Source organism: Salvelinus namaycush, chromosome 33 (genome assembly GCF_016432855.1).
Source record: "Salvelinus namaycush isolate Seneca chromosome 33, SaNama_1.0, whole genome shotgun sequence".
Classification (NCBI taxonomy): domain Eukaryota; kingdom Metazoa; phylum Chordata; class Actinopteri; order Salmoniformes; family Salmonidae; genus Salvelinus; species Salvelinus namaycush.
Window position 1 is genome coordinate 32,410,697 of NC_052339.1, and position 60,948 is coordinate 32,471,644.

At 41.7% G+C, this 60,948-nt stretch overlaps 2 protein-coding genes across 2 annotated transcripts in view; one reads left to right on the forward strand and one right to left on the reverse strand.

The window, feature by feature from the left end:
• The window catches only part of LOC120028150 (microtubule-associated protein 4-like), a 35,572-nt gene extending 8,776 nt beyond the window's left edge, over nucleotides 1–26,796 (forward strand). Inside the window, exons 4-10 of the mRNA XM_038973350.1 lie at nucleotides 1,158–1,456; nucleotides 2,509–2,571; nucleotides 11,931–12,023; nucleotides 13,284–13,365; nucleotides 13,628–13,740; nucleotides 21,860–22,037; nucleotides 22,611–26,796. Coding sequence (XP_038829278.1) covers nucleotides 1,158–1,456; nucleotides 2,509–2,571; nucleotides 11,931–12,023; nucleotides 13,284–13,365; nucleotides 13,628–13,740; nucleotides 21,860–22,037; nucleotides 22,611–22,615 — 833 coding nt within the window. The 3' untranslated portion in view covers nucleotides 22,616–26,796. The remainder of the gene's footprint in view (nucleotides 1–1,157; nucleotides 1,457–2,508; nucleotides 2,572–11,930; nucleotides 12,024–13,283; nucleotides 13,366–13,627; nucleotides 13,741–21,859; nucleotides 22,038–22,610) is intronic.
• Nucleotides 26,797–41,169: 14,373 nt separating this feature from the next.
• Nucleotides 41,170–55,847, reverse strand: LOC120027796 (myosin-6-like). Its single transcript, XM_038972826.1, has 37 exons — nucleotides 55,647–55,847; nucleotides 55,156–55,299; nucleotides 54,912–55,068; nucleotides 54,795–54,822; nucleotides 54,604–54,709; nucleotides 54,361–54,453; nucleotides 53,880–53,943; nucleotides 53,691–53,789; nucleotides 53,177–53,280; nucleotides 52,871–53,009; nucleotides 52,652–52,770; nucleotides 52,298–52,447; nucleotides 52,025–52,195; nucleotides 51,544–51,853; nucleotides 51,374–51,447; nucleotides 50,993–51,198; nucleotides 50,770–50,893; nucleotides 50,073–50,209; nucleotides 49,728–49,983; nucleotides 49,258–49,500; nucleotides 49,003–49,179; nucleotides 48,763–48,908; nucleotides 48,597–48,687; nucleotides 48,115–48,504; nucleotides 47,881–48,007; nucleotides 47,665–47,783; nucleotides 47,383–47,579; nucleotides 46,415–46,598; nucleotides 45,605–45,770; nucleotides 45,176–45,300; nucleotides 44,780–45,088; nucleotides 44,467–44,670; nucleotides 44,069–44,365; nucleotides 43,826–43,930; nucleotides 43,630–43,725; nucleotides 43,404–43,538; nucleotides 41,170–41,190 (listed from the first exon to the last, which is right to left on the reverse strand). The coding sequence occupies exons 1-37, from the start codon at nucleotides 55,845–55,847 to the stop codon at nucleotides 41,170–41,172; spliced, it is 5,814 nt and encodes a 1,937-aa protein (XP_038828754.1).
• Nucleotides 55,848–60,948: the final 5,101 nt, after the last annotated feature.

The window sequence follows — 60,948 nt, forward strand, 5'->3', positions numbered from 1 at the left end:
TGGTCCTGTCTGATTTATACTCTGAGCTGACCTACTGTGCCCTCTGTAATTATTGGGCTGACAGTGACACATGTTTTGTTGTTTTCAAATGATACAATGACTATGAGGTTAAAGTGCAGACGGTCAGCTTTCATTTGAGAGTATTTTCATCCATGTCGGGTGAGCCATTTCAAAATTACAGCATTTTTTGTACATTGTACACCCATTTTACGGGACCAAAAGTATTGGGTAAAATTCACATATGTGTATTAAAGTAGTCAAAAGTTTAGTAATTGGTCCCATATTCCTAGCATGCAATGATTACATCAAGCGTGTGACTCTACAAACTTGCTGGATGCATTTGCTGTTTGTTTTGGTTGTGTTTCAGATTATTTTATGCCCAATAGAAATTAATGGTAAATAATGTATTATGTCATTTTGCAGTCACTTTTATTGTAAATAAGAATATAATATGTTTCTAAACACATTAATGTAGATTCTACCATGATTTCAGATAGTCCTGGATGAATCGTGAATAATGATGAGTGAGAAAGTTACAGACGCACCAATATCATACCCACCCAAAAATGCTAACCTCCCCAGTTATTGTAATGGTGAGAGGTTAGCATGTCTTGGGGGTATGATATAAAATGCTAACCTCCCCAGTTATTGTAATGGTGAGAGGTTAGCATGTCTTGGGGGTATGATATAAAATGCTAATCTCCCGCAGTTATTGTAATGGTGAGAGGTTAGCATGTCTTGGGGGTATGATATAAAATGCTAATCTCCCCAGTTATTGTAATGGTGAGAGGTTAGCATGTCTTGGGGTTATGATATTTGTGTGTCTGTAACTGTAAAATGTGCTGAAGTACAGAGCCAAAGCAACAAACGTGTCGCTGTTCAAATAATTACGGAGAGCACTGTATATCATTTATCTGAGTTTACTTTTTACTGCTTCATTACCTGTTTTATTATTGTCCTCTTCTCCCTCTTCCTCTTCTTCCTCCTCTTCCTCTTCTTCCTTTTCCTCCTCCTCTTCCTCCTCCTGCTCCTCCTCTTCTTCCTCTTTCACCTCCTCTCCCTCCTCCTCTTCCTCCTCTTCCTCATCCTCTCCCTCCACCTCTTCCTCCTCCTCTTCCTCCCTCCTCCTCTTCCTCCTCCTCTTCCTCATCCTCTAGCTGACTCCACCCGGCCCCGGACCAGCACCACCCGCAGCTCCATAGCTAACACCACCAATGCCACCCCCCGTGTCCGCCCCACCACCACCAAACCAGCCACCGCCCCCTCCTCCACAGTACCAGAGAAGAAGCCCCCTGGGCCCCGCGTCCCCCGTCCCACCTCTAACACCACCTGGGACAATGTCAGCGCCTCGGGGACCACCTCCCGCCCAAGCACAGCCCCCGCACCTGACATCCGCAACGTACGCTCCAAGATCGGCTCCACGGACAACATGAAGTACCAGCCCGGAGGGGGGAAGGTAGGGAGTCGTGCATCAGTGATGGAGGGGGTGCTTTCGGGGATTGGGGGGGTGGGAATACCATGTTGCTGAGCCAGGTTGGGTTTTATACATTAGCTATTCTGTTTCACAGATGGCCTTGCTTTACAGACACTGTTGTTCTAATATTCTGTAGGGTTCTCCACGTTGAGTCTCAGTGTTGACCATCTAATGGCTTTACCTCCTCCAGCCAGGTTATGTTCAGTAGATGATGCCCCAGTTAACACGCTATTTTCCCATAGTACCCTGCTCCTAACGCCACATCCCGCATCAGAGCTTTCCCAGTTAACAACCCCCTCCTGCTGGTTTCTTCTCCCAGCTAGTAACTGGTCCCAGCTAGTAACTGGTCCCAGCTAGTAACTGGTCCCAGCTAGTAACTGGTCCCACCTAGTAATTGGTCCCAGCTAGTAACTGGTCCCACCTAGTAACTGGTCCCACCTAGTAACTGGTCCCACCTAGTAACTGGTCCCAGCTAGTAACTGGTCCCACCTAGTAACTGGTCCCACCTAGTAACTGGTCCCACCTAGTAACTGGTCCCAGCTTGTCTTCTATTTTAATTCAAAATGTTTCCCAGTTAACCTCAGTTAACTCTGTGACTTCCTCCATAAATCTCCATTTGATTCCATTGACCATCTTGCATTCATCCTGACATCTCACCCCATTCTCTGAATCTAACCTCTGTACAACTTCACCTCTCACTTCCTTTTTCCTGTCTGTCCCCTTATACTATAGCTTTCACTTTTACTGTCAAGTGTCAACATGATGGAATAACCAAGTCCAATGTTGGAATAACCAATAACCAACGTTGAAAGAAATATGGTTCCACATGTTGAGCGATGGACCCCAAACTGCATGTGCCCAGTAACACAGGCATGCATGTTCTCTGAAATAAACGCAGCCCTGCTGTTTTGGATACATCCTCAAAATAGAGGAGGTAGTCCTGCAGCCCCCTCTCCTCCCTCCCTTCCTCTCTCCACCCCTCCGTTGGTTTTCCTGTGTGTAGTATTGACCCAAGGTGGGCCTTGTCTCCCCAGGTCTCTGGCAGGAGCGACGCCCTGGGCCAAGGCTCCTCCTCCAAAGAGACCAGCCAGGCCAAAGTGAGTTCACCCCCATCTCCCTTACCCTCTGTTTACTACCCTCTGTTTACTATCCTCTGTTTACTACCCTCTGTTTACTACTCTCTGTTTACTACCCTCTGTTTACTACCCTCTGTTTACTATCCTCTGTTTACTACCCTCTGTTTACTACTCTCTGTTTACTACTCTCTCTCTACTACTCTCTGTTTACTACTCTCTGTTTACTACTCTCTGTTTACTATCCTCTGTTTACTACCCTCTGTTTACTACCCTCTGTTTACTACTCTCTGTTTACTACTCTCTCTCTACTAATCTCTGTTTACTACTCTCTCTCTACTAATCTCTGTTTACTACTCTCTGTTTACTACTCTCTGTTTACGACTCTGTTTACTACTCTCTCTCTTACTCTCTGTTTACTATCCTCTGTTTACTACCCTCTGTTTACTACCCTCTGTTTACTACTCTCTGTTTACTACTCTCTCTCTACTAATCTCTGTTTACTACTCTCTCTCTACTAATCTCTGTTTACTACTCTCTGTTTACTACTCTCTGTTTACTATCCTCTGTTTACTACCCTCTGTTTACTACCCTCTGTTTACTACTCTCTGTTTACTACTCTCTCTCTACTAATCTCTGTTTACTACTCTCTCTCTACTAATCTCTGTTTACTACTCTCTGTTTACTACTCTCTGTTTACGACTCTGTTTACTACTCTCTGTTTACTACTCTCTCTCTACTAATCTCTGTTTACTACTCTCTCTCTACTAATCTCTGTTTACTACTCTCTGTTTACTACTCTCTGTTTACGACTCTGTTTACTACTCTCTCTCTTACTCTCTGTTTACTACTCTCTGTTTACGACTCTGTTTACTACTCTCTCTCTTACTCTCTGTTTACTAATCTCTGTTTACTACTCTCTGTTTACTACTCTCTGTTTACGACTCTGTTTACTACTCTCTCTCTTACTCTCTGTTTACTACTCTCTGTTTACCACTCTCTGTTTACTACTCTCTGTTTACTACTCTCTGTTTACGACTCTGTTTACTACTCTCTCTCTTACTCTCTGTTTACGACTCTCTGTTTACTACTCTCTGTTTACGACTCTGTTTACTACTCTCTCTCTTACTCTCTGTTTACTACTCTCTCTCTTACTCTCTGTTTACGACTCTCTGTTTACTACTCTCTGTTTACGACTCTCTGTTTACTACTCTCTGTTTACTACTCTCTGTTTACTACTCTCTGTTTACGACTCTCTGTTTACTACTCTCTGTTTACTACTCTCTGTTTACTACTCTCTGTTTACTACTCTCTGTTTACGACTCTCTGTTTACTACTCTCTGTTTACTACTCTCTGTTTACTACTCTCTGTTTACTATCCTCTGTTTACTACCCTCTGTTTACTACTCTCTGTTTACTACTCTCTCTTACTCTCTGTTTACGACTCTCTGTTTACTACTGTCTCTCTTATTCTCTGTTTACTACTCTCTCTCTTACTCTGTTTACTACTCTCTGTTTACTACTCTGTTTACTACTCTCTCTTACTCTCTGTTTACCACACTCTGTTTACTACTCTCTGTTTACTACTCTCTCTCTTACTCTCTGTTTACTACTCTCTGTTAACTACTCTCTATCTTACTCTCTGTCTATTACTCTCTGTTCACTACTCTCTGTTTACTACTCTCTCTCTTACTCTCTATTTACCAATCTCTGTTTACCAATCTCTGTTTACCAATCTCTGTTTACCAATCTCTGTTTACCAATCTCTGTTTACCAATCTCTGTTTCCTACTCTCTGTTTCCTACTCTCTGTTTACCACTCTCTGTTTACTACTCTCTGTTTACTACTCTCTCTCTTACCCTCTGTTTACTACCCTCTGTTTACTACTCTCTCTCTTACCCTCTGTTTACTACCCTCTGTTTACTACCCTCTGTTTACTACTCTCTGTTTACTACTCTCTGTTTACTACTCTCTCTCTTACCCTCTGTTTACTACCCTCTGTTTACTACTCTCTCTCTTACCCTCTGTTTACTACCCTCTGTTTACTACCCTCTGTTTACTACTCTCTGTTTACTACCCTCTGTTTACTACTCTCTGTTTACTACTCTCTGTTTACTGCTCTCTGTTTACTACCCTCTGTTTACTACTCTCTCTCTTACCCTCTGTTTACTACCCTCTGTTTACTACCCTCTGTTTACTACTCTCTGTTTACTGCTCTCTGTTTACTACTCTCTGTTTACTACTCTCTGTTTACTACCCTCTGTTTGCTACCCTCTGTTTACTGCTCTCTGTTTACTACTCTCTGTTTACTACTCTCTGTTTACTCCCCTCTGTTTGCTACCCTCTGTTTACTACCCTCTGTTTACTACTCTCTCTCTTACCCTCTGTTTACTACCCTCTGTTTACTACCCTCTGTTTACTACTCTCTGTTTACTGCTCTCTGTTTACTACTCTCTGTTTACTACTCTCTCTTACCCTCTGTTTACTCCCCTCTGTTTGCTACCCTCTTTTTACTACTCTCTGTTTACTACCCTCTGTTTACTACTCTCTGTTTACTACCCTCTGTTTACTACTCTCTGTTTACTACTCTCTCTTACCCTCTGTTTACTACCCTCTGTTTACTACTCTCTGTTTACTACTCTCTGTTTACTACTCTCGCTCTTACCCTCTGTTTACTACTCTCTGTTTACTACCCTCTGTTTACTACTCTCGGTTTACTACTCTCTGTTTACTACTCTCTCTCTTATCCTCTGTTTACTACTCTCTGTTTACTATTCTCTCTCTTATCCTCTGTTTACTACTCTCTGTTTACTACTCTCTCTCTTTATTTGTCTCTATCCTCTTGTCATTGTCTTCTAAAGTGTCTGTTCATATCTCCTCCATTCTTCCCCAAGCTGTTCATATCTCCTCCATTCTCCCCAAGCTGTTCATATCTCCTCCATTCTTCCCCAAGCTGTTCATATCTCCTCCATTCTTCCCCAAGCTGTTCATATCTCCTCCATTCTTCCCCAAGCTGTTCATATCTCCGCCTTCTGTTTGTTATTGAAAACATTGCGGTTTTACAGTTTTTTTTGTTGCCACATTTCATTCTTCACACACATAAACAAATGCACTCACTCATTCTCTGATTGTCCCTCATTCACTGCATGGACTGACGTACTGCTGTCTAAAAGTAGATGAACAAGTGACTGACCGACCGACTGACACTGTTCCTGCGTTTTCCATTGTGAGAATGAAGCCTGAAAAGAGAGTCATGATTCACTGGTGTGACCTCACAGTGGACTTCACACCAGTGTGTTTACAGCCAGACAGCTCTCACAGTGGACTGTGCACCAGTGTGTTTACAGCCAGACAGCTCTCACAGTGGACTGTGCACCAGTGTGTTTACAGCCAGACAGCTCTCACAGTGGACTTCACACCAGTGTGTTTACAGCCAGACAGCTCTCACAGTGGACTACACACCAGTGTGTTTACAGCCAGACAGCGTTCACAGTGGACTACACACCAGTGTGTTTACAGCCAGACAGCGCTCACAGTGGACTGTGCACCGGTGTGTTTACAGCCAGACAGCTCTCACAGTGGACTACACACCAGTGTGTTTACAGCCAGACAGCGCTCACAGTGGACTGTGCACCGGTGTGTTTACAGCCACACAGCTCTCACAGTGGACTACACACCAGTGTGTTTACAGCCAGACAGCTCTCACAGTGGACTACACACCAGTGTGTTTACAGCCAGACAGCGCTCACAGTGGACTGTGCACCGGTGTGTTTACAGCCAGACAGCTCTCACAGTGGACTACACACCAGTGTGTTTACAGCCAGACAGCGCTCACAGTGGACTGTGCACCGGTGTGTTTACAGCCAGACAGCTCTCACAGTGGACTACACACCAGTGTGTTTACAGCCAGACAGCTCTCACAGTGGACTACACACCAGTGTGTTTACAGCCAGACAGCTCTCACAGTGGACTACACACCAGTGTGTTTACAGCCAGACAGCGTTCACAGTGGACTGTGCACCAGTGTGTTTACAGCCAGACAGCGTTCACAGTGGACTACACACCAGTGTGTTTACAGCCAGACAGCTCTCACAGTGGACTACACACCAGTGTGTTTACAGCCAGACAGCGTTCACAGTGGACTGTGCACCAGTGTGTTTACAGCCAGACAGCGTTCACAGTGGACTACACACCAGTGTGTTTACAGCCAGACAGCTCTCATCTTTCTGGAGTTTATCATCAACGTGAGAAATTTGTGGCAGCGGACCACAGCAAAGAAACAAGCGTTTAAAATACAACCGTTCCGATTCATGTTGTATTTTAGGTTTCACCTCAAAAACACAGTGAGTGATTATGGAGAGATGGATGAACGGTAAATGGGATACCAGATGGGATGGCGTACCCTTGGAGGGGAGACGCATCCCTGGTAGACTCCTCACAGGACTTCATACAGTAACACAAGGCTCAAACAAGAGACAGAGAGGCGGGAGTCCATATTGACAATGTTGCTTGACAGCAATACAAATATATATCCTGACTGATGGTTTTTAACGTGGGCCTGCCATAGTGTTCAATGCCCTGAGACAAGAGTCGTTGCCGAGGGCTGTTCTAAGTCATTATGTGTTTCTGAGTTCTGCTCAGTCACACTCTACTAAATCTCCATAATTACCACATTGATACCCACCAGTCTCCTATGGCTGTCAAGGATCTGAGCTTAAACCTCCTACTGCTTAGTTTGTGTTTTTGTTTAACTATCTTTGTGGGTGTAACGGCGTTCCTCCTCCTCTTCATCCGAAGAGGAGGAGCAGGGATTGAACCAAACTGCAGCGTCTTGATATGACATAATTTATTTAAGTAAAGACGAAAAACACGAACTTCACTTGAATACTTACAAAATAACAAAACGAATGTAGACAATCCTGAACATACGAACTTACATAAAACACGAAGAACGCACAACAGGAAAAATGACTACATAAAACGATGAACGAACGAAACAGTCCCTTATGGTGCAACAAACACTGACACAGGAAACAACCACCCACAAACAAACAGTGTGAAAACACCTACCTTAATATGACTCTCAATCAGAGGAAATGAAAACCACCTGCCTCTAATTGAGAGCCATATCAGGTACCCCCTTAACCAACATAGAAACAGAAAACATAGACTGCCCACCCAAACTCACGTCCTGACCAACTAACACATACAAAAACTAACAGAAAACAGGTCAGGAACGTGACATAACCCCCCCCTTAAGGTGCGAACTCCGGGCGCACCAGCACAAAGTTTAGGGGAGGGTCTGGGTGGGCATCTGACCACGGTGGTGGCTCAGGCTCTGGGCGAGGTCCCCATCCCACCATAGTCAATCCCAGCTTACGTCTCCCCCTTAGAATGACCACCCTCATTATACACCCACTTAGGTTAAGGGGCAACACCAAGATAAAGGACAGCTCCGGGACGAGGTAGCTCAGGACAGAGAGGTAGCTCAGGACAGAGGGATAGCTCAGGATAGAGAGGTAGCTCAGGATAGAGAGGTAGCTCAGGATAGAGGGGCAACTCCGGACTGAAGGACAGCTCCGGACAGAGAGACAGCTCTGGACTGAGGGGCAGTTCTGGATAAATAGCCGCTCTGGGCTGAGGGGCAGCTCATGACTGGCTGACGGCTCTGGACGCTCATGGCTGGCTGACGGCTCTGGACGCTCATGGCTGGCTGACGGCTCTGGACGCTCATGGCTCGCTGACGGCTCTGGCAGATCCTGTCTGGTTGGCGGCTCTGGCAGATCCTGTCTGGTTGGCGGCTCTGGCAGATCCTGTCTGGTTGGCGGCTCTGGCAGATCCTGTCTGGTTGGCGGCTCTGGCAGATCCTGTCTGGTTGGCGGCTCTGGCAGATCCTGACTGACGAATGGCTCTAGCGGCTCCTGACTGACTAACGGCTCTGACGGCTCGGGACAGACGGGCGGCTCTAATGGCTCGGGACAGACGGATGGCTCAGACGGCGCTGGGGAGACGGATGGCTCAGACGGCGCTGGGGAGACGGATGGCTCAGACGGCGCTGAGGAGACGGATGGCTCAGATGGCGCTGAGGAGACGGATGGCTCAGATGGCGCTGCGGAGACGGATGGCTCAGATGGCGCTGCGGAGACGGATGGCTCTGGCTGATCCTGTCTGGCGGAAGGCTTTGGCTGCTCCTGTCTGGCGGAAGGCTCTAGCGGCTCCTGTCTGGCGGAAGGCTCTAGCGGCTCCTGTCTGGCGGAAGGCTCTGTAGGCTCATGGCAGACGGGCAGCTTTGCAGGCTCATGGCAGACGGGCGGCTTTGAAGGCTCAATACAGACGGGCAGTTCATGCAGCGCTTGGCAGACGGACAGTTCAGGCGCCGTTGGGCAGACGGCAGACTCTGGCCGGCTGAGACGCACTGTAGGCCTGGTGCGTGGTGCCGGAACTGGAGGCACCGGACTGGAGACACGCACTTCAAGCCTAGTGCGGGGAGCAGGGACAGGGCACACTGACCTCTCGAAGCGCACTATAGGCCTGGTGCGTGGTACCGGCACTGGTGGCACCGGGCTGAGTGCACGCACATCAGGACGAGTACGGGGAGAAGGAACAGTGCGTACAGGGCTCTGGAGACGCACAGGAGGCTTAGTGCGTGGTGCCGGAACTGGAGGCACTGGGCTGGAGACACGCACCATAGGAAGAGTGCGTGGAGGAGGAACAGGGCTCTGAAAACGCACTGGAAGCCTGGTGCGTGGTGTAGGCACTGGTGGTACTGGGCTGGGGCGGGGAGGTAGCGCCGGAAATACCGGACCGTGCAAGCGTACTGGCTCCCTTGAGCATTGAGCCTGCCCAACCTCACCTGGTTGAATGCTCCCCGTCGCCCGACCAGTGCGGGGAGGTGGAATAACCCGCACCGGGCTATGTAGGCGAACCGGGGACACCATGCGTAAGGCTGGTGCCATGTATGCCGGCCCGAGGAGACGCACTGGAGACCAGACGCGTTGAGCCGGCATCATGGCACCTGGCTCAATGCCCAATCTAGCCCTACCAGTGCGGGGAGGTGGAATAACCCGCACCGGGCTATGCACACGTACAGGAGACACCGTGCGCTCTACTGCGTAACACGGCGTCTGCCCGTACTCCCGCTCTCCACGGTTAGCCTGGGAAGTGGGCGCAGGTCTCCTACCTGCCCTTGGCCCACTACCTCTTAGCCCCCCCCCAAGAAATTTTTGGGGTTTCTTCACGGGCTTCCGTGCTAGCTGCGTACCTTCATAAATCCGGTCTCTCTCTCCCGTTGCCTCCGCTCTCCTAATCGCCTCCAGCTGTTCCCATGGAAGGCGATCTCTTCCAGCTCGGATCTCCTCCCATGTGTAGCAACCTTTTCCATTTAACACGTCCTCCCATGTCCACTGCTCGAACTCACGCTGCTTGGTTCTGGATCGGTGGGGGGTTCTGTAACGGCGTTCCTCCTCCTCTTCATCCGAAGAGGAGGAGCAGGGATTGAACCAAACTGCAGCGTCTTGATATGACATAATTTATTTAAGTAAAGACGAAAAACACGAACTTCACTTGAATACTTACAAAATAACAAAACGAATGTAGACAAACCTGAACATACGAACTTACATAAAACACGAAGAACGCACAACAGGAAAAATGACTACATAAAACGATGAACGAACGAAACAGTCCCGTATGGTGCAACAAACACTGACACAGGAAACAACCACCCACAAACAAACAGTGTGAAAACACCTACCTTAATATGACTCTCAATCAGAGGAAATGAAAACCACCTGCCTCTAATTGAGAGCCATATCAGGTACCCCCTTAACCAACATAGAAACAGAAAACATAGACTGCCCACCCAAACTCACGTCCTGACCAACTAACACATACAAAAACTAACAGAAAACAGGTCAGGAACGTGACAGTGGGGACCAGAATTCCTCACTAGAATAGTAAAACCAGAAACATTTGGACAAGTGGGGATTTTTCCGGTCCCCACGAGGCAAAAAAAAAAAGCTGTTTTAGGCTTAGGGGTTAGGTTTAATTACAATTAAGGTTAGGGTTAGAATTAAGGTTAGGTTTAGGATTTACGGCTAGGTTTAGAGTTAGGGTCAGGTGTAGTTTTAGGGTTTGGTTTAGGGTCAGGGTCAGGTGTAGTTTTAGGGTTTGGTTTAGGGTTACAATTAAGGTTAGGGTTATAATTAAGGTTTGGGTTAAATTTAGGGTTACGGGTTAGGGAAAATAGGATCTTGGATGGGAATCAATTATTGTGGGGGGAGTGTGTGTGTGTGTGTGTGTGTGTGTGTGTGTGTGTGTGTGTCCTTTGCATAACTGTCAGCACAAGGGTGGGTGCAGTGATTCCTAACAAAAATGTCTAGTGAACAGCATGAAGTTTTATCATGTTCCTGTCTAAATCTAAGTAGTGGGTTCGTAGGACTAATTTCATATTGTCACACTGTGATTTTCGGTCTATGTGCTAACAAGTATGAATGTCTCAATATGGCTGGATATCATCAGAGGTACTATTAAACAACCAGTGATGTCATCCACTTAAGACCATTAAAAGGGCATATCAAATCAAATCCAATTGTATTTGTCACATACCCCGAATACAACAGGCATTTCGCTACACCTGCAATAACATCTGCTAATCACGTGTATGTGACCAATAGAATATGATTTGACCTTACCGTGAAACGGTGCATAGCATGCGGTGCATAGCAATATGCATAGCAATATACATAGCAATATACATAGCAATATACATAGCAATATACATAGCAATATACATAGCGATATACATAGTGATATACATAGCAATATGCATAGCAATATGCATAGCAATATACATAGCGATATACATAGCGATATGCATAGCGATATACATAGCAATATACATAGCAATATACATAGCAATATACATAGTAATATACATAGCGATATACATAGCGATATACATAGCAATATTCATAGCAATATACATAGCAATATACATAGCGATATGCATAGCGATATACATAGCAATATACATAGCAATATACATAGCAATATCACCACAGTTCTTGTAATTAGCACTCGTAACAACACAAGTAGGTTAGCAACAACATACAATATATAACAGGAGGAACCATCCCTATCATAATACAATCCCATTTAAAGATGGGCCTGTTTCAATACTGCAGTAATTGAGCATCCTCAAAGGGCAGGTGTGGATGTGGGACCCGCATGTGTGACTTAAACAACCTCTCTGTGTGTGGCCTCTAGATGTTTCTGCACACTTCTCTTCCTTCCTGGTCACAGCACTATCCCGACCTTCCCTCTAACCTTAACCCCCACGGTGACCCTACTCTTCCTCTCTGCCTGCTATGCTGTGTTTGTAGGTTCAGATAGTCTCCAAAAAGCTGGACTTCAGCCACGTCACCTCACGCTTGGGTTCCAAGGACAATATCAAGCATGTTCCTGGTGGAGGGAAGGTTAGTACCGGATTGCAGCTTAGCTTCAATGGCCCCCAACCCTACACGACCGACCGCACGTCATGACCAATAAATACCTCGGGGGGGTTTTATTTATTAGTCTACTGAAGCCTCCACTGGAACAGGTCTGAGACAGGCTGAACTAGACTGATACAAAAAAAGAATAACTCCCGCCCGGTTATTGTAGACTTTTCGGTTGGAGACCTTTTTCAAGAACCTGACTCAAATGATCTGAGTCTCTGTCCGACATTTGACAATTATTTTCAGGATTCTGTGCTAGTCTAGGAAATGCTACAGTGCTGCCCCCTTTTGGTACTGGCACGTCATTGCCTGAACGCAATTATATATATATATATATTTATTAAATGTATATAAAAAAAAATACTATCTTTTTCTCACCAATTTTCAATCTTTCCTCATCGCTGCAACTCCTGCAACTCCGCTGCGTCCTCCGAAACATGATCCGCCTAACCACACCCCTAAACATCCGCCAGCTTAACCTAGAAGCCAGCCGCACCAATGTGTCGGAGAAAACACCGTTCAACTGGTGACTGAGGTCAGCCTGCAGGCACCCGGCTCGCCACAAGGAGTCGCTAGAGCGCGATGAGCCAAGTAAATCCCCACCGGCCAAACCCTCCCCTAACCTGAACAACGCTGGGCCAATTGTGCGCCGTCCTACGGGACTCCCGGCCACGGCCGGTTGTGGCACAGCCCGGTAATGAACCCGGGTCTGTAGTAACGTTTTTAGCGCTGCGATGCAGTGCCTTAGACTGCTGCTCCGCTCGGTAGGCCCAGAAACACGTCACTCAATCACAGTTTGTTTTTTTCTGTTGTTTTTGGACCTTGGCGACAAGAGGCTGTTGTGTGATTATTTCTTTCACCCAGCATGGTAGCTCTAGATAGCCATCCTCCCTAGTGCCTGCTACTGCCCTTGGCTTAGACTTCCCCTGTCTCTGTCTTTCTAACTCACTCAACACCAAACACCACCCTTACCTGTCTGACCTCTGACCTGCACAGACACTCAACTCTGATTGGCTCTCCATGCATACTTCCTCCTTTGATTGGTTGTGCTCTTATTGCTACTGTATGCGCTGGACACATTGGTAGAAGGGGCAGTACTTTTCCCAGGAACAGATGGCTGATAATCAAGCTAAATAGATTCAACTGCATGGCGAAGAAGATGGCTGCCATGGCTCTTTGACCGATTTTCATGAAGGACCTCTTCAGTGTGTGTAACTGGGTCTGTTGTATGGTTTGCAGGTTCAGATACTCAACAAAAAGGTGGACTTAAGCAAAGTGACATCAAAGTGTGGCTCCAAGGCCAACATCAAACACAAGCCTGGTAAGGTCCTCTTGGGTAGACCTGTTGAGTTGTCATCCTGAATGTACACAGTAATTCATGTATCTCTATGTGTTTGATTGACCACAGCAACTTACTGTCATTATATTCTCAACTCTATACAAGTATTGATAGATGAAATCCAAAAGTAGTCAAGGAACATTCAAACATGACTACCAAAGATGATTAAAAAGATTAAACAAAACATCCATAATCACCAACTGATATATTCCTCAGACCTATGCAGTGACTGTGTGTCTTGTAGGGGGCGGCGACGTGAAGATCGAGTCCCAGAAAGTGAACTTCAAGGATAAGGCTAAGTCCAAAGTGGGTTCAATGGACAACCTGTGTCACGAGCCCGGCGGTGGCAACATCGAGGTGAGGTCACCAGACAAAGGAGCCTCATACTGAGTAACTTTGTACTCCTACTTACATACACATTACAGTTTAGTCTCGTGTGTCTGAGATGATCAGCCTGGTTTAGTCTCGTACATCTTCTGCATGTCAGATGTTCAGCCTGGTTTAGTCTCGTACGTCTGAGATGTTCAGCCTGGTTTAGTCTCGTACGTCTGAGATGTTCAGCCTGGTTTAGTCTCGTACGTCTGCTGCATATCAGATGTTCAGCCTGGTTTAGTCTCGTGCGTCTACTGCATGTTAAATGCTCAGCCTGGTTTAGTCTCGTACATCTGAGATGTTCCGCCTGGTTTAGTCTCGTACATCTGAGATGTTCAGCCTGCTTTAGTCTCGTGCGTCTGCTGCATGTCAGATGTTCAGCCTGTATCAAATGGCATAGTCGAGATGACAACTTGGAAATGTGATCTCCACAATGATAGCATTCTGAAAAACATTTAAGGGAAGATAGCCAATGGGTAACGATGGTCAAGCCACGTTATTACAATACACTGTGGACAATACCGGCTGTGGAAAGTGTCGCTCCCCACTATTTTGTTTGTTTGTTTGTTTGTTTGTGTGTGTGTGTGTGTGTGTGTGTGTGTGTGTGTGTGTGTGTGTGTGTGTGTGTGTGTGTGTGTGTGTGTGTGTGTGTGTGTGTGTGAGAAAGAGAGAGAGAGAAAGAGAGAGACAGAGAGAGAAAGTGAGAGAGACAGAGAGAGACAGAAAGAGAAAGTGAGAGAGACAGAGAGAGACAGAAAGAGAAAGTGAGAGAGACAGAAAGAGAAAGTGAGAGAGACAGAAAGAGAAAGTGAGAGAGACAGAGAGACAGAAAGAGAAAGTGAGAGAGACAGAGACAGAGAGAGACAGAAAGAGAGAGACAGGGAGAGAGACAGGGAGAGAGACAGAGAGACAGAGAGACAGAGAGAGAGAGAGAGAGAGAGAGAGAGAGAGAGAGAGAGAGAGAGAGAGAGAGAGATTTTTTTTTTGTTTTATTTTATACTTTATTTTATACTCAAATGTTAACATAAATAATGACACACTGCCTTTTCAGAAATGAAACAACAAATGTAATTCCTAAACAAAATAAATAAAATAAAAATACAAAAAAACATATACATTCAACTTATTTCATCAACAAAAAATTATTTCCCCTCCTCTACAAAACAAAGCGCTCCTTCGTAGGCCCACTTCTCCTCAAACAATGGGAGATCTTTTACAGCTGAGAAGAACTCAAAATACACTTTTATTCTTGCTTTCACTAATACTTTAAAAACACATCTTACATCCTGCCCATATCCCGTTTCTATCTTATGTTTCCTACTCAGAAAAATTGACATCTTAGCTTGTCCCAAAATAAAATTTAACAGTTGACATTTTCTTTTCTGTTGCTTACTATATTGAAACCCCAAAATAAAAACAGTGTTATTGAAAATCTCCCCTACAGCTTTAAACAAAGATTCCAGCATTTCCAATAAAGGTTTTATCCTCTCACACTCCATAAAACAGTGAAAAATGGTTTCTCTTATATTACAAAAAGGACATCCATCTCTAACATCTGAGTTAATAACAGATACAAAAGCATTAACTGCAATGATGCCATGTAAAACCCTCCATTGCATATCACCAGTACCCTTTTGTAACGGTGGCTTGTACAGTGCTCTCCATGCTGGCTTTACCTTGTCATCAATGCCCAATTTTACCCTCCATGGAGTGTCTTTTCTATTTTTCAATTTATCTTTATTCAACACCTTGACACACCCCTATACAAGTCCTTCCCATTCACCTCATCCAAACCCACCTCCTCCAACCCTCTCAAATCCAGCAATAACGCCTTTCTTTCTGACTCTGGGATATTTGGTGTAATCCCTAGTCTTGGAAATGAGACGTCTTCATCTTGTACCTTCTTCTTGTGGCTATTAAGCATACCCCACTCTTCCGCTGACAGAGCCTTCCTGCAGCTTCCCAGCAGTTGTCCGACAATCCTTTCCGACCTCACCCCCAAATGTTCAGCCACCCGTCTTCCATCCATTAAGGCGGGCCCAGCCATGGCCATTAACTGTTTTAAGGTGATGATTTTGCCCTTCACCAGAATCTTGGAGAAATGTGGAACAGCTGCAGTTGTACAATCCAGTCTTGCCCCATACACCAGAGGTTCCTCCAACAGCCAATGCACTGACTCCGCTGAAGTTCGTCTGGACACCTTCATTATACTCCACACTCTGAGAAGGCCTCTGTAAAACGGAGGTACTCCCTCCCTAGAAATCTGGCTACTATCAACCAGAAATAAAGCCTTCTTTAAACCTAATCCTCCAACCCGCTGTAATACAAGACCTGCCACCCCTCTCCACACCACATTTTCCGGTCCATAAAGCAACCTTTGAATAAACTGAAACCGGAAAGCAGCAACCCTACTAGCAAGATGTACAAGACCTTGTCCCCCCTCCTCTTTTGACAAATACAAAACACTTTGTGGAACCCAGTGATATTTATCCCAAAAGAAATCCACAATAATTGCCTGTATCTTAGCCAGAAGGCCAGATGGTGGTTCTAAAACTGACAACCGATGCCACAGTGCAGAGGCAATCACATTGTTAACTATAATAGTGCGCCCCCTATATGACATACGAGATAGCAACCAACGCCATCTCCTCATCCCCCCTTCCACCATTTCAACCACCCCAATCCAATTTTTTTCCATAGTCCCCTCATCTCCTAGGTACACTCCAAGATACTTAAAACCTCCCTTACACCATTCCAGCCCCCCTGGCAAAGCCATGATCCCTCTAGACCATTCTCCAATCTGTAAAGCACAACTCTTTTCCCAATTTACCTTTGCAGAGGATATTCCCCTAAAACGATCAACCATTAGACTCAAACTATCCACCTCCGCTTGATTTTTCACTAAAACAACTACATCATCAGCATAGGCTGAGAGACGAATAGGAGGAATATCCTCTGAAAGGTACACCCCTTCAATGCGACTTCTAATGCTATTTAGTAGTGGCTCTATAGCAATGGCATATAACATTCCTGACAAAGAACATCCCTGCCTAATACCTCTACACACGTTAAAAGGAGCACTCAAACCACCGTTAACTTTCAATACACTTTCAATGTCACCATATATCACCTTTATCATGGCAATAAAACCAGAGCTGAACCCAAACGCCTCAAACGTGTGCCATAAATATTGATGTTCAACTCGGTCAAATGCCTTTTCCTGATCAATTGAAATTAGACCAGCATCCAACCCAATAGCCCTAGAGACGTCCAAAAAATCACGAATCAGAGAAATGTTATCCCCTATCTGCCTGCCAGGAACACAGTAGGACTGGTCCGTATGTATGATTTGCCCCATCACCTCCCTCAGCCTGTTGGACAAAGCCTTTGACAGGATCTTATAATCAGTGCACAATAAAGCCACCGGCCTCCAGTTCTTCACCTCCCTAGGGTCACCCTTTTTGGGCAGTAGGGTGAGGACAGCCCTTCTGCAGCTTATTGGTAGTAACCCTCCGGTTAAACTATCATTAACTACTGCTAGCCAATCCTCTCCCAACATAGCCCAAAAAGACTTAAAAAAGTCAACGGGAAGCCCATCAATGCCTGGTGCCCTTCCATTTTCCATGCCTTTTAATGCAGTGTATAACTCCTGCAAAGACAATGGTTGCTCAAGCTCAACCCGAGCTTCTGCAGCCACCTGTGGGAGCCCATCAAGGAACTGCTGTGTCACTGTTTTATCCTCTTTGTACTCACACTTATAGAACTCTACTGCCCTCTTTCTAATTTCACTAGGGCTAGTGAGATCTTGTCCAACAGCTGATTTGAGACAATGAATAATTTTTCTTTGTCCATTCTTTTTCTCTAAACCAAAGAAAAATGTGGATGAGGCATCCATTTCAGAGATTCCCTGAAACTTACTTCTCACCAATGCCCCCTGTGCTCTGATACCCAGCAGGTCTGCCAATGCAGCTTTTTTCCTCTTGAGGGCCTGAGTATGGCCTCGATCTCCTGTGGTCTCACCCAACGTCATTAGTTCCACTATTTCAAACTCTAGGGCTTTCATTGATCTGGTGATATCCTTGGTGACATTCCTTGTGTATTGATTACAGAATTGTTGAATCTGGATTTTCCCTATATCCCACCACTGTTGAAGGGATACAAAACTGGTCTTTTGAGACCTCCACCTCTCCCAGAAAAAAACTAAAACATTTCCTGAAGTGAGCATCACTCAATAAAGTTATATTAAAATGCCAGTATGCGCTTTTGGGTTTTACATCGTTAATGAACACCACCTCTGTTATTAAACAATGATCAGAAAATCCCACTGGGGTTATCACACTTGATTTACAGACCTGAGATTGATGCTCAAAACAATAAAACCTATCTAACCTGGCCATAGAGATGGTGTTCTCTCTCACATGCGCCCAGGTGTACTGCCTTGTGCTTCCATGTTGACTCCGCCAAATATCACACAGTTCATGTGTTACAATGAGGCGTTTTTAAAAAAATCCTTGAGGCTATATGAGGTTCTTGGTGATTTCTATCTAAATCGCTGACTGTGCAGTTAAAGTCCCCAGCAATAAATAAATAATCTTCATTGTTACATTTCTCAATGGTATTTGATAATGTCTCTAAAAAACATACCCTCTCAACTGCCACCACTGGGGCATATACATTTATCAGACACATAGTGATGTTTTCATACCTTGCTCTAACTTTTAATAACCTCCCCTCAACTACCTCTTCAACCTCATATGACAACAGCAAAAACCCTTTTGAGAACAAGATAGCCACACCCCCACTTTTTGAGTTTTTATGACTACACACCACTGTCCCCCCCCACTCCTGTTGCCACATAACTTCATTTTCCAAATTACTATGCGTTTCTTGTAGAAAATTTATGTCACTTCCCTTTCCCCTAATTAACTCATACACTATTGCTCTTTTTTTACCATCTCTTGCCCCATTTACGTTTAAAGAAGAAATCTTAAAACTGCTCATGGATGAAAAAAATATACAGAGGAAGATACAGACACCACATCTCTTTACAGAGTTAAAACTGCAACTTAACTCTTTCATTTTCTTTAGAATTTACATCACTTATCACTCTCGTGACCACTTTCTTGAGTCTAGCAATTTCAGGGCTTGTCAAACCTCCCCCTGTAATTTTTGACATCAGAAACTTTGCTGATTCAATAAACAATTCACTTTCAGGGAAAAAATCAGTTATATTATAATCCTGCATATATTTCTTCCCTTTTGTCAACTTCAGAAATTGACGTACCTTCTTAATCCCATACCTCCCTTCCACCCCATTTATCTCGCTATTTTGTTGTGACGCGTCAGATGACTCACTCTCGCTATCCTCCCCAGAAGAAAACTCCACCATCTCTACAACCTGTTCATCCTCAACTGATTTATCAATCTCTACCTTCCTCTTAGAATTAGACCCTTCACCACCCCTTAAATTCTTCCTCTTACTCCTCGGTACTTTGAAAACATCTGCTTCCTTTTCCGTTATTTCAATCTCCTCTTGACCTCCAATTTCATTTTCCAACACCACCTCAGCGACGGCAGTCGCAATCTCACCGACTGTTTCCCCTCCCTCTTTGTTCTGATCTACCACAATTGCCCCCGTATCCACAATGCCTTCTTCTCCTACTTTTCCAACCACATCTGCCCACCTTCTCCCTTCCCCTGCACCCTTAGCATGTTCATCCCTTCGCGGTGGTGCGTTAGCTGCACCAACACTATAGCTACTACCGGGCTCTGCGCGCTCATTCTCGGGACAACTACGCACCAAATGCCCCTCTCTTCCACAGCCAAAGCATTTCATTGATTCAGTAGAAGCGTAGAAGACATAATCAAATCCATCAATCTTAAAACTGAACGCTAAATTCAGTTCATCAACGTCCTTTTTTAAGATCATATGCACTTGTCTCCTATGAGACACGACATGTTTCAGCAACGGAGATTTGCATCCAAAAAGAACCTTCTTTATTGTAGATACGATTTGACCATGACGAGATAACTCTCGCTCCAACACTTAATCTCTAACAAATGGTGGCACGTTAGAAAGTATAACTCTCTTCGCCGGATTCATAAGCGGAAATACCGGCGTCTGTGTCTCCCGTAACACAACACCCCTCAACTATTTTATTCACCTTTTCAATGGAATCTAAGAATATCACTACAGCGCTATTCATCCTTGAGGCCGATTTGATGCTATCATACCCAATGATAGCACCCACAGCCAAACTACATTCTTCCACTGAACACCCGGCCGCAGCAGGAATCTTTACTCCATGCCGTCGACTAAGTTTTTCAAACTCTAAACTTCCGCGAGTGGCCATTGCAACCAGCCCCACCCGCTGGTTGTGCCCTCGCGAAAACCAACCTCAACGATCCCACCACCCCTATACGTGCTTAGTGATAGTTAGACAAGATACCCTTAAAACAACTAAACTAATCAATATATATACATATACACACCAAAACCCAATAGAGTGAAAAGAATTCCAGTCGCTCTCACAATCACTCCTGCTTGACGACTCACTCCCAGCATGCACTCCGACGAGAGAGAGAGAGAGAGAGAGAGAGAGAGAGAGAGAGAGAGAGAGAGAGAGAGAGAGAGAGAGAGAGAGAGAGAGAGAGAGAGAGAGAGAGAGAGAGAGAGAGAGAGAGAGAGAGAGAGAGAGAGAGAGAGAGAGAGAGAGAGAGAGAGAGAGAGAGGTTTCAATGGGGGGGAAGCATTGCGTGTAGTTTCTCTGTACTCTTTCCTCACTGTGTTCATAACAACACTTGAAGACGCTGGGAGGTGATTTACTCATGACGGTTGACAGCATGGCTCTCTCTTCATGTGGCACCTCAAGAATCTGCCTCCCTCCTCTCCCATTTCTCCTCCTTGGAGATGTAGGAAGACTGGACCTTCAGGCATAGCAGTTCTAGTCTGAGCAACAGAGAAAGACCGGGGGATGGAAGGAGGGAGTTGAGGTGGAGGAGAGAGAGAAGAGGAGGGGGATGTGCACACTACAGTGGGGAGATGAGGGGGGAATGAGGGTCAGACACAGACTGATTCCCCCATAAGAGGACATGTGTGACAGGAGTGAGGATGACCAAGAGGAGAGGCTGGGAGTACAGGAAGGAACTACTATGGCTCCTCTCCTAGGGACCCTCCACCTTTTTTCCACCCACGTAGGTGGGTAGGGGATGTCTGTGCATCAGCCAGTCCTATCTAGTGTGATGTCGCCTGTCCCCTCAGCCTATCACAGTCCATATTATCAGTCACATGACCACCATCTCAATGGCTGTACCATTCGTCTCTGGCACTGGGAATTAACTTGATCTTTCTACATTGAATAGAGAGTACATAGTTGATAATAAACACACACAACGGGACATGTTCTCAGTTGGTCCTCCATCACGTTCTTTAGGATTTCATCTTATCAATACTTGTATACAGTTGAGAATTTAATGACAGTGAGATACTATAGGTCTATTTCAGAGATGTTGTAGTATGCCTGCACATACCTATCATCTTACACAACACTTTACCAGTCCATGTTGACATCATAGTTGTTCTGGTACTCTCTGTGGTTTAGGTAGGAACATTTCCTTTGAAGGAAAATGGTGAAAAATACCCCAAGGGTTTAATGGGTTTGAAATATATTGAAATACAAACACATTTACCAAACTATCTAAATTCCCCTGGATTTTGTCATTGATCCCTTCCATTGTAGTCTTTTTTGTGAAATAGAGACACATGATTTATGGACCCTGACATACCGTACTCCTAAACCCCAGTCTAAAGATTCATATTATTATTATTCCTATTGTTAAATATAGCTGAAGGTTATATTCCTCATCTAATATTTTTGATTTAATATAAGCTCTTTATTTTCCACTTGATTTGATACCGTTAAACCACTCACCCTGGTACTGCAATAGCTTTAATGAGTTTCTTACCATTTGAAGACAACGTCAGTGCCTGCCATGTTTTCTTTGAGTACTCTTTTTGTTATTATCCCACTTGTCCTACTGTACACACACTGAAACCCCTGTTCCATTGCCCCAGCTGACACCCTGCCACTGTGTTTGTTTCTAGGCTGAGGGGGCCCAGGAGATAGCAGAGGGGAATGAGGTTCCCCCCAGTGATACCCCAGTTCCAGCCACGGTGCCAGGACAGGCAAGCAGCCCCTCCCGGGAGAATGGGGTGAAGGAGGACGCCCCCTGCCAGGGCCTCCAGGACCCCCAGGGCCTGGACTCAAGCATCCCTGAGACAAGTAAGTAGAGAGGGGATGTCTGGTCTGGAGAGGGGCCTTTTGAAGTTGGAATACAAAAGGAGCAGAGAGGGTCATTTTTTAATTTCTACACGAAGTCCCTGACCTTCACATGACCTTTTACTTGTTATTCTACAGGCTTCTAATTCTTCTTTGTGTTATCCCTCTACCCTCTTCATCTCAACATCTCCTGTCCCACACTCCTCTCTCCTTCTCTCCTCTCTCACCTTCTCTCCTCTCTCTCTTCTCTCTCTCTCCTCTCTCCTTCTCTCTCTCCTCTCTCTCCTTCTCTCTCTCCTCTCTCACCTTCTCTCTCTCTCCTCTCTCCTTCTCTCTCTCCTCTCTCCTTCTCTCCTCTCTCTCCTTCTCTCTTCCCCCTCCCCTCTCTTCTTCTCTCCTCCCTCTCCCTTCTTCTCTCCTCTCTTCTTCTCTCCTCTCTATCCTTCTCTCCTTCTCTCCTCTTCTCTCCTTCTCTCCTCTCTCTCCTTCTCTCCTCTCTCTCTTCTCTCCTTCCATCCTCTCTCTCCTCTCTCCTTCTCTCCCCTTCTCTCCTCTTTCCTTTTCTTCCTGCTACAGATTGAGTCTTTCAAACTCAACTTCTGCGAGAACGCCTGCTCTCGCACGGATCATGGCGCCGACATCATAACCTGGCCAGCCCCAGACAACAGCCCCTCACACCTGCAACCCAGTGTCTCTCTCAATGACTTCCTGGCCTCCGCCGGCTACCCCTGCTGCCCCCAACCCCCTCCCTCTTCCCCCCTTCGGGGCATGGGGCAACGGCAGACTAGCAGGACTCGGATCATGACCCTCAACCCCACACCCCAGTTCCAAACACCTCTCCCTTCCTATGATCTCATTCATGTATCATGTTATTCCGCCTACCCTGCGCTACCTACCTACCGCTGTCCTCTTCCCATTGGCTGAGCTGACATTGTACATACAGTAGAACAAGCTTCAGGCAGGGTGGGATATCAATGGGAGGGGAACGGAGGCTTGCCATGTTCTCTCGGATTTGTCTGGTTGTGCTAATCTTGTATTAATGTGCTCGGAGGACTTTCCTAGGATCATGGTTTTCCGTTGGTCCCTTTGATCAGGTGATGGGCTGTGTATATGAACCGTTTCCTTCCTGGCTTTCTGACAACAGCGCTCATTTTAGATCATGTTTCCTGGTCTCTACAAGAGCAGATCATGGCAGTCGCAGCATACAATAGCAGACGCCAGTCATGTCCAGTATTACAGTACGTACTAGTGCCGTTTTAGTGAGAGCGTAATCTACCAGGCAACAGCGGCCTTGAACAAACCTGTTTGCTTCGTACAGACACCCCCATAGACACTACCCAATGGGAAACCCTCCTAGACTCACCTGTGTGTTACGTACGCAGAGTAGTATGTGTGTAGCACCCCTTTACTTGTGAGCATGTAGGGCTGCCGTGTGTTCCCAATAACCATTGATTATTCACTCAGTATTCACTAACCATCGACTCACTCACTGGTTCACCTCCCTCCTCTCTTCACTGTCCATCATCAGAGCATTTGAAACTAGTAGACTGTTTGAACAGTAGGCTATTTAACTCTCTTTAATCTCTGTGTTTGTGATGGTGTGTTTGAGTGAATTCTGCTGTAACAATGAGCTGTGGTGTTCTGTTCTGTTTACTTTCTATCTCTCTCTCTCTGGACTTTGGTTTATTTTCCTCATCTGTTTTGGTAGAAGGTTTTTCTCATCGTTTCCTTCTTTATTTGTATTCTTTCTCGTACAAGCAATACGCTGGATGGTCTGTTTACCGTTAGGACTCTTCTTGAATACACGCAAACTTTTTTTCTTTTCTTCTTGAAACAAAGGCACACAGTCATGAAGACGCAACTCTGTTTCGGGCTTTGAGACCGAGGAAGCATGTCGGGAATGTGAGGAGGGAGATGAAGACGGATAAAACAGAGAGACAACGAACACTGAGGCGTAGTGAAAGACGTGTCCACTTCAGTGTGTTAAAACAACAATGTGATGGCAGGGGAACATTCGATGTTCAGAACAGTTTGCGCATATAATATGCCAACATTTTGACATTTTGCGCATATTATATGCACAAACTGTTCTGAACATTGAATGTTCCACTGTCAGAATAGTAGTCTGGGAAAGTTCAAGAAAGTAGAGTTTGGAAGCTTTTATTTTGAATACAGTACAAGGGACTTGTGTGAAGATTAGTTATTTGAAGGGAAGGGTCTTGGAAATTGGTGGAGCTGTGTGTCTTGTACGTGCCTCCTGTCCTGTTTACCTGAAACTGGGATGGTACTCGGGCTGGAAGCTCAAGCTGATGGACCCTTGTCCCTGGAGAGTAACAGACCCGTCAAGCCGCCTGGTGGCTCTGTAGTCTGATTAGGATTTACAAGAATTCTATTTTGTAACTAATCCTTGTTGTTGTTCCATTTCAGCTCTTTTCTGAGGGTTCTGGTCAGGTGTTTTTTGACAGTTATAAGTGGACTAGCTGAAGGACTTCTTTTGTCAGGCTATTGGCAGTGGAACATTCGATGTGGCTTATTGTACATGTAGCAATGTATCCAACGATTGCCTCCAATTGCTTTTTTTAGTGCATGGCCAGGTAATATCATGCCCAGAGCAGAAAGCCTATGTGCATTATGACTTGCAGTGTTGTGGTTCAGTATATTTGTCCTTGGGGGCAAATCATAGTCAGTGGTTTATCTTTCCTTATTATTGCGTTCTTTGCTTTAGACAGTGGGCAGGAACAAAATCAGAGGCTGTCCATTTTGCCTGAAAATTCTATTGCAGTTTGGTATATAATTCAGCTATAAGTTCATCGTGTTTATTTGTGTTGTACTCAAAATGAGGACAGAACATTGAGTAATGTTTTTGAGTAATGATCCGTCCCCCGTCCCGTCCCCCCCCCAAATTCAAGTCAAAATGTAGACCTCCTAAAAGTAGCACCAACACTCCAAAATGTGCAAGAATAATACAACCAACATTTTTAATATCCTCTTAAATCAGAGGTATGGAAACTATTAAAAGCACCTTAAAGGCTTGAATATATCAAAGAGGATTCACTGTGATGGAAATCTGTATTTGATTGAAGGTAGAGCTATCCCTGGATATGTCTGCAATGCATAAGGGCCACTTAACGAACACAGTTAAGGAGCTTTGCACTCTCCTGTACAGCATAGAACTGTATTTCATCTTGATGGCCTCCCATTTTGCTCCTAGGACCACCATGAAATATTGTTTGAGGGTAACAATCTTTTGAGATGTGTGGAATAATCCCCAGAGCCAAATGTTTTAAGAAAATAGACTATACATTTTATTGTTATCAACAATATTTTATTTAGAAATTCTATAGGTTTCTAGATATTGATATTTGAGCGGTTTGTCGTGCATCAGAGGAGCGTCTGCTGAGGTGGATCGTAGTTTGGCCTCTGGTGCCACGTTCCTCGTCTGATGGGGACATTTCCTCCTTGTGCCTGTCCACAACCACTTTCACTGTCTCTTTCACCCCTGGTCTTCATGTTCTCTTTGAGATCGCACGCGTTTGTTTAGGAATATAGATTTAGACTGTTTATACACTATTTCGCCACAGCAACAAAAACAATATGAAAACAACAATGGGGGGGGGGGGGGGTGTAATAAGGATGTTAAGTATAGCTTTTATGTTCATCTACCTTGAACAGATTTAATGGTAATGAGTCATATTAATTATTATTATTATTGAGCAAGTCTACCTTTTTTCCAAGAAAAGGGCTGCTAAAGTGAAAGAATGTTCTGGAGATTTAGTGTACTAAGGAAACAACACTTTTTCTATGTGTATTTATCTTGTGTATTTATCTTGTGTTCCCATTGGTGCGTGGTGGTGGTGTCAGTGGGGGAGTGTTAGAGGGCTTATGGAAGGCATAGTGGGGTCTGGTCCAGTTTGTGCATTGCTGTCTATTGAACAGCCTTTCTTTCACAAATTGTAAGAGTTTTGTTAACTTTCACATAACCTTTGTCCATCCCCACAACCCCAATCTTAAGAAATTAAAATACTGTTATTTACAGGAAGACCTTTTTAGATGTGATTTTGACATTGTAGGATACAGTGACGACCTCGCGTTGATTTGAAAACAAGATACATGTAACATGAAAGGGATTGAAACTAATATGTATGAATTGCACTGTATAACATACCGTTACAAAATGCGTGGAAGAGGGATTAGAAATCAGAGTTTGTATCGGTCATTTAGTAACATTGCTCCCCTCGCCCTCGCCCTCCACACACACACACATACACACATACACACACACACACACACACACACACACACACACACACACACACACACACACACACACACACACACACACACACACACACACACACACACACACACACACAAACACACACTGCCCTGGAGTATAATGGAAAGCTCCACGTCCTAACACACCTTTGTGTAAGACTAACAGCAGCTGTCAGGTTTGGCTTGTGTTGTACTTAGAGCTCTCCAGTGATGCAACAATGAGCTCCATAGATCTGCTTCTAGCTGTTAGTTCACACAAAGTGTACTAATAGAAAACACCTATTTAAGAGCAGAAACAATTGGGATGTGTTAGGATGACTTATGTCAGTCGCAGAATTTGTCATTGGTGCAGATTTAATTTTGTCTTGATTTTTGTTTTTCATTCATTTAGAATTTATTTTTGGGTTTTGAAAGAAGTGTTTGTTGTGGTTAATTATTCATTAGTGATGTGATTATTAAAAATGTAATAAAATACAAATGTTTAAGATATTGTGCTTGCCTTTTGATTAATTACGTAATCCTCTCTGCCACAGATGAGCCATACATTTTGACACATTCCCTTTGGAGAATTACTTAATGAGGCATGATAACATTGTTGATTATGACTGCAATTGATTAGTGAAGAACAGCGAAATGGTATTGTAGAAGTGAGTCCTATCTGTCGGAAGACAATCTCACATTAACTATGGGGGCTAGGTGCTGAGGAGTATTTTCCATGTTAATACAGGAGTAATAAAGGCCTAGTGTGTATGCTAGTGCATGACAGCAATATTTGGAGTTGACTGGAGCTGAACAATCTTAAATTAAAGTAAATGTCTTTTTGTGTGACCGCGAAGAAACATTATTGGCTTTGGGGAAAACTGTTGGCCTATAATCGGCCAATAAATGTCAGCTATAGTCTCATATACTCTTGTATTTTTGACAAGCAAATCTCCCTATGAGACAATAAATTAATAATTCACTCCTCCACCAAGCAACCTGGATGCAAACGAGGATGATGGGACTAGGCCTCACATGAGAAAAGTCTACCCTCTATTTCCTTTTATAAATATCTGTCTGGTGCACATATAATAAGTCCTTTGTAGTTTTTCGCTTCGATGTAAGCCTAACCCATACAGAAAAAATATTGGAATATATTTAAATACAATTGAAATATATGTAAATATATTGGGTAATGTATTTATCAAATACATAAATAAATTAACATTAAAATATGTGTGTAAAATACACAGTCACATCTCACAACCTTCTCTAACCTGATGGTAATGCTATTGACCTTTGGCATTAGGTTCACAAAGTGGGCATTGCATGCAAAGTTGGATCAGAAAGTGAATTACGTAGCTAGCCTATTATCCTATTCCTTGAGGTATATCTGCTACTTATTAAACATAATAAGACGAAAGAGACATGTGAATCTATAACATATCTGTAAATATATTTTCCAGTGAGCTGTCAATCACAATTTTAAATGTTCCCAAGCCCAATGGAGCAAGATACCTGCCAAAAGGTTGACCGTACGTATTGTTAGGATCGTAAGAAAATACGTACGGAAATTGTTAGGATTGTAAGAAAAGCCATGCGTGAAACTTGAAACGTAAACGTGAAATTTGTGAACATACTAGCACCATGTTACGATTACGGACTAACATTTTAGGCTTCAACAAATGTTGTGATGTATAATAATACCTTTCAGAGTTTTTGACAGTTTCATATCAAAACAAAACGTACACCAAACGGACTGTGAGGAGTGCTACGCGAACACGCATAACACAGTATAAAAAAATGGAAGCCAGGGAAACCAGAAAGAGGTATCCTGCACGTTTCAAGTTAAAGTCTCCATTCTCTACTACTCCTCAGTTGACTTCACATTTAGGTAGCTAATGTCATGGATTTGTTTGCGAGTGCAAGTCTAGACAGCACTCGCTGTATTATGCCAACAACAGTGAAGTTCCAGTCCGCTAGGTGTATCTCTACAGCATGGATATATCTCTAGGTGACGTGGACATCCCCATGCCTACACCTTATAAAAATATGATTAATTCAATATTGCACCATCTCATTCTCTGGGCTCTGTCTGCAAACATAACCAGTAGTATCTACCAGGAATAATGAATCATAACCAGTAGTGTCTACCAGGAATAATGAATCATAACCAGTAGTATCTACCAGGAATAATGAATCATAACCAGTAGTATCTACCAGGAATAATGATTCATAACCAGTAGTATCTACCAGGAATAATGAATCATAACCAGTAGTGTCTACCAGGAATAATGAATCATAACCAGTAGTATCTACCAGGAATAATGAATCATAACCAGTAGTATCTACCAGGAATAATGAATCATAACCAGTAGTATCTACCAGGAATAATGAATCATAACCAGTAGTATCTACCAGGAATAATGAATCATAACCAGTAGTATCTACCAGGAATAATGATTCAGAACCAGTAGTATCTACCAGGAATAATGAATCATAACCAGTAGTATCTACCAGGAATAATGATGTCACGCCCTGACCTTCCTTTTTTATGTCTCTATTTTGGTTTGGTCAGGGCGTGATTTGGGGTGGGCATTCTATGTTTTGTATTTCTAGGTGTTTGGCCTGGTGTGGTTCTCAATCAAAGGCAGCTGTCTATCGTTGTCTCTGATTGAGAACCATACTTAGGTAGCCTCATTCCCACCTGTGCTTGGTGGGTAGTTGTTTCCTGTTGTGTGTCTGCACCAGCCAGAACTGTTTCGGTCGTTATTCTTTGTTATTTTTGTTATTTCAGTGTTCATTTAATAAATATGGACACGTACCACGCTGCACCTTGGTCCTCTCCTTCCAACAGCCTTTACAAATGAATCATAACCAGTAGTATCTACCAGGAATAATGAATCATAACCAGTAGTATCTACCAGGAATAATGGATCATAACCAGTAATATCTACCAGGAATAATGAATCATAACCAGTAGTATCTACCAGGAATAATGAATCATAACCAGTTGTATCTACCAGGAATAATGAATCGTAACCAGTAGTATCTACCAGGAATAATGAATCATAACCAGTAGTATCTACCAGGAATAATTAATCATAACCAGTAGTATCTACCAGGAATAATGAATCATAACCATTAGTATCTAACAGGATTAATGAATCATAACCAGTAGTATCTAACCAGTAGTATCTACCAGGAATAATGAATCATAACCAGTAGTATCTACCAGGAATAATGAATCATAACCAGTAGTATCTACCAGGAATAATGAATCATAACCAGTTGTATCTACCAGGAATAATGAATCATAACCATTAGTATCTAACAGGATTAATGAATCATAACCAGTAGTATCTACCAGGAATAATGACTCATAACCAGTAGTATCTACCAGGAATAATGAATCATAACCAGTAGCATATGTGGCAGGGCTTGCAAACCATTACAGACTACAAAGGGAAGCACAGACGCGAGCTGCCCAGTGACACGAGCCTACCAGACGAGCTAAATCACTTCTATGCTCGCTTCGAGGCAAGCAACACTGAGGCATGCATGAGAGCAAGCGGTACCGGAGTGCCAAGTCTAGGACAAAAAGGCTTCTCAACAGTTTTTACCCCCAAGCCATAAGACTCCTGAACAGGTAATCAAATGGCTACCCGGACTATTTGCATTGTGTGCCCCCCCAACCCCTCTTTTTACACTGCTGCTACTCTCTGTTTATCATATATGCATAGCTACTTTAACTATACATTCATGTACATACTACCTCAATTGGGCCGACCAACCAGTGCTGGCTAACTGGGCTATCTGCATTGTGTCCCACCCAGCACCCGCCAACCCCTCTTTAACGCTACTGCTACTCTCTGTTCATCATATATGCATAATCACTTTAACCATATCTACATGTACATACTACCTCAATCAGCCTGACTAACCGGTATCTGTATGTAGCCTCGCTACTGTATATAGCCTGTATTTTTACTGTTGTTTTATTTCTTTACCTACCTATTGTTCACCTAGTCTTTTTTGCACTATTGGTTAGAGCCTGTAAGTATTTCACTCTAAGGTCTACACCTGTTGTATTCAGCACACGTGACAAATAAACTTTGATTTGATTTTTAGTATCTAACCAGGAATAATGAATCGTAACCAGTAGTATCTACCTTTGATAATGAATCGTAACCAGTAGTATCTACCTTTGATAATGAATCCTAATCAGTAGTATCTACCAGGTAGCCTAGTGGTTAGAGCGTTGGACTAGTAACCGCAAGGTTGCAATATCACATCCCCGAGCTGACAAGGTAAAACGTCTTTCTTCCCCTGAACAAGGCAGTTAACCCACTGTTCCCCAGTAGGCCGTCAGTGAAAATAATATATTTTTCTTAACCGACTTGCCTAGTTAAATAAAGGTTAAAAAAAATTATGAATCATAATCAGTAGTATCTACCAGGAATAATGAATCATTACCAGGAATAATGAAACAGAATAATAATAGATGTTTGGTGAATCTATTCATTATTTATGACCACTTTTGTGCAGAATATTTTGATATTTATTTCATTACTCAAAATCTGGCCAACGCATATTCTGTAGGTTAATATGAATTTAAAATATTTTTACATGATTTATATGAATCGGGTCATGAACATATTGACTTTGAAATGAACACGGGAGAGGTTAAACGTCGGCTAAGTCTGGCATAAGCTTATTCCCACACTGTTGCAGTGGTCTTAGGTAGTCTCCGTATAGGCTCTTCCCTCCATCACGACACTGCTGCCCAGTTGAAGAGCTGGTGATCTCCATGCAGCACAACACATCTTCGGAAAAGCAGCTCTCAGAAGATGCCCTTCTGGAGGCATGCAGCCATAAAGTCTTTTTACCCTAATGTAGGCCTATTTGCCTACTAGCCAAGTAAAGTGCAGGGCATGCATGACGCGTGCGACGAGTCATTCCAACATATTTGAACATTTAATTCATCATTCATTCAGTTCAGTCAGTCAGTATGTCATCCATTCAGTCATTTGTCTGAGTTGCAATAGGAACTAAATAAAAAAGAATAGAACAGCCTTATCTATTTGTTTATTTAAATCCATGTGTGTATTCAAAATTATCTAAATTCGCCAAAGTTCTTTAGCCTATCACTTGAATAATTCTGTGTTTAATTTAGGCCTATCCAATTTAAAAATAGGTCTTCAACTTGTAGGCATTGCAATTTAGACCATCATTTTGGGGACTGGTGTCTTGAGGAATAATTTAAATGTAATTGTGTTTTATAACTGTTTTTATTATAGGGCTCCCCTTAAAAAGAGACCCTAGCTCACAGTCCTCTAAATATATTCTCTAAATAAATGTTAAACAAAATAGTTGTATTTGTATTTATTATGGATCCCCATTAGCTGCTGCCAAGGAACCTTCACAGTCCCATCTGTTCCATAAGGTGGTTTTTTAAATCTAATTTTACTGCTTGCATCGGTTACTTGATGTGGAATAGAGTTCCATGTAGTCATGGCTCTATATAGTACTGTGTGCCTCCCATAGTCTGTTCTGGACTTGTCGTCTGCAATTATCCTCAGTAATTTTCCATCCAGATTGTCAGACCCCGGTGGCTTGTCATTGTTGATAGACAACAATCAAATTATGCAATTATATGGCCATTGAATAACACACAACAGCATGGCATATGTAGATGGCGGAATAGGCCTAGCCTAAATCATATTTACTTTCTATTTTCCAGCTCAGGTGGTTATTCTAGACAAGGCTCTTCTGTGTCTTTATCATTCTCACACAAGTCATTTGCTGAAGGCCCAAGCCTATACTACACCATCTACTGGTGTAACGTTCTAAAATAAGCTCTAGACTTTTATTTTGGAAATTAAACCAGAAGCTGCAAAGTTACTCTGATATCTGGGCTAGAGTTGCTTGATTCACTAGCTAACTCCAACTAGCTACGTTTGGTTCATGTCCACTGCAGATGCCACATTACTGACAAAAGTTTGTAGGTATAAAAAAGATCTGTAACCGAGTAAAGGGAGACGTAAAGTAAGAAAAAGAAAAAAGATCTCTCTCTCTCTCTATATATATATACCCACAAAATTTAAATGAACAAAAAAAAGTGTATGCTAATTCGTAGTCGTAATATAGTACATTTACAGATCTAATTTAAAGTTTACATTTCACGTTTCACATGGCTTTTCTTATGATCCTAACAATTTACATATGGATTTTCTTACAATCCTAACGATAAGTACATTCAACCTTTTGGCAGCTATCTCCCTCCATAGAGGCCTGCCGAGTCCAACTGACAGAGCGACCGTTACTATTAAAAAAAACTACATCTGACGAAGGAGATGAGCAGTCATTGCCAAAAGATTTCTCATGGAAAATTGCATTTTATTTAATTACATATTCATAACATTGACTTAAAATATATTTCCACCTGGGGTGACAGAGGAAGAAAATAAATTGTTCAGAACTGCTTGCAAGCAAGAGTTTATCGAGCTGGTAACGTTAATGTTAGTTAAAACAGCTAACGTTAGCTTTAGCTTACCAGTTGCCACCAACTGCCACCAACTGACCAAGGTAAGAATAATTGTTTTGGAAATATATGTGTTTAGTTAATATGATGTAGGTATTAAATACAATGTAATTGTCAAAGCTAGCTAGTTCATGTTAAATGTTCTTGGTTAGCAAGTTAGTTATCGTTACATAACATACTTGCACGACTATAGTAACGTTACCCAGGCGGATAGGAGCGTTGTGCCAGTAACGTTAACCGAAAGATTGCTGGATCAAATCCACGAGTTGACAAGGTAAAAATCTGTATTTTTGCACCTCTGATTCAGAGGGGTTGGGTTAAATGCGGAAGACACATTTAAAAACATGTTTTCGCTTTGTCATTATGGGGTATTGTGTGTAGATTGTTGAGGAATATTTATTTTTAAAATGTATTTTAGAATGAGGCTGTAAGGAAGCAAAATGTAGAAACAGTCAAGGGGACTGTGTACTTTCAGAAAGCACTGTATACGATAATGAAGCAATTATACAATCAATTTGACTTTATTTTTTACCAATCTAACGCCATAACAACATAATGGTAATCAATTATTTGAATGGTAAATCTCTATTGATAAACTGGGTAAATCAAGTTGTAGTCTAGGCTTATTAACAATACAGGTGAATGCATATGTGATGTGCATATATGTAGCAAAATTAGAAATTGTGTTTTTTACATTCGATAAAAGTAGAGACCCAGAACTAGAAAATGGTATATCATGCACTGCAGTTGAGGAACAATGTAATTAAAAGTTGATGAACTTGTAACCCCACAGAAGAGCTACTGGAGAACTCTTGTGTGTCTACACCCATTCAGAATCAAAAACAGAAAGTGTCCAGATAAAAATATTTTATAAATATTTTATTATTATTATTATTATTAGAAGATTCTTACCCAGACACACTTGTCCAAATGTATGGGTCATGTGAAGGAAATGGTCTCTATTGTCTAGACATGTACACATGTTCATGAAATACAATAGATGGCCTTAATCACCCTCAAGACACACCTGGCTAACTTGATGGGTCATGTAATCATCAGGGATGCAAACTAGTCACCTTTCAGCGAAATTCGCCGTTTTGATTCCAAAATAGGTGACCTACGTGATTCGTGTAGATACGATGAGAAAAGTTTAGGCGGGGGGGGGGGGGGGGGGGGGGGGTCTTTGGATCACTACTGGCAGTATGCGAACGAAACAGCATCAGCACGCGTTGAAAGAGCGGAGAGTGGAATGGCATGGCAGTTTACCAGCTACAGCAGCGCGTCCCGGGAATGATTACGAAGAGGTAGGTGAGAAGCCTGACCACAGAGACAGGAGTGAGGAAGCGTACTTCATGAGCTGTAACCGAAAACAACTGGCATTTGGAAAGTTTGAGGTGAGGGAGAAAGTGTGGTGGAACAAGTATTGTTAGCATTGTTATGTATCTTGCTACAGTAGCTGGATCGTATTCTCCGTTAGCTAGCCAGAGAAATGTTGAGCAACATTAGCCAATTTAACTGATCAAATCATTTAGTTTATGATGTGAAAATTAGCTAACAGCTAACGTTACAACTAGAGGTCGACCGATTATGATTTTTCAACGCCGATACCGATTATTGGAGGACCAAAAATGCCGATACCGATTAATCGCCGATAAAAAAAAAAAAAAAATGTATTTGTAATAATGACAGTTACAACAATACTGAATGAACACTTATTTTAACTTAATATAATACATCAATAAAATCAATTTAGCCTCAAATAAAATGAAACATGTTCAATTTGGTTTAAATAATGCAAAAACAAAGTGTTGGAGAAGAAAGTAAAAGTGCAATATGTGCCATGTAAAAAAGCTAACGTTTAAGTTCCTTGCTCAGAACATGAGAACATATGAAAGCTGGTGGTTCCTTTTAACAGGAGTCTTCAATATTCCCAGGTAAGAAGTTTTAGGTTGTAGTTATTATAGGAATTATAGGACAATTTCTCTCTATACGATTTGTATTTCATATACCTTTGACTATTGGATGTTCTTATAGGCACTTTAGTATTGCCAGTGTAACAGTATAGCTTCCGTCCCTGTCCTCACCCCTACCTGGGCTCGAACCAGGAACACATCGACAACAGCCACCCTCGAAGCAGCGTTACCCATCGCTCCACAAAAGCCGCAGCCCTTGCAGAGCAAGGGGAACAACCACTCCAAGTCTCAGAGCGAGTGACATTTGAAACGCTATTAGCGCGCACCCCGCTAACTAGCTAGCCATTTCACATCGGTTACACCAGCCTAATCTCGGGAGTTGATAGGCTTGAAGTCATAAACAGCTCAATGCTTGAAGCACAGCGACGAGCTGCTGGCAAAATACACGAAAGTGCTGTTTGAATGAATACTTACGAGCCTGCTGGTGCCTACCATCGCTCAGTCAGACTGCTCTATCAAATCATAGACTTAGTTATAACATAACACACAGAAATACGAGCCTTAGGTCATTAATATGGTCGAATCCGGAAACTATCATCTCGAAAACAAGACGTTTATTCTTTCAGTGAAATACGGAACCTTTCGATATTTTATCTAACGGGTGGCATCCATAAGTCTAAATATTCCTGTTACATTGCACAACCTTCAATGTTATGTCATAATTACGTAAAATTCTGGCAAATTAGGCGGCCCAAACTGTTGCATATACCCTGACTCTGCGTGCAATGAACGCAAGAGAAGTGACACAATTTCACCTGGTTAATATTGCCTGCTAACCTGGATTTCTTTTAGCAAAATATGCAGGTTTAAAAATATATACTTCTGTGTATTGATTTTAAGAAAGGCATTGATGTTTATGGTTAGGTATAGTCGTGCAACGATTGTGCTTTTTTCGCAAATGCGCTTTTGTTAAACCATCCCCCGTTTGGCGAAGTTGGCTGTCTTTGTTAGGAAGAAATAGTATTCACAGAGTTCACTACGAGCCAGGTTAGCGGGCAATATTAACTAAATATGCAGGTTTAAAAAATATATACTTGTGTATTGATTTTAAGAAAGGCGTTGATGTTTATGGTTAGGTACACATTGGAGCAAGACAGTCCTTTTTCGCGAATACGCACTGCATCGATTAGATGCAACGCAGGACACGCTAGATAAACTAGTAATATCATCAACCATGTGTAGTTAACTAGTGATTATGATTGATTGATTGTTTTTTATAAGATAAGTTTAATGCTAGCTAGCAACTTACCTTGGCTTCTTACTGCATTCGCGTAACAGTCTCCTCGTGGAGTGCAATGTAATCAGGTGGTTAGAGCGTTAGACTAGTTAACTGTAAGTTTGCAAGATTGAATCCCCGAGCTGACAAGGTAAAAATCTGTCATTCTGCCCCTGAACAAGGCAGTTAACCCACCGTTCCTAGGCCGTCATTGAAAATAAGAATGTGTTCTTAACTGACTTGCCTAGTTAAATAAAGGATAAATAAAGGTGAAGAAAAAAAAAAGATTTCTGATTGTTATGAGAACTTGAAATCGGCCCTAATTAATCGGCAATTCCGATTAATCGGTCGACCTCTAGTTACAACATCAGATGAGCTAACGTTAGTAACCTAACCATTCGCTATAATATTAACTGGTATACGACTCCTTGCCATTCCTCAAGTTATGACATGTTAGTTTCTTACTGGACCCTGGCAATCTGTGTGAAATGTTAAAAAGTTAACAAACTAACTAGAGTACTATCGGTGAACTAATGTTTTCCCTCTACAGTACAGTGGGGCAAAAAAGTATTTAGTCAGCCACCAATTGTGCAAGTTCTCCCACTTAAAAAGATGAGAGAGGCCTGTAATTTTCATCATAGGTACACTTCAACTATGACAGACAAAATGAGGGGGAAAAAATCCAGAAAATCACATTGTAGGAATTTTAATGAATTTATTTGCAAATTATGGTGGAAAATAAGTGTTTGGTCACCTACAAACAAGCAAGATTTCTGGCTCTCACAGACCTGTAACTTCTTCTTTAAGAGGCTCCTCTGTCCTCCACTCGTTACCTGTATTAATGGCACCTGTTTGAACTTGTTATCAGTATAAAAGACACCTGTCCACAACCTCAAACAGTCACACTCCAAACTCCACTATGGCCAAGACCAAAGAGCTGTCAAAGGACACCAGAAACAAAATTATAGACCTGCACCAGGCTGGGAAGACTGAATCTGCAATAGGTAAGCAGCTTGGTTTGAAGAAATCAACTGTGGGAGCAATTATTAGGAAATGGAAGACATACAAGACCACTGATAATCTCCCTCGATCTGGGGCTCCACGCAAGATCTCACCCGTGGGGTCAAAATGATCACAAGAACGGTGAGCAAAAATCCCAGAACCACACGGGGGGACCTAGTGAATGACCTGCAGAGAGCTGGGACCAAAGTAACAAAGCCTACCATCAGTAACGCACTACGCCGCCAGGGACTCAAATCCTGCAGTGCCAGACGTGTCCCCCTGCTTAAGCCAGTACATGTCCAGGCCCGTCTGAAGTTTGCTAGAGAGCATTTGGATGATCCAGAAGAAGATTGGGAGAATGTCATATGGTCAGATGAAACCAAAATAGAACGTTTTGGTAAAAACTCAACTCGTCGTGTTTGGAGGACAAAGAATGCTGAGTTGCATCCAAAGAACACCATACCTACTGTGAAGCATGGGGGTGGAAACATCATGCTTTGGGGCTGTTTTTCTGCAAAGGGACCAGAACGACTGATCCGTGTAAAGGAAAGAATGAATGGGGCCACGTATCGTGAGATTTTGAGTTAAAACCTCCTTCCATCAGCAAGGGCATTGAAGATGAAACGTGGCTGGGTCTTTCAGCATGACAATGATCCCAAACACACCGCCCAGGCATCGAAGGAGTGGCTTCGTAAGAAGCATTTCAAGGTCCTGGAGTGGCCTAGCCAGTCTCCAGATCTCAACCCCATAGAAAATCTTTGGAGGGAGTTGAAAGTCCGTGTTGCCCAGCAACAGCCCCAAAACATCACTGCTCTAGAGGAGATCTGCATGGAGGAATGGGCCAAAATACCAGCAACAGTGTGTGAAAACCTTGTGAAGACTTAAAGAAAACGTTTGACCTCTGTCATTGCCAACAAAGGGTATATAACAAGGTATTGAGATAAACTTTTGTTATTGACCAAATACTTATTTTCCACCATAATTTGCAAATAAATTCATAAAACATTCTACAATGTGATTTTCTGGATTTTTTTTTCTCATTTTGTCTGTCATAGTTGAAGTGTACCTATGATGAAAATTACAGGCCTCTCTCATCTTTTTAAGTGGGAGAACTTGCACAATTGGTGGCTGACTAAATACTTTTTTTGCCCCACTGTATGTGGTTAATTTTCAGAATGAGAGAATTAGGTGAAAATGAGGCGTTGCTTGTTAAACAAGGGGATTCAGGGATCAAGTGTAGCTGGAGCTGGGCCTGGCTTAAGCTGGAAGCCACTATAGAGTTGAAAGGAACACCACACACTTTCCTTCCTTCTCACTTCTTCAATACAGTGGATAAAAAGGGGTATGCCAAGTGTACTCTCTGCCTGAAAGAGATCAATTATGCCAACAAAGGGTATCATGCTCTACTGGGACATTGTAGAACAGATGTCCCCAGGCAGAACGTGTACGGTGTAATAATGTGCAGTGTAGCCCAAATATATTGTTTTTGTTGTGTTGAACTTGACAGTAACACGTGAGTGAGAGGGGATTATTACATTTTTTACTCTGTGAACGTTATTTTTGCACACATGTAGCCTTGTGCACTTGATCGACGTCTACTATAGTGGACACTATAATAGAGCAACAATAGAATGCCTGTTTGTTTCATTCTATTTCTACTTTAAGATGTTTTTTTCACAAGTGCAATATTTAATTATAGTACCGAACTGTTTTTCAAGATCTATTATTGACAAATTATAGAAGTTTCAGTATACCGTGCGACACTGACCGAATTGTCTTGAAAGCGAAAGATGCACACCCGTAAAACATTTATATTTTGGTACTGGCTGGTAGAATTCCTCACTCTGTGGGATCAATCATCAGTGCTAGGCCAGCATGACTCCTTTTAGTATGCAAGAAGTAATTGTTATGAGCATGAAGACTAATTTCCATTATCTGTAAGTTCATGGACAATAATGCAAATCTTATTTAATGAGTACAGAGACAATTCTTTTATATTTTAGCTTCACTGTCCTATTACATATGGAGGTGAGTGTAGTTGTCTGGTTTGGCTCAATCACATGGGCAAGTCAGAATAACCTACAGAGTTGTGCAGTTCAGTGGAAAGATTGTAGGGGGTAAGGCTCTCCAAGACATATACAAAGAGTGGAAACTGCTTTAGATCAAACACAACCTCCACGGAATAATCAATATGTAAAACTTGCCATAAGTGTGCAAAATCAGGTTTTTGCCTCTCAAAACCAAGAGAGCCACAAACAGTTTTGGCTGTGTTACCGACATCTGTTAAATGTTTAGTATATTTTTACATCTTATCCGACGTGTCACAACTGAAGTTCCTTCATGGAAAAAATAAAGTGATTCTATTCTTAACTGCCAAATATGCCCTTAGGGAAAGCTAATAATCACAGTACTGAAATTATGAAAGATCCCTTTCAGTAGGTACAGTACCAGTCAAAAGTTTGGACACACCTACTCATTCCAGGGTTTTTCTTTATTTTTAGTATTTTTCACACTGTAGAATAATAGTGAAGACATCAAAACTATGAAATAACAGATAGGGAATCATGTAGTAAACAAAAAGTGTGGTTGAGAGAATGCCAAGAGTGTGCAAAGCTGGCATCAAGGCAAAGGGTGGCCACTTTGAAGAATCTCAAATATAAAATACATTTGGATGTGTTTACACTTTTTTGGTTACTACATGATTCCATATGTGTTATTTCATAGTTTTGATGTCTTCACTATTATTCTACAATGTAGAAAATAGTAAAAATAAAGAAAAACCCTGGAATGAGTAGGCGTGTCCAAACTTTTGACTAGTACTGTATGTCAATAGATAAACACATTTTATAGAATGCGAGTGCTAGTGGGAAAGTCACTTTCTGTCCAGCATGCCACTGGGCCATGTGATTAGAAGTTAACTTGAGTTAAACAACCAAATTAGATTATGGAACATACCAGAAATATTTTATCAAAATGTCCTGTTCGTAATGGAATCAACAGCAACCCTGATAGATGTCTATACCAGACAGGAAAAACCTTTGGCATACAGGTAACATGTTGCAAGGAATACACAGAGGGGCTATTTTAAATTTAGTTTATTCTTTATTCTACTCATGTTACATGGAGAATATAGAAAACTAAAGCACTACAGTCAGGACATTTTCAGAAAGGTCCATCCGAGAGCTTCACTCTTCATCATGTCCTTTATGTGACAAAGAAGATAGATAAAAGTTGAGAAAATGTACTTATGTATATTCTGAAAACGTTATTATTAAATACTGTTCTTCATTTAAAGGAACCATTATGTTTAAATTTTACAATCACATCTTACAATAAATAATTTACAAAAACAGTTTTGTTTGCCATTGCACAGAAAGTGAACACTGAAACCATTATGCTTTTGAAATAATGTTTAAAAAATAGTTAAAAGTGAACAATAATCCAATTCATATTTGATTCTGTCTTATAATGAATGTACAAAACATTAGGAACACTTCATAATATTTAGTTGCAACCCCTTTTGCCCTCAGAACAGCCTCAATGAATCTCGTTCCACAGGGATGCTGGACCATGTTGACTCCAATGCTTTCCACAGTTGTGACAAGTTGGCTCGATGTCCTTTGGGTGGTGGACAATTCTTAATACACACAGGAAACTGTTGAGCGTGAAAAACCCAGCATCGTTGCAGTTCTTGACAAACTCAAACCGGTGCGCCTGGCACCTACTACCATACCCTGTTCAAAGGTACTTAAATCTTTTGTCTTGCCCATTCATCCTCTGAATGGCAAACATACACAATCCATGTCTCAACTGTCTTAAGGCTTAAAAATCCTTCTTTAACTGGGCTCCCCCCCTTCATCTACACTGATTGAAGTGGACATAAATAAGGGATCATAGCTTTCACCTGGATTCACCTGGTTAGTCTATGTCATGGAAAGCGCAGGTGTTCCTAATGTTTTGTACACTCAGTGAATATAAAAATATGTCATGTGAATGATAGTATAGCTGTTTGACATCAAATACTTACAAAGCTATTGAGGTAGAAGCTGTTGACATAGTTGACATGAGGGAATTTGCAAATTATAATCAATATAATTATTTTGATGGAAAGAACTGACCTGGGAGCTGGCATCACAACTCTTGACCTCACTCTTCATCCTTTCCTTTCTGTGACAGAGAAGATGGATTGATCATGAGTATTTTCTTTACATTACTGTGTGAAGGAAAACATTTTATACTGCCATATACTGTGTCCTTAAAATGATATGGTTGGAAACTTCAACAGGAATGTACAGTATATTATGGTAAAAGGTTTACATTCGTTTTTAGAAATCTGTATTTTCAAAACCATCAGACCATCAAAAAAATCTGTTTTAAACCATTTCGTTTTGCGTTTTATATTTAAAGTCCACAGGTTTCTTTTGCTTCAATAGAGTGATCAGGGGCATGCAACTGTAGTTTTCCTCAGCAAAAAAAAAGCTTAATTTTCAAGTTCCCGCGCAGCGGTCTAAGGCTCTGCATCTCAGTGCTAGAGTTGTCACTACAGACGCTGGTTCGATTCCAGGCTGTATCACAACCGACCGTGTTTGGGAGTCCAATAGGGTGGCGCACAATTGGCCCAGCGTCGTTAGGGTTTGGCTGGGATAGGCCGTCATTGTAAATAAGAATTTGTTCTTAACTGACTTGCAAAGCTAAATAAAGGTTAAAAAAAACTTCAGATGACAACAGAAGTGCAATGCTATTTTGGGTAGCAGCTAAACAGGTAAATTAGGTCTTTTTTTGCAAAAACGATGCATGGTCATCATATTTCTCGTGTTTAGCCAACTGTATTTCCTAATGTTTTGTTAATCTTGCATTTTACCAGAGTAAAGTACACAGAGAAAAGTATCGGAGAAAAGTAGCTACACATCAGTCAGAGTGCTATCTGCTGATAGAATGCCTATTAGTGAATGCAGGAATTTGATTGGTCTAACGACATGAGCAAGGATTTCTTATCTGAGTGGGGAAGTGCAACTGAAGCACAACATTAGTCAGAAGCTGAGCAGAAATGGCAATAAGAAACATGTTAGATCTACAGTACGTTTACAAAAGTGTTTTGTACTTTTTTTCTGCGTGAAAATGCAAAATTCTGCATTAACGCTACCCCTCCTGGTATGGAATACACTATGAACATCATGCTGTCCCTATACAGATACTAAACAAGTACCTGATTTACCTTACTGTGTAATACACTCAAGAGTTTACAAAACATTTATTAGAGTAATTATGTCCAATTAAAGAATTCAATGGACACAAAAAAATAAGTTGGGGCCCTATGAAATCTGTTCAATTTCTTGCCTAATTCAGTTTTTTCCCAAATTCAGTTTTTTCTGTTTTGTCTATCCAGGTTTCTGTTTTTTGCCCAGTCAAAAAAAAAAAAATTGCACTCAAAATTGCACATTTTTTATAGAAAAACAACTAAATTGAATGTTCTAAGTCCACAAAAATGGTTTAACTACATCAGGAGACCACTTTTGAGGTCTGGGAAAAATCTAATACTTTTTCATTTTTGGGTGTAGATACCATTTAATTCAACTGGGCACCAGCAAGAGACTTGTTTGGTTAGTGGTGTTTCTGTACCACACATGTAATTGCAGAGTTTGCTAAACAAATCGCCACTGGATTGATGCAAATAATCATGATATCATGATACCAGGTAGGCTTACTTTGTAGTTAACATTTAATTGAGAAGGCTTTTGGGAAACCCTTTCCATCTACCAGAAAACGGTTATCATTATTAGCATCATCGCTAACAGCTACACAAAGTGGTAGACAAACACACACACAAAGAAAGGGGCATTCCTGTGTTGCCTCTTCAAAAAGTTTAAGGAAAATATGAATCACTGATGGATTTTGTCACTGTATTATGATAATCTTGGGAAATACATTTATTTGATTTCCTTCAAAGTTCAATACATTTTTGCTCTTCAACTATAGGATGTACTGCAGAAAATTGTTAAACCTGTTCGTGGCACAAATTCAAGGAGTAATCTAAAACAATTTTAGGATGAGAAACAATTAAATTAAAGGGGAACTCCTCCAAAAAAACAGGAATATAAATAACGATAATATGAATAGCTATTTGATGTAATATGCCTTAAAGCTATTCAAAGTTTCGGTTTTTGCCACCTACATCTTAATTGAAAAGTGAAAGACTAAAGTTGCATACATGGGATGCTTTAGTGAATTTCAGAATGTCTGGAATAGAAAAGGCAGAAATAAAACAATTCAATAAGCATTCGCAGCCAGTCATCCAAAACATAGTCCTATGCAGTCGTTAAATTCCTATAGAGGATGTTTGCAATGATCCTTTCGACTCTTGAAAAAGTAACTTTACTGACCTTGGAGCCGGAATCACGACTCTTGGCTCTCATCTTGTTAACCTGAGACTCAGCAATATCAGCCCTCTCCTCTGCCTCATCCAGTTCATGCTGAATCTTGCGGAACTTGCCCAAATTAGAATTGGCTTGTTCCTCCTGTGAAATGTTTTAAGTATGATTTAAGTTTTTAACAAACAACTATTTGAGAATTACAGATGTATCAGTTGGTGGAACGTTTTCTACTTACAGCCTCCTCTGAAGTTCTCTTGTAGGATTTGACCTTCAGCTGCAGTTTGTCCACCAGGTCCTGAAGACGGGACAAATTCTTACGGTCTTCCTCAGTCTGTAGCCAAAAAGAAAGGGAAAAAATTGTCATTTGTATATCTTACATTTGATTCTTAGCATGTTAATAGTGCACTGTCAAATTAAAATATATGATGTACCTGGTAGGTGAGCTCCTTGATGCGTCTCTCATATTTACGGACACCTTTCACAGCATCACTGCTCCTCCTTTGCTCCATTTCCACTTCACTCTCTAGCTCCCTCACCTAGAAAGACATGATGGATGTTAACACACTACTTCCAATTACGTTGTTAGTTACCACTGCTTTTAATATTAAAGCTAGAAATATGAAAAATGATTTGGAATTAATAGAAGATTATGTAGCTGGGCCTCAGACACTTACTCTGGACTCCAGCTTCTGGATCTGCTTCTTGCCACCTTTCATGGCAATTTGTTCAGCTTCATCCAGGCGGTGCTGCAGGTCCTTGATGGTCTGCTCCATGTTCTTTTTCATGCGCTCCAGATGAGAACTGGTGTCCTGCTCCTTCTTCAGCTCCTCTGCCATCATGGCAGCATCGGTAATGGCCTTTTTGGCCTTTTCCTCAGCGTTTCTGCACTCCTGCACAGCTTCCTCCACTTCATTCTGAAGCTGGGATGTGTCACCTTCTAGCTTCTTCTTCTGGCTCAACAGGCTGGTGTTCTACACATATATATGACAAATTACTTTTAATATAACCTCAACAAGTCTCAAATTGCAGACATTTTAAGGAGAACACAAATTGTTATCTATTACCGTCTTACCTGTGAGTGCAGGAGCTGAACTCTTTCACTAACATCCAGCAGTTCCTGCTCAGCCAGTTTGCGGCCTCTCTCCGTCTGCTCCACCATGGCTCTCAGCTCATCCAGTTCAGCCTGCATCAGGTTGTTGCGTCTCTCTACAATAGCAATGTTCTCCTTCAGGTCATCATTGCCACGAAGAGCATCATCCAGCTGCATTTGAGAATCCTGTAGAGAGAATTTATGATTTTACTATATTTATTGTTTTACGGTATGGTTTGGCTTTTTGTGAAGGCACAAGCAATATTTTTAATTCACAATGGTGTGGAAGTATTACCTTCAGATGGGAATGAAGACCCTTAAGTTGCTTCTGGGCCTCTGCTGCCTGCCTGTTAGCCTGGCTGAGCTGGATCTCCATCTCATTGAGATCTCCCTCCATCTTCTTCTTCAGCCTGAGAGCTTCATTCCTGCTGCGAGTCTCTGACTCCAGGGAGCTTTGCAGGGTATCCACCACTCTCTGCTGGTTCCTCTTATTCATCTCCATCTCCTCATCCTTCTCCACTAGCTTCCGTTCAATGTCAGCTTTGACCTGATTGAACTCCAGCTGTGCTCTCATGATCTTGCCCTCCTCATGCTCTAGGGAGCCCTATGAGAACACAGCCACCCATAGTTGAGAATATTTTACAATTCAATTCTGGTACTTTCACTATCAGTAAATGTTTTCTATTCTTACCTCAGCTTCCTCTAGAGCTGACTGTATCTCAGCCTTCTCCTGCTCCAGCTGTTTACGGATCTTCTCCAGCTCATGGATGCTCTTTCCTCCCTCACCAAGTTGCTCAGTCAAGTCAGAAATTTCCTCTGTGGAAAAATATAATTTGACATAAATCTTTTTGTGACAACTGGTAGGGTTGGGCTGTATCCAGATGTTCATACCTTCATACCGGGGTATACGGTATTATCGTTGGTGTATATTTATTTGGCACATCTTAGATAGTTAAATTTACAGTATTGAAAATCATACCGTCGGTATTTCAAAATACCCCGGTATACAGTACATATGGAAAAACACCCAATCCTAATAACTACAATATTTTTGTGATCTCTATAACATATTGATCTTTAATTAACTAAGTTATATAGGCAATAATGCACATGCTCTGACCTTGAAGGTTCTTGTTCTCCCTCTTCATGGTCTCTAGATGATCCAGAGATTCCTCATACGAGTTCTTGAGTTTGAAGAGTTCAGTGCTGAGAGATCTGGCCTCTTTCTGGGAGCTCTCCAGCTCAGTCTGAGACTCTTCAAACTTCTGCTTCCACTCAGCTAGGACCTGGAAACGTAAGTGGTTTCAATACGGTATATTATTAGGAGAAGATGTACTTTATTGTCCATTAACTTACAGAAGAACGATGCTCACAACCTAAGCCCCCGAGAAAACACGGCAGAATGCAATGGGTCAGCCGCAGTGCAACTCCCCTGGAGCAATTATAGGGGTGAAGTGCCTTGCTCAAGGGTATGTAGGATGATGACAGCAACCTTCTGGTTGTCGGCTAATTCAACGCCAGATTTTCTCATCTGAGCTGGGATTCAAGGCCCGCTTCTCTAACCACTAGGCTACATGCTGTCCCTATCATGTACTATAATCAATCAAATGTATTTTTAAAGCCCTTCTTACATCAGCTGATGTCACAAAGTGCTGTACAGAAACCCAGCCTAAAACCCCAAACAGCAAGCAATGCAGGTGTAGAAGCACGGTGGCTAGGAAAAACTCCCTAGAAAGGCCAGAACATAGGAAGAAACCTAGAGAGGAACCAGGCTATGAGGGGTGGCCAGCCCTCTTCTGGCTGTGCCGGGTGGAGATTATAACAGAACATCGCCAAGATGTTCAAATGTTCATAGATGACCAGCAGGGTCAAATAATAATCACAGTGGTAATGAAGGCTAATAGGACTTGTCTACAATTTATTTTCTTACCTTGTCGAAGTTCCTTTGCTTTTTGTCCAGAGCGGCAGCAGATGCATTAGATCTCTCCACATCCACCATGAGGTCTTCAATCTCATTCTGGAGTCTGTGTTTAGTCTTCTCCAGGGAGGAGCATTTAGCATTAACAGCTTCCACAGCTTCCTCTGCATCCTGCAGACGCTGAGCCAGCTTCTTCCTGGATTGACATAGATGAGAAACATTTAAGACATCTGCCTTTTTTTCTGTCTGATATTTAATGGTTGTATATCAGGTAATCTATGTATCATCATGTACATTTGTGTGTCACTAATTCAGCCAAGGTTGAATAGCTTTAAAAGTAAGAAAGTAAGAAAGAAACCTTGCTTCTTTTTTTTTGTCAGCTTCAATATTGCAAATAGATTGTGGCTTCTATCAATGTAATTGTCTGCATACTTTCCAATCCCCCATATATATATTTTTTATAAAGATATATTATTAAATGTATATATTTTTTAAATGTGTTCGTTTATTATTTTCCCCAAACCCTACCATCCCTCCCCTAATTGGAGTAAACTAATGGACGACAACAACAACACTCTTACTTCCATCTTATACATACTATATACATTTTACAGACGCAGTATATTTTACATGAGTTATCTTTTGTTTGTTTTTAGTCCCATCTCTCAGCTACCCTCAACCCCTCCCATCTATCTCTGAACACCATACAGTTGTGATGTTTCACAAAAGTTCTGAACCTTTCTTTCTATTCTCTTAGTTTCTACAGATTGTAAATTAAAGATAACCATTTTTGCTAAGTGTATTATTATTTTATTGATCGATTGACTATGACTTTTCAGATCACCCAGCAGTGCTATTTGCAGAGTTAACCAGGTAAATGTTCCAATTCTTCAGCCATTTCTGAATCGGTATCCCCCATATATATAACATTCTATTGGTTACAATACTTTTGTATAATAATTTAAATTAAGCATCCTTACTTTGCATCTTCAAGCTCCTCGGTCTTCTGGATGGCATCAGTTTCATACTTGGTTCTCCACTGAGCCACTTCAGCATTAGCCTTGGACATGCCACGCTGCAGCTCAGACTTGGCCTCCTGCTCCTCCTCATACTGCTCCCTCAGCAGGTCTGAGTCATGGCGAGCAGACTGCACTGCATGGGCAAGTGCGTTCTTTGCCTGGTAAGGACATTTTGTAAAGAATCAAATTATGCCGGAGGTTAAATGAAGTTGATTATTGACACTGCATTTTTAGTATAAATACCTTGACTTCCTCCTCCAGTTGTCTCTTGAGGTCTTCAATCTGCTGAACGTTGGACTGCTTACCTCTGGTCAGTTGGGAGACCAGAGAGTCCTTCTCCTCCAGCTGTCTGGCAAGTTCACCTGTTTTAATGCAATTCTAATTATTTCAAATGATATTACTTATTTGGTTATTTGTTGTTGCTGTTCATGTGAATGTCCAGGTTTTTAGTTAATATACCATTCTCAGTTTGAAGCTTTGCTTTCTGCATGGTGAAATCATTGATGGATCGCTGTCCTTCCTCAGCTTTCGTCCTGTATTCACTCATCTGGTCCTCGAGAGTGCGGCACATTTTCTCCAAGTTTGTCTAAAAACACATTTGTTTTTTGAATGACAGAACACCTTCACTAGATTCCATCATTAAAAAGCATGTACCGATAATGCATTTTATGATTGCTCAGTGATACCACATACTTTGGACTTCACAATCTGCTCCATGTTGGAGACCACATCATCCAACTCCAGCCTGAGCTCACTCTTCTCCTTCTCCAGCTTCTGCTTCACTCTCTGAAGGTTGTCAATCTGCTCTCCCAGGTCAGCCACACTGTCAGCATTTTTCTTCCTCAGAGTGGCAGCTGTAGCCTCATGCTGCAGAGTAGCCTCTTCAAGGTCTCTGCGCACCTTCTGGAACTCAGCCTCCCTCTTCTTGTTCATCTCAATCTGGGCAGCAGTGGCTCCACCTGCTTCCTCCAGCCTCTCACTGATCTCTTCCAGCTCTCTGGACAAGTCTGCCCTCTGTTTTTCCACCTTGGCACGGGCAGCTCTCTCAGCCTCAAGCTCTTCCTCCAGCTCTTCAATGCGGGCCTGAAATGGTTGGAATTCAAATGTTTTGGTAAGAACAAAACATAAACAAGTGTAACAAAAAGATGACCTTTTCAACAATACTATTAAAATACCTGCAGCTCCTTCAGTTTCTTCTGGAGTTGGGCACTCATGGCCTGCTCATCCTCAATCTTGCTGTTGAGTTGGCTCGTCTCAAAGTCCTTCCTGATAAGTAAAGCACACATTTTAGAGCTTTCTGTAAAGGAATTATTCATTAGATTTTGTGGGTTGTGATCTTACTTCTTCATTCTCTCCTCCAGTTGCTGCTTGTCGTTCTCCAGGTCCATTAGGCTCTCCTGGGTCAACTTCAAGTCTCCTTCCAGCTTTCTCTTGGCTCTCTCAAGGTCCATTCTCACCTTCTTCTCTTGCTCCAGAGACCCTTCAAGCTGATAAAGGATATATCAAACAATATTCTATTGTAGCCTATTTTAGAATATTACTTACTTTGTTGTCATTTTTTATTTCCTATTTGGTACTCACATCATCAACTTGCTGTTCCAGTTTGGCTTTGGCCTTGGTCAGCGTGTTGACCTTGTCCTCCTCACTCTGCAGGTCATCCAACGTTTGCTGATGAGCCTCCTGCAGAGCCTTCTTCTCCTTGGTCAGCTTGGCAATGATTTCGTCCAGAGCTGCCATCTCTTCAGTCAGGTTTTTAACCTAAGGAAACAATGTCATTACGCTTTCATCCAAAACAATCAATTGGAGTTTTAACAATGAATGAAGAACAACTTTTACCTTGTTCTCTGTGGCATGCTTTTCCTTCTCCACTTTAGCCAGAGTGAGCTCCAGATCATCAATGTCCTTCTTGAGTTCTGAGCACTCATCTTCCAGCTTCCTCTTCTTAGCAGTCAGCTCTGAATTCATCTCCTCCTCATCCTCCAGTCTTTCTGTCAGCTCTTTGGCTTTGGCCTCAAGCTGGATTTTGCTCTTGATCAGACCCTCGCATCTCTCTTCAGCATCACCAATAGTGTCTTCTGACTGTGAATGTGTCAATATATTGTAAGTATATCAAATTCTCCAAAGCTCAGAAGTTTGTTTGGTGGCAAAATATTTGGAGACTACAAATGCTCCACTGATTGTACATACCTATTTAGCAAATCATGTCTCCTCTTTCTCTGTTTTTACATTTCTCTAGTTAACTAAGGCAATTTTGACAAAGGATGTGAGTGCAGAAACGTAACTGTAGTGCAGTAAAAATTACTCACAGTTTGGACAGCTATCTGCAGGTCATTCTTCTCTTGGATAAGGGAGACCATCTTCTCTTCCAGCTCCTTTCTACGGGCTTCACTTTTAGCATAAGCCTCTTTAAGCTTCAGGAATTCTTCCTTCATGTTGGCCATCTCCTTCTCAGTCTCTGCTGACTTCAGCAGTGGTTTGATCTTAAAGAACATCTTCATCCAGGGCCAATTCTTGACACCCATGAAGGCACGAATGTTCCATTGGATCACAAGCAAGGCATCCCTGTGAAATGGAATAGAAGTAGCTTTTTATACACCCTTTTCCACCTCCACCATATTGTCTGCAGAAGTTTTATCTATTCTTATTCCAACCTGCGGTCAACGATTTTCTGGAACTCAATTCTGGCAAGAAGACCACGTGATCGGGCCTGCATGCCAGTGATGATGAGAGCGAGACGGTCATCTCTCATCTCCTCAAGGGTACCCAGGAGACCAGCCTTGAAGAACACCTAATGATACACAAAGGCCATAATGTGGTGGTTGGATCGTCTTGTATTTGTACGAATGTATTTTTTCTGCCAGTTGACCATAAATAACTTGAATGTGGTATCTCCCAGATTTATAAAACTTAGTAGTCATGTTTAGATTGCTAATTTCTTGCCTCTGCGAAAATGGCACAAATTGACCACAAGTTGGCCCTGTAATGTGCAATTGATTTTACAACTTCTGTCCAAGCATGACCGAGAGTAAAAAAAAAAAAAAAAAAAATGGGCGCGTTTAAAAAAAAAAACATAGACTTTCTGTACATCTCAAACAGTATGGCCACAATGCTTTTAATATCTTATATATTGCCAGATATGGATCTACTACATGGTAAATATTTTTATCTCTTGACTTGATCCATTTCCCCTAGAGACAGATGATATGTAGTAAGCATGCTCAGTGGTATATCATCAGTTATTTCAAGAGGCATTTCTCAGGTTAACCTAGTGGTAATATACTGCTTGGACCCCGTAATTGCTGCAGGTCCAACAGGTCTTATTGCTTTTCATCTATTTAGAGAACGTACCTTAGTGTGTCCTAATCTGTACTGGGTGTGGTCAATGTCCAGAGAGCCCAGCAGTTTTTCTGCTGCCTTCATGTTGTCAATGAACTGACCCTCAGGGATAGCATTTGGATTGAGGATGCGGTATCTGAATTTAAATCAGAAAGCAATTATCTTCCAAAATGGAACACCTTAATAGGTAAACAGTTGAATTTATTTTGGACAGGAAATGCATAATGATTTGTACCTTTGTTTGAAGTCAGCATACAGGATCCTGTTGGGGAAGCCCTTTCTGCAGATCCTGATGCCTTCCAGCACACCGTTACAGCGCAGCTGGTGCATGACCAGAGGATTCTCCATGGCCCCAGGAGTCTTGGTCTCGTTGGGGATGAGGCAACGCACAAAGTGGGGGTGAGTAGACCTCAAGTTGGTCATGAGTTTACCCAAGTTCTCCTGTAAGTACGACAAATGTAGAATTTTCCATAAATGACTCCCAGTACCTCACGAGTCATAACGGCAATTAATGCTAACATGCCAATCCACAACATACTGGCATCTCAAATTTAGCACATGTTATTTTCTGCCATTTAAAAACATCAGAAGTATATTGATTTAAAGTCAGATTTACCCTGTGCAATGCAGACACAGTCTGGAAGGAAGAACCTTTCTTCTTCTTTCCTCCAGCCGCTTTTTCTTCAGCACCTGGATAATAATGATATCAATTAAATATATTATTGTCATGTACATTTGTATTTATTTTGGTGGTTTGTAGTCTTTGCCGATAAAAACACATAGTACCTCCTTCTGCACCAGCATAGCTCACAAAGAGGTTGGCCAGGAACTTAAGACTTGACTTCTGGAACAGTCCGACCACAGTCTCATTCAGCGGGTCCTTGTTCTTCACCAGCCAGTTACCAATGTTGTAGTCAACAATGCCAGCATAGTGAACCAGGGAGAAATGGGCCTCTGGTCTACCCTTAATAATCCTAGGCTTCTGGAAGCATGCATTTTTGCCCAGATGGTTCTCATACAGCTTAGCTTTGAATGTAGAATCACTGGCCTTGGGGAACATGCACTCCTCTTCAAGGATGGACATGATACCCATGGGCTGAAAGGGGAAAATGAATGAAAATAAATGAATACTAAGGCAAAAGCATAGTGAATAAATATGAGAATAAGTTGTTGTTGAAACACATTTAGGAAGATTGCCCTTGTGATGTTTGAAATCGTAAAGATTCAATCATATATATTAAACTACTGCGAAACTGAAGACACCAACCCTTTCAATGAGGTCAATGCAGGCAGCCAAGTCCATGCCGAAGTCAATGAACTCCCAGACGATGCCCTCTTTCTTATACTCTTCCTGCTCCAGCACAAACATGTGGTGGTTGAAGAACTGCTGCAGCTTCTCATTAGTGAAGTTGATGCACAGCTGCTCAAAGGTGTTGAACTGAAATAGAAGTTTACAGTTACTTTATTTTGTCAGCTGTAATGTTTTAGATGAATTGTTTTATGACGTGTCCTATTTATAAAATGTACATCAAACACTCACATCAAAGATCTCAAAGCCGGCAATGTCCAGCACACCAATGTAGTGCTGGCGAGCGTTCTTTGTGTCTAGAGTAAGGTTGATTCTAATCACCATCCAGAGGAACATGTTCTCGTAAATTTTCTTTGCCAGTGCACCAATGGAGTAGTACACCTACAAAATATTGAGAAAATAATTGACCAGAACGTAGGCTCCACATAAACGCATAGGGACAGTTTCCCAAACACAGATCAGGCCCTGGACTAAAAAGCATCGTCAATGGGGAATCACAGGCATGAAAATATTAGCAACTCTAAACAGAAGTTTTATGCTCAAAATTATTATCTCCTGGAAATGTACAACTTTCTTGAGACTCACCTGGTCGACACTCTGACCTTTGGTGACCCATTCATTTCCTACTTTGACCCTTGGATGACACAGCCCCTTGACCAGGTCAGCAGAGTTCAGGCCCATCAGATATGCGGCTTTATCAATATCTGGAAAGGCAAAGTTTTATGGTTGGAGGAGGCAATCTGACCGTCAGATTTTTCAGACATTACTTTATGTTAAAGTGAGAGGTTTTTAATCGGTGCTCACCCTCAGTGCCATCTGCCTCTGCTTGCTCCTCCCGCTGCTTATTCTTGAACTTCAGGTTGCCGTAGTGCATGATGGCCCCAGTCAGCTTATAAATGCCATTAATCTCTTCTTGGGAGAATCCAAGCACATTAAAGGCATCCTAGTTTTGAAATAAAAGCCATTGTTTTGAAATGGAGATAGAGTTGGATATAAGTGGAATAAATCAAAATCAAATCACATTTTATTTGTCACATGCCCTGAATACAACCTTGCAGTGAAATGCTTACTTACAAGCACATACAGTGTTCATGAACATATTTTACTCACATCAGTAGCCATTAGCTCATCTGCATCATTAATGGAAGTTACAGCAATCTCTCCTTGGGAGATGAAGGCGTAGTCATAGGGATTGCTGGTGATAAGTAGCATCTCTGAAAATAATCGAACAGCACAGTTTGATTTGTGTTCAGGCTGTGGAATAGGCCATAACATAATATAGTGTAAGGGCCCCCCCTCCCGACCAGGGCGCACCCCACAGTTTGGGAACCGCTGGTCTAAGATCCCTCCCAATGTGTTATCCAATGTCATTTTAGAAAAAGGCTCAGTGTCGTTGTCCTCACAAGGATTTTGATAAACAAAATCTCTTTCTCTGAGCAATTTAATTAGTATAAAATGTATAATTTAAAAAAATGCACAGTATTTGTATTATTTATTTTATATACTGTATTTGTTTTGCTCATCTTTATCATGGGATCCAATAAATCTGTAATCAGAAGTTCTCAGTTGAGTTCAGAATTAGACCTTAACCCTGCTCAGTAGTGTTTGATGATTTAATACTCACCCAGCAGTTCTGGTTTCTTTTGGGACAGGATCTGGTAGAAGATGTGATAGTCTCTCTCAGCCTTGAGCTGGAAAGTTACACGTGACTTCTCCAGAAGATCTGATCAGTATTGAAAAGTGCTTTTGGTATTAATTTGTTTCCTGTCAAAGAGATCTGTTCAATTCTGAGCAAATATACAATTGTACTCACAAGTCTCAATGTCAGCAGACGAAAGCTTCCCAGTGACTCCAAAATGAATTCGGATGAATTTACCCTGTAAGTTATTGTCAAAGCAGAAATGAATGAGCACACCAGATCTGGGTTTAAGTAGTATTTGTTTTCTTTTTGAATAGGTGTGCTTGATTGCGCTTGCGTTGGTGTAATGGAACTGATGGAATAGTCCCAAAAGTTTAAATCACACCTTTCACACTCTTGGCAGGCTCGATCAAACACAAAGTATTTGAAATTAAACAAATACTATTTAAACCCAGAACTGTTGCATACATACAGTCCCAAAGGGAAGATTAGCTGATGGACCCGAGGAAGATTAGCTGACATCATGACGTCAACTAATGGGGATCCTAATAAAATTATTATCCTAATAAAATTCAAATACAGGAGATAGTGGATCAGATGAACATTTATGATAAGATTTGAATGGTCTTTGACTGCAAACAAAGACCAAACTTACGAATCGAGAGGAGTTGTCATTCCTGATGGTCTTGGCATTACCAAAAGCCTCCAGGGCAGGATTGGCCTGGATGATTTGATCCTCCAGCGTCCCCTAGAAACCAACATCCATACAGTGTGAAAATGCTGCAATGAACACCAAATACTCCATGAATAAAAATTGATTTTGTCAACATATGCTCATCCAGCCATGAAGAATGTTTCATTTGGGATCGATAATGATGAACATTTGCATTCTATTTACCTTTTTTTCTTCTGCAGCGCTTTTCTTTCCGCCGACAGCAGCAATGCTGGCAAAGTACTGGATGACCCTCTTGGTGTTCACAGTCTTTCCAGCACCGGATTCTCCACTGGGATTGAAAATACAAACGTCTCAGAATTTATCTTAATTATAAATAGCCTCAAATCAATATAACCTTTGGTTGATGTACTTACGTGATAAGAACAGACTGATTTTCCCTGTCTGTTGAAAGAGAAGTATCAGTAAATGTGTCATCACACAAAAATCTTTTGATATGCCAATGTAGATGAAAATGAAAAGTGATATTTTACCTGACAACATGTACTGGTAGGCATTGTCAGAGATGGAGAAGATGTGAGGAGGAGCTTCTGTCCTCTTCTTGCCTCTGTATGCATTGACAACAGACTGATCGTATACTGGCAGCCACTTGTAGGGGTTGACAGTGACACAGAACAGCCCTGAGTAGGTCTGTGGAAGAAGAGGGAGATGCAGATTTAGTTTCATTTGAATGAATGTTTGATTTAATGGAGATATTAGCAGGCAGGCATGACTTACGTAGATCATCCAGGCTGCGTAACGCTCTTTGAGGTTAAACAGCACAGCAGGCTCGTGCAGGAAGGTGAACATCGCCATGTCCTCAATTTTATCAAACTTTGGCGGGTTCTGGGGGTGAACGTCATCCTCCTTCACAGTAACAGTCTGAAAGATGGGCAAATTCAATGATTTTGTTTCATTTTCAAGGTGTAGAGGTATTCACTTTTGAGACAAATCCAATCTTGAGATTGCACACAATGTTGAATTTTCACAAATCAACCATTTACATGTAATGCCTGATTTGCATAAAAGTTAAAGATCTCAAGTCAGGATTCTGCTCTTTGTTATCTCTTGTGAGAAGAATGTTTATAGTCAACAGTAAAGCACATAACTTATATCAGTTTATAACTAACTGTTCATCAATCATAGAGTTATCCTAGTAGAAAATGTATCATCTTGTGATTTTCTCCAGGTCATATATTTTCAGAAATGCTTTTCATCAAAATATTTACCTTTCCAAACTCAGTATCAACGGTGACTTTAGCCCCATCTCTGCTGGTGATTGTGGCCTTGACGTACTCAACCTCAGGGTCTGGCACATAGCACTCTCTCTTTATGTCAAAGGGTCTAGTCTGGCATTCCATACGCTCCTTGTCTGACTTACGCAGATAGGAAGCTGCGCCGCCAAACTCTGCCATCAACGCGTCCCCCATTCTTAAACCTGTGCAGGCAGGAAAAGAGCATTGAACACATACATATGTATATATTACACACAGTACCAGGTTTGAGTTGGAATAATATCATGTATTTGTTGTGGATATGTATGTATTTGTGTATGTATTATTAGGTTACATTTGCTAAACTACAGATTTACATGTGGCTGTCTTCTCACTGTTGCCAAGGTTTGTTGTATGTTAGGATTCTCATAACAAACTGTTCTCAAACTTAAAGCTGCAATATGTCACTATTTGTGCGACCCAACCAAATTAACATAGAAATATGTGTTATAGATATGTCGTGATCATTGAAAGCCAGGCTAGGAAGCGGTATATCTGTTCTATATGCGCTATTTCTATGCTTCCTGTTCTTAAGTTGAGTTTTTGTGTATTTTACTTTCGGTTTTGTACAACAGCTTCAAAAAGCTGAAAATATAAATATTTGTGGTTATGTAAAAGTTATTTCACATCGTTTTAGAAGGTACAATGATTCTCTACACTATACTTGTAAATTAGCCTTAATACTTAAATTATTATTTAAATTGGTCCCAAAAATGTTACCCACAAAGACCTAAATCAATTGAAATATTAGTTTCACTGTATGTATATACTGTTTATATGAGTAGTATTCTGTAGCATGGCAGACCAATAGAACTTTTAAATAATAGCTTAAAAAATCATGTCGAGGCAGAACACCAGTAGGCTACCAGATTTAGAATCCTAGATTGATAAGACTTTATCTGAACAATATGAAGGTCAGCAAACCAATAGCACATTGAAAATAAACCAAAACGTGTGAGGTTCACAGCAGACCAAAAGTAGCTCAAATCTACAGCTTGTGTTAGTGATGACACTGACTACATGTAATTACTGTACGGGAAAGACGTATTATGCATCATATACAAGTTGACTAGATTGAGTACAGACCAAAATAAAAAATGGCATTAGAATAAGAATTTGTTAATAGTTTTCATGAAACACATGAAAAGACTTCACACAAACCACTAGGAGGCGGGTTGTAGAACCTCTTTTAGAGGATTATGATTCTTACCTGTTGTTGGTCACACCTTGGATACGTTGGAAAGGATCTCTACTGAGAATGAAATAGACAAATATAAAGACCAATATCAATCAACTTGCCAGTTTAAATGTGGTAATGACTATTGTTAGGTCCTGTGATGATAATCTTTGCCCTCCTCAGCAGACTGCCTCTATATGCTTACCTTCAGGATGTCCAGTGCCTTGTGTCTCCCCTGGTCTGTCTGCCCTGGTCTCCATCACTCTTTATAGAGTGTTGATCAGCCCTATATGGAGATGGGCCATGTCAGGACATGAATTAGACTGATTATTTCAAAAGATCTGTATTTGGGGCTAGAGGTGTATACCTCTTTTGACCTATCAGGCTTGTTCTAACAACAGGCTATTCCAGGGTGGACAGAGGAGGGGAGAAATTGGCTGCATTGAAAGCCCACTTGATCATAGGGCAGTCTCAAGCACTGTAGTTATCTAAAAATGCCAAGCATGTATATTTGACCAATGGGAATTAATCCAATTATATATTTTAACGTGCAATGACACAAAGTAAGTTAGTTCCAAAAACAGTTTGAAACCATAAGTAATGTATGTCCATTATTTGTTAAGAAATACCCGGTTATGCTCATTGTGAACACTTGGGGGGGGGACACGAGAAAGTGTTGTTGCAGTGCGTAAACTCACAATAGGGTTCTTATGACAAGTGCAGCTGTCTTGTTCACCAAGACAAGGTCACTCTTCTATGCATTGTAACAGCTACTGAAGTATTAAACTAGACCTCATCTTGTTGACGTGACATAGTTTCCTTCCCTTTGTCCTTGATGACAAAAATAACCCTGTGAAATTGTTCTTTGGGTGTACAGTTTATGAAGAGCCCATAATTCAATTAATTTAAGCCACAAATGGAGCAAAGTATGAAAATATATGCACTTATGCCCTGACAGCCATCTTGACCTTTAACAGCACGTTACTACAAATATAAGACCTTATTATGCCCCTTGGATCAGCACCTTACATACTACTCTACACAGACGTTTCTAACCTGATTAGTCAGCACCTTACACAAGTTATTTAAAACATTTTACATTTTGAGTCCCCCTTGTTAAAACTAGCATGAGTTTCTTGAAAGTGACATGTACAGGTAACTGCCAAAATATCCAGTCATTCTGGATAAGAGCGTCTGATAAAATGTAAACTGCCAAAATAAAGGAAACGCCAGCATAAAGTGTCCTAATAGGGGCGTTGGGCCACAACAACCTGCCAGAACATAGATTCTACAAATCTCTGGAACACTATTGGAGGGATGCGACAACATTTCTTCCATGAAAAATGACATCATTTGGTGTTTAGTTGACGGTGGTGATAAACTCTGTCTCAGGCGCTGCTCCAGAATCTCCCATAAGTGTTCAGTTGGGTTGAGATCTGGTGACTGAGACACACACAACCTTTAAATCCCCTATGCTCCTTTGAGACCCCTCTTTCAAAGTCACTGAGATCTTTTCTTCTAGCCATGGTAGCCTAAATAATGGGTAACTGGGCATTTTTATACATGACCCTAAGCATGATAGGGTTTTAATTGCTTAACTAACTTAGGAAACACACCTGTGTAGAAGCACCTGCTTTCAATATACTTTGTATCCCTCGTTTACTCAAGTGTTTCCTTTATTTTGGCAGTTACCTGTACATGTCACTTTCAAGAAACTCATGCTAGTTTTAACAAGGGGGACTCAAAATGTAAAATGTTTTAAATAACTTGTGTAAGGTGCTGACTAATCAGGTTAGAAACGTCTGTGTAGAGTAGTATGTAAGGTGCTGATCCAAGGGGCATAATAAGGTCTTAGATTTGTAGTAACGTGCTGTTAAAGGTCAAGATGGCTGTCAGTGCATTAGTGTGAAGCTGTCTACAAGTTGTCTACGAGGTGATAATACTGTATAAGTGGTTGTCATCACCAGAGAGCGTTTCCCTCCTTAGACCTCTTCAGGAGCACATAGAGGAGCACCTTTGATTCCTACAATTTCACACCTTGTGCATTCAGCCTTGAGGTTCCTTACTTTACTTCCACATGCTACTCCTCAATGACACTGTTAGGTGTCCAATTCCCAGCTGTCGGGAAATTAATTTCTGTCACTACAGGAGGGTTCACATACTGATAATGACAAAACAGTGAGTTTTTACCCTAAAACAATATCAGTAGATGGTTAAAAACAAATTATGTTCTCTGTCTCTCTCGAAGATGGATTTCAAAAGAAGCAACGTATTGTAAGCCAAGACTATCACTATTCTTTACCATGAGGATAATGTAACACCCTGCAACCCATCAGCTAATACATTTCAAGCCTATAAAATCGACCATGACCCACAACCCTCAAATGTTTGAATTAAGCGGTAAGGCCCAAGGAGGTGTGGTATATTGGCCATATACCACGAACCCCTGAGGTGTCTTATTGTAATTATAAACTGGTTACCAACATAATTAGAACAGTAAACAAGTAATTTTGTGTCATACACATGGTATATTTAAGCAAGAAGGCCCAGGGGTGTGTAGTATATGGATAATATACCACAGCTAAGGGCTGTTCTTACGCAGTGCTGTGGGATATTGACCATATACTACAGGGTGCCTTATGGCTATTATAAACTGGTTACCAACGTAATCAGCACTAAAAGCAGTAAAAATAAATGTTTTGTCATACATGTGGTATACGTTCTGATATACCACGGCTGTCAGCCAATCAGCATTCAGGGCTCGAACCACCCAGTTTATAATGTCTAGTATACCATGGCTTTCAGACAATCAGCATCCAGGACCCAAACTACCTGGTTTATAATATAAAATATATGCAATTTAACAGACGCTTTTATCTACAGCAACTCAACGTGCGTATGCTCCCGGGAATCTAACCCCCCATTCTGGTGTTGCAAGTGCCATGCTCTACCAACTGAGCTACAGAGGACCACACTCCCTCTCATCAGGCTCCTTACTTAGTCTCAATACTTGAGCAGTCTATTCTAGGCTCAACCTTTCTTTATACGTCCCCATTCTCAGCTGTCCAGTCTTCTCGTGTTATCAACACTGTGTTCTGTCTGTCAGATAGAAGGAATGATGGCTGGACACCTTACCACTGTTCTGCTGTGTAACATGATTCTCCTTTGCATTTCAAGGACTGCACTATCTTTAGGATGTCCATGCATCTGTTGTGACACAAAGGTCGTTGAAAACTCACTCAACTCATATCTCAGTGTTTGTCATTGTCCTTGCATTGCTGTTAACGCTCTGATGCTATTGGGCTTGTGCTATTCCCATACTGTAGATGCTTTAACAGAAAAAACTGTAATCGAAATGTGTTGCACTATAAATGTAACTGATTGTTGGTTTTAGAATGATTTTGAAAGCTGAGCTTAAAGTTAAGATTGCAAGAAAGGTTGTTGTTTGTCACTTGCATTTCTGTGTAAACCCGATACAATGGTGGACCTCCTTGTACAGTAAAGTAGCTATCTACATTTGTTCATTGACTGGCAAATTGTTTACTCTGTCACCCCGCAGATATTGAATATTAGACAGTTTTGCCGAATTTTGTCACACTTAGTTTTTTTATTTGTGGTGTAACTGAAAACTCCCATTGGAGTTGCTGGCTGTTTTAAAGTGTTGTACTACAGTATGGCTTCCTAACAATTAACAGGATAACATAAGTGTCCTGTTTGGACTCAGGCAGTTACTGTGTAGTATTAACCTTATTTGTATCCATCATCAATCTCTCCTCCATGTGACTCACAGATGCAGGTCCAGCCTCTTGCATTGGGAGACCTCCTGCCAGGGACACCAAACATGACCACATACAAGAAATGGTAAGACGTTATCAATCTTTAGTAGCATTAAATTGTTCACTATTACAGTGTCTATTGTTTTATTTACTCCTAATTAGATTTGTTATGTCTTTAATTTCTGTCTTTTGATACCATGAACGTACAGATGCGCTGGTTAACAAGTTACCTTTTCTGCTCACGTCACACTGCGGCAGCAAGCACAATTGCTAGTTTTATTTCCATCTATCGTTGCAAGCTAGT

Coding starts and splice junctions, on each gene's coding strand:
- LOC120027796 (XM_038972826.1), bottom strand. CDS start 55,847: ATGGGGGACGCGTTGATGGCAGAGTTTGGCGGCGCAGCTTCCTATCTG. Junction 53,944..54,360: donor ATGACAACTCCTCTCGATTC/GTAAGTTTGGTC, acceptor AATAACTTACAG/GGTAAATTCATCCGAATTCA. Junction 48,008..48,114: donor AGCAGATTGTGAAGTCCAAA/GTATGTGGTATC, acceptor ATGTGTTTTTAG/ACAAACTTGGAGAAAATGTG.